Below are 72,089 nucleotides of genomic sequence, written 5' to 3'. Positions count from 1 at the left end.
AGGAGCCATCACTATTGATCCCATGGACATTAAAAGGATAGTAATGGAATATAATGAACAAATCTTTGCCCATAAATTTGATAATTCAGATGAAATGGATCAATTATTTGATACTCTGCATTTTAGTAAGTTTATTATTTCACAATATTATGATTATTTATATATTTGCATTATTTCTGCACTTTGTATTTCCTGTCTATCAACATTTTCCCCTGTCTTTTTCTTTCTCATCTTCTATTGAATTAATCTAATTTTTTCTTTTAAATACACTTCTCCCTCCAACTCCCCCCCCCCCTCAAATTTGGAGGCTATACATTCTGTTTCTAGGGTTTAAATGGTTTTCCCTAAGAAGACTAGCAGAGACTGCTAGTCATCTTTTAATGTCCAATCCCCCCTTCTATTTAGTAACAGGCTGATTTTATTTGAGATGTAGCTGCCTAAAGAGCACACTTTCCAACTTTTCTTAAAGCCACAAGTGGCTACAAGTGACCATAAGGTCTAGCATCATGGATGTCACAATGGCATTAACAATAGCAGTTTGGGTGGAACAGTGGAGGTGAGAACCTGGTCTGTGTGAGGTCCAAAGAAAGTGAGAGACAAAAAATTAGAGCAGAACATCAGAGACATCTTCTCAGGGAGTTTTTTTTTTTTTTTTAATTTATTGAAGTGAAATTCACATAACATAAAATTAACCATTTTAGAGTGAACAATCCAGTGTTACAATATTGTGTAAACACCTCTAGCTTGTTCTAAAATATTTCTCTCACCTAGGAATACAATCATGTACCCATTAAACACTTCTCCCCATTCCCCACTCTCTCCTGCCCTGTAGCAACTACAGATCTGCCTCTGTCTCTATGGAGTTATCTCTTCTGGATATTTCATATAAATGGAATGGAGGAGTTTACTTTCTGGAAAGAGTACGCAGAATGAGGCAATAGCTCAGAGGGTTAGAGAGACCACATAACTAAAGGTCAAGCCCCTGCTCTTTCCATTCTGTGGTTTGAAGCTGAAGCCTCTGCATTTCTCAGACTGGTTTGCAGAAGTCTCTCTCCACTGGCCACGTGAAATGTCACCTCCACTGAGATGTCACCTCCACTGCATTCTATTCACACAGTCCCAGACATCTTCTCGTGGCTGCTTCCAAGGCAGATGGAGTGACAGTAAGGGAAGTGGTCTCTATTTTCTCTGGATCCCAGCAGTTTCCATCCAGGCTGTTAGACTTGCAATGCCTTTAAAGAAAGACTCTTTTAACTGCCCTTTATCATCCAGAAATAGATGGGGATGTATCAGTGGAGAGGTGAATGCTGCTGAGCCTGGTGCACTCTTCTTGTCTCAATGACACAGTAAGAGAGCAATTAATGTGGGTTCATGGGGGATACTGGGAATCCTTGCCTGGAAGAATTGAGATTCTCTAAGACCATGTATGTTTTAGGTTCTTCACAGACAAGCAATGCTCCTGGATTAATTACAGCCACTCCTCACTGGGTACATTTTTTTAAGCTAGTACTATGCTGAGTGCTCTCTATGCTTAGTCGCACATATCTTCACAACCACTTTGTTGTGCTATTATTACTTAGGTGCTATTCTTAATTTTTGCTAGTACTTTCATTTTATAGATGGGGAAGCTGAGGCTCATAGGGAGTAAGTAACTTGTTTAAGACTGTGCAGCTAGAATAGGTGGGACACATGTTCATTTGACTTGAAAGCCTGGTTTAGTCAATGCGTTGGGTTGTCTGAGTTTTAGCCAAATTTTAAAGGCATCTATAAGATGATGGCATCTACAAGTGGCCCCAGGAGAGCTTGGCAAGAGAGCCCTGCAAATACTCTTGGAGGAGGCCACTCAGTTTGCATTCTCCTATTCAAAGCAACTTGAGTGACTCAATATTTCCTTGCATTTTATGCACATTGCTTTGCAGTTAGAATTGGTTGGCTGTTCCTCTTGGCACTGAACCAGGGTCTTTCTTATTTTTCTCATGTTTGTCTTCAGCCATTGGAAGGTTGCATTCTGTCCCTGCTTGCTCCCAAGATCTGGTTTGGCGGCCATGGCCCATCCATTGCTTTGACTTGCTATTTCTTTACTTGACATTTCATCAGCCTCATTTCTCACTTCCCACCCTTGGGATACATGTGCAAGTGCAGCTTTTCACACTCTCATTCACACTTGCTCTCTCTCCCCCTTACTTCTTCAGGCTTCCAGCTCAGATATCAGTGGTGGGCCCAGGATGTCTCTGGTTTGGGCCCCTCAGCCTGAGGCCGTGCTCTACAGCCTGTGGTGCATCTTGCCACAGGCCTGCGTCCTCCTGAAGGTCATTTCCAAGGAGGCTAGGATATCACGGCACAACTTACCTTTTATGGGCATCAGAGACAAACTCAGCAATTTTAAGCAGTGTTGAGTTTGTGGTATTGGTAGTGAAGGAGGTAGTGAAGGAGGTGTCCTGTTTTGGCAAACTTAAGGGTAGGGACAAAACAGATAGTTGATTCTCAACAACAAAGAATTGTGTTACAAAGAACAGGGGAAGAGCACTAGGATTTAAAATGTGTGCCTTTAACAAACTATAGTTGTATGAGATATTACCATTGGGGGAAGCTAGGAGAAGGGTATATGTGAGTTTTCCGTACTATTTTGCAAGGTTGTTTAAGTCGAACTCTTTAAATATAGATGACAGTAATAGTAATAATAACAATAATATTAATAATAATTTTGAAACCCATGCCTATGTCTGTATCTCAGTTCCTATATATATCTATACCAATTCTACCTCAGACCTTACTAGTTATTTACGAATGGGAATTGGGAGGACCCAATCTGGTTATGCCACCAAGTACTCTGTGGCATTGAGTCGTGCACAGGTCACATTCTCTATATAAAAAAAAAAAATACATTTTAAGTAGGACTTTCAGCTATAATTCACATGTTGTACAATTCACCCAGAGTGTACTATTCAGTGACTTGTAGCATATTTGCAGGATTGTACAGCCATCATCCCCAAAAGAAACCCCATACCCATTAGCAATCACTCCCTCTTCTTCCTATTCTAAATATTTCTTATTACTGGAATCCTCAAATAGGTGATCTTTTGCGAGGGGCTACTTTCACTTAGCACCCTGTTTCCAAGGTTCATCCACAGAACACCCGTACCCATGGTATGTGTCAATATTTCAGTCCTTTTTATTACTGAATAATGTTTCATCGTGTGGGTAGAATTCATTTTCTATATCCGTTCATTAGTTGACACTCATTTACGTTGTTTCCGCTGTTGGCTATTACGAAAAATGCTACTAGAAATCTTCATATCCGAGTTCTTATGTGGCACAGGTTTTCATTTCTCTTGGGCAAAATACCGAGGAGTGGAATTGTTGGTCATATGGTAACTCTGTGTTTCACATTTTGAAGAACTGACAACCTGCTTTGGAAAGAGACTGTACCAGCCGACATTTCCACCAGCGTGTGTAAGAGGGTCACCTTCTCTTCATCCACACTGACCCTTGTTACCCTCTTTCTCACTGCAGCCATCCTAATGGGAATGAAGCAGTACCTTCCTGTGGTTTTTATTTGCATTTCCCTGATGATTACTGACGGGCAGCATCTTGTGCTTACGCGCCATTTGAATACTTTTGTTGAAGTAATGTCTATTCTGATCCTTTGCCCGCTTTTAAATTGGGTCATTTATCTTTTTATCATTGAGTTGCAAAAGTTTTTAGATATTCTGAATACAAGTCCCTTATCAGATATATCATTTACAAATGTTTTCTTTCATTCTGTGAGTTTTCTTTTCCATTTCTTCAAGTCTCAAAATCATCATGGATATACCTCAAAATGAGTAGACTAAAATTCAGCCCCAAGAGTTTTTGCAGGTACTATAGGTAGAGGCTGAAACATTTCAATCGAAAGCTGCCAGAAGTTCATTGTCTTGCTAGGTTAGACTAGTACTTCTAGGTTAGCCTCAGCACTTCTTGAGGAAGCCTACTCCTTTGCTCAGGCAGAATCAATGGAACAGGCCCTTTGGCTGCATAAATGTAAACCGAGGCCTGACTCACTGCACTGACTTGACAGTTTTCTTAATGCTGAGGCTTTCAGCAGAGGACCTGGGTTCTTTTAGTTAATGTAAACTCCTCTGCATGTTTTAGAGCAATGTCTTTGCACATTTCCTTTTGTTTATTTGGTGGTGGGGTGGGTGGGGAAAAATGTTTCTTGGCGCTGTGTGCACGGTGCTGTGCCCTGGCTCTTTCTGACAGAGATGGATGGTGTTTGTGTGTTTATCCTCGAGTTGTGCATAAGAGATGAGTGGAGAGAAAGGAAGCCATAGGGGCTCCTTTCACAAAAGGCCTTCTGCTCTTTGGGGCTCACCTAGGCTGGCTTTGGGGTTCAAGTGTCGAAGGGCAGCCCCGAATCAGACAGAGGGTGAGTCTCCCTTTTCTGCCATCTGGGGAGCCATGGCACTGAGGCACTGCTGAGACACCTTTGGAACAGATAGTGGTGTTTCCATGCAGGCACCTTCAGTCCTAATTGGGGGGGGAAGGGTCTCTTCCCCAGCTTTCAGATCAGCAGCACAGGAGGAGACAGAGCAGGGAGGAAGGGAAAAGGCAGAGAAGATGGCATATAGTGACTGAGGACACAAAGTTGTGATGTGTCCCAGCAGGGTTCACTTGGAAGGGAAGGAGTTTAACAGGCTGGGCCACTGTAACTCATGCCTTCTAGGCTCACGTGATTGTAGCTGTAGCCACAGTTCACCTTTATAACAAGTAGGTTTTGTCAGAAGTCACAGACCAGCAGCCTGGGAGGACTACTGTGGTCATTCTGTGGGTATATTTGGTAGGTTCAACACCACTTTTTTCAAATTCAAATCTAAATTCAAGTTTAGATTTGAATTTAAATGGCAGTAGGGCACCCACATTCTCTGCTCAGTTTGCCACAGACTCCGCCACTCCCTATTACTCATAGCAGCCCAAGTCATGTAATCATTTTACCTATCTAGCCTCTACGGATATTTGTATTACCAAGCCCAAGTCTCTCAAATGACCTGCTTCTGAAGTTCTGTGATTCAAAGTAATCCTATTAGCAAGAGGGCCTTGAATATTCCAGCCCATGGACTCAACCAGCAGTTCCCTATATGGGGTGGTTAGCTGTTATCACGGGAGGTTAATGCTGCTTTACCACATTTTTCCTGCCATTTTTATAATGAACTGATGACCAAGAGGTGAGAAACTGCTAGGAGAAAGCCAAGAAATATATCCTTTAGAAGACTGGTATACCAAGTAAGGGTCATCCCACTCCTTAACATCCAAACTATCCCACCGCCAAATTAAAATTAAGTAAAATTAAAATTAAAAACCAGTTTTTAATTTACACCATAGATTTGAACCTATGTCAGCTTGTTCCTCCTTCAGAAGTTTCTCTTTGCCAGACTTATCTCTAACAAACATGTCCTTGGTAATTGATCATATTTCAAATATCATGAGCAGGTGGCAAAGGCATTTTTGGGGATTAAAGATGCTTTCCAAGTCTCTTGGAATTTCACCACACAGAAACTGTCTATCCTGTTTATCAGAAGGCCAACCCTGAGAGTTAAGGGGATATCATTTAAGGAGTAAATTACTTATTTTTCTAGAGATGTTATTTCTGTTCTTCTAGAGACCATATTATCAAATTACAGGTGAGTGGTATTCTATATATTTTGAAATCATCTCACGCAGTCATCTCATATGATTGTAACCCCTATGAGATCGTAGGACAGACAAATATTATTCTGATTTTGCATAGTACAGAGCTGAAGCACAGAGAAATTAAGAGCCTGCTCAAAGACAGGACTAGTTAAGTGATAGAAATGTAAAATTTCATAATATATACAAATAAAATTTTTTAGGAAAACTGAATTCACCCTAAATTCTTCCTCATAAACAGTATTTATATAAAACTCCTAATTCCTAGTTTTATGCTTTCCCCTCTATTTATTTATCCTTGTGGTTTCAATAGCTGCAGAATGGGGCAGAAATTGTGGTAAAGAGAAAGCAGGACCGACTATACCCAAGCTCAGCTCAGTGTGCAATTCATGAGAAATTACTGAAGGGATGTTCTCAGAGGAAAGGTTAAGTGTGGTGGTGTTGAGAACCATTGGCATATAAAAAGCGTAATAAAATCAGTGTAGCATAGAAAGAGAAGACAGTCTACCATGAAGTTGATCTAATAGAATCAAATCAAATCATATCCAAGCAGGATATAGGAACTGCAATCTCTGATCAAGATATTCCTGCTCAGATAAAACATGGCCCAGGGGGCTGACCATGGTTTGCATTAACAATGCTACATGTCCAGGGAAAAACGGGACTTAAGGAGTGTACAGGCTGAAAGCGTGTGAAGTTCAAAGCCAAGAGTAAGAAAACAATTAGAAACAGACATCTCCTGTTTTACCACAGGGTGACCAAAGAAAAGTGGATGGTTTACATAAGCAACAGGGCTCTTCGAAAGAAAGACATATAGTTTATGAGAGAGTGTTTAGGGGAGTTCAGTTTTCCTAGGAAAAAGACGATGCAGCATTCGAATGAACCTGGTAGGTCAGCACCGTGGAGGAATTGTACTTTCTTAAGACATGGGGTTTGTCCCTCCTGCAAAGATCTACCTGGGAGAACAGGCTCAAAGAAGGAGGTCTGTGGACTTGAGCTTGTGGTGCTGTTGTGAAGGTCAGTCATTAATTTTAAATAATCCCCTGCGTGGGATCAAGAACTTAGATTCTGTGGAAATATTGACTGTTTACAGTCATGAGAGAGTGAATTCTAAGAAATTGTGCAACAGTCAATCATCAGTCATAGACAATTACTAAGAGCTATAATTAAGGGATAAAGCTCTCATTCAGAAGAAACAAATGGCTGGGAGAATAAACAGAATTCTCATTGCTGACTTTTCTAATTTCTTTTCTTCTGCAGCAGCTCATCATTTGAGAATCACGGTGTTGGGTTTTCTGCACGTGGAAGGTGGTGCCAGGGAGCTTCTTCTGGACCTAATGCGCTGATTGTTGGTCACTCATTCAGACCTCGGTTGTCTCCTGAACATTTTAGTGGACTTTTCCCTTCAGGCATGTTGCTAGGACTGGCAGGATGAGCCTGCCGAAGGTCTGTCTGCACGAGAGGCAGAACTCACTCTAAGGAAGGGAGCGCTGAGCAAGGGTGTAGCTAAGGGGCACGCTGGGTGGGTGCAGTCTAAAGTCAAGTGCTTATCAATCTTTTGTCCAATGATCCACCAACGATGAAATCATATCTGAATATTACAAATAAATTACAAATAATCACAAATCACAATCACAAATAAATAAAAGCTAAAAGGACTGGTTTTCTAGACTTTTGAGGAGCTACTGAGAGCCCAAGGCAGTAGCAGAACAGGCCTGGCAGAAATAGGAAATGGCACTCTTGCTGGTATGAGCTGGGGAATGTTGAAGAGTGGATGGTTAGCAGATGCAGAGTGGACACTGATGAGAATCAGCTCCCTCTGCTGGCATCAGCAGCAGCATTTTCCATGGTCAAGGGCAGAGCACCAGGGCCTTTGGCACAGAGGCCATCCCTGCACAGCTGTTGGCTGTGGCAGAGGCCCTGACCAGGCTCACAGAAGCCATTAGCACAGCTGTTCCTTTCTCACCGGCAGGAACCGAAGTCATCATTACTGTGGCCCAGAACAGGTGAGAAAAGTAGGGAAGATCAGGGGCAGGCATGTGCCAGGCAAAGCACATGCCTCTGGGAGGCTGTACCCTCCCAGAGCTGTGTGGGAAGAATTTCGAAGGTCTTGGCTTTCTTGAAGATTGGGTGTGAGCACATCCTAAGAAATTCTGTTCTGCTGCTACAATCTCTTCGTAGCCAGTGGTAGGTATGGCTGGGGGAATACAGATGCTACAACAGAGAGAAGGAAAGACTTTGTACTGGATCCCGCCCTTAAAATGGTTTGGTTTGCTTGGAAGTATTTACCTTTCAAATCAGTTCTCTCTGAGATTCAGATGATGAATAATTCTTCCCCCACTTTATTTTTCAGAGAGGGACAGAGAGAGTGCAGGGAGGGGCAGAAGGACAGAGAAGCTTAAACAGGCTCTACTCCCAGTATGGAGCCCGATGCAGTGTTTGATCTCACAATGCTGAGATCATGACCTGAGCCAAAATCGTCAGACACTTAACCAATTGAGGTGTCCAATAGCCCCAGTAGTTTCTCCCTTCTTGACTGCAGGGAAGAGGCTCTGAAGCAGAGAAAAGAAGTCTATGTGATGTGGGATATGCAGTAATTCCAGACTTTGGTAGTGCAAAAGGAAAGAGCTGGCATTGCTAATGGAAAAAGAAAACCAAGTCACATACAAGCACATTTGTTTTAGGTTCTTAAAGATGGTGGAAAAGAGAAGAGGAGGGTGCAATCAGATTGGGGGGTGGGTACATTTGGATTTAGGAATGAGTGGTCATGATCAGATTGGGTGGAGAGCCAGAGAAAGGTTTGGGGAGTAAATACAATGGCACTGATAACAGACTGTTTTTGTAAACTTGAATCAAGAGGAAAGAGTGCCTTACTTTCTTATAAAACAAACAAACAAACAAAAAACCAAAAAACTGACTCTAGCTGGACAAATAAGAAACAACTGAGGAGTAAATGGAAATACATAAGGATATAAGAGGGGCTAGAAGAAGAAGTAACTATTGGCTTCAATGAGATGTTGCACTAGGAGGGGAGGGATGGAGTCACTGTAGGACTACGCTGAGAGCTGAGGTCATGTCTCAGTTATCTTGGGGTCTAGCTCAATCTCTACCCAGTCAGTTACCAAGTAGCTGGCACTTAATGAATATTGTTAAGCCGAATGTTGTTTCTAAGGTTATATGCTTGGAAATAGTTTCACCAAATGGTGTTTGCATATTTCTTGTTCTTCCTCCTTTTGCTGAGTCAGTATTTTAAAAACTTGTTTTTGGTTCCAAAGCATATTTTTCTCATTAAAACAAGATCAGATAAACATTTTGATTCCCCATGCTTCTCTGGTTTTTAGAAAGTGTAGGCCAAAACAGTTCAGCTTCCTAGTTAACAGGTATTCCAGACTATGTGGACCTCAATGCATAAATTGGGCCTTTGACAGAAGTAAACTTTTCTTTTTGATTTTTCACTTAACAGTTGGGAGCTGGTGGTGCTCATGAAAATGGGCTGATGTGTCAGGAGGGATGAAATCCATGAGTCAGCTAAGTTCTTCATTATTGGCCCTTCTGATTGTTACCTGATTTCAGGCTTACTTAGCCTAATAATTGTAAACCGATGTGCTGAACTGGGTTAAGCACAGAGAAAGACTACTATGAACAGGTGAAGGCAAACATCATTTTCTGAGTTTTCTGTGTCCTGACATGGGGCCTGTGTGAGAAAATGACTAGTCTTGAGGGGTTAGCAAACCATCCATGCCCATAAGAGCCACACAGGATATCAGACCATTACAAAAGAAGGAGGAGTAATATCATGAGAAAACCCTTGGAGCAGAACTTGAGTTCAAGCCCCGGCTGTGCCAGGAGACCTTGAGAACATCACTTAACTTTCCTAAATGTCAGTTTCCTCATCTGCCAAGAATTTCTTGAGTTCCCCATATCCATTGTGTAGCAGAACTCCAGCTTCTCAAGATAATCAGGGTCCATGTTCTCACCAATATTCTTGTCTTTGCTCACTGACCCACCAGTGTGAGGAACCCAAACAGAGCAGTTAGGAATCATAATTGGGAGCCTTAAAAGTCTCTTGGTGGAAGTGTTCCTTCCTACCATCCATCCCAACATCCAGGACATCTAATCTGGCAAAATCCAAGTGTGTGGGAAGAGAGAGCCAAAATTCCCTAAGTGGGTCCCTAGGAGTGATGTTAAGAAGAGTCAATCTTATATTCACCTCTTGATCCCATGACATGTGCATTGTGCCTTCCACAGTCAGGTACCCAGCACCATGTATCAGCTGGTGGTTCAATACATATGCTGCATGTTGGAAGACAGCCCTCAAACACTGTGGACAGTGATCCTATAGCCGGTGCCTTAGCTAAGTCTTTAATAGACCGTTCCATCATTCCAGGTCAGCTGGATTCTGGTGAGGAGGGTCTGAGATAAAATAAGGTCATGTGATCACATGCCTGCTGTTAGACCCTCTTGGCTAAAAAGATGGTCCCATGGTCTGAAGCAATATTGTGCGAGATCCCACGCTGATAAATCAGGCCTTAAACCATTGAGTATAGTGCTGGCAGAGGTACTAAGGGCAGGAAGTGTGAACACAGAGCCAGAGTAACATGATGAGTTCCATTAGGATGAATGACTGCTCTTTGCAGGGTAAAATCCTGTGATAGAATCCATCTGCCTCCAGGGGCTGGTTTCATCATGGGATGACACCATGTCGAGGGTTTAGCAGTCTCTTCTACTGGCAGCTTGGGCACTCAGCTGTGTCAGTTGCTAGATCAGCCTTGGTAAGAAGGAGTCTGTGCTGTCAGCATAACCTTCATCCATAACTGCCCATTTTGAAAGCAATGGGGTGGGTGACATCCATGGGACAAGATGTCCTGGCCGACTGTCCAACCGGTTATTGAATGTCTCCTTTCTGGTGGGCATTAATTTGAGGCAACAAAGGTCTACATGCTTTGTACTCACTTCTAGTGATCCAGTCACAGGTTTTTTCCCCAGAATTCCTTATCTCCCATTTTTTAAGCTTGCTCCTCCCAGATGATAATCAACCAAGTCATTTACCATGTATACCCCAACCTCAGCCCACTTCTCCTTCTATATAAAGTGAATGACCAACTGTACTGCTTGCATCTCTACCCACTGATAGGATTTCCCTTTGCTACTTGTCTGTTTAGGGCCATCTCAGAGTGTAGCTAAAATGCAACAGTATTCCTCTTTCAGCTAACATCAACATAATAAGCCTACTTGTGTGCAAATCAGCCCAATATTTTTCCTCCTTGACCAGCTGGTCATAGGGAACCCCTTGTGAGGACACAGGTATAAGTTAGACAGAGGAAGGTGTATGGGAATATGGGTCTACTTGCTTGAGACATTTCTTGTGCTCTTTAAACCCTCCCAGGCCCAGTCCTGAGTTTACCATTTCCAATGTGTACTAGGGTGTTCACTCAACCTTATGGTAGATCTGATAATCCCAGATCATGATGAGTTGCCCCAATACACCAGGGCTCTGTGGCCTGCCAGAACTAGCTAACTCTCTGACACAAATGGACGGCTCTGCTCCACAACTGTAGGGTTCCATGAGTCTCCTGCTGGAAGGTGCCAGAGGCTCCGACAGCATCTGTATGCATCATGGTATCTTTAGCATTGTCAGATCTGCTGGCTCATAGACCTAAATCATAAGTATGCAACTGAACAAATTTACACAAACAAGTATATTCCTGAAGCCACCACCCAGATCAAGGAATAAGATGTCGTTAGCTGTCCCTAAATTTTAAGAGAATTTGTCAGATAGTTTTTAAAGTAAGGAATATAATACAAGAGAAATTGTAAGCTAAAGAAATCATGAAAACTGTCTTATATGGCTGTTTTTTACATTGACTCTGAATAAACCCCAAAAGTGTCATATTGCATTCTGCAGCTATTTTATGGTGAGCAAACAAACACAGCCCAGTCCCTGCCTTCATAGAGCTTGTTGTCGAATACGGAAGACAGGCATTGTCACTATGCAAATGAATGCTAAATTGCTTTTCCCTCAGGTTCCTAGCTTTCTGTCCATTTGTCTCATATTCTCAGCCTAATTACTTAGGGTTGTGACCCCAGACTTGTTCCATACCTCTGGTTCCTTTGGTCTTTGCCTCCAGCCTTCATCATGGCATTTGGACCCCTGCTATCTTATACAGGCTCTGGCTGACCTTCCACCTCTGGTCCCTAAGACTTTCTAAAGTCTTGAGAAGAAACTACGAGCTCCAACTCAGGTCCTGGTGGAGACCAATTCCTACTTGAAGCCACTGGGCTGCTGATGGTGGAAAGGAAGAAGCAGGGACAGCTCTGCCCCATTCTGATGCAGGAGTGACTTCACTGCTAGCAACTAAAGATGAGCTGAGTTTCTAGCATTTATAACTCAGCAGAATAGCTTCTGCAGTGTCCTTTTCCAGCTAGTCCTGTCTGGTGATTTGGGGCAGTCCTCCTGGAAGCCTGGTCTTATGGCTGTTTCTCCAGCCTCTTCCTCAATCCTGTGGATTACCTAAAATCTCAAATTAATCCCTCTTCTGCTTAAAATGGAGCTTGCCATTTGCAACTAGGAACACAGAACCATATGCACGGTGGGGCCTGTTGGTAAGGCAGAATCACAGAATGTCAGAGTTGGAAGGAAGCCTCAGACATTAGACTAACTGTCCCACACCCAACCAGTGTTCCTAGTCCATTCTAACTCCTACAATTCAGAGGGATTTCTAAAACACTGAAATCATATTATATAACTCACTTGTTTTATATGCTGTTTAAAATCCTAGAATAAAATCCAAACTCCTTAACACAGCTATAAGACCTCATATGCCATAGGCCCTGCCTTACTTCTTTTGACTTTATTTCCTACCAGTTTTGCCACTGTGCCCTTGGGAGTTATCCTTCCTGACCCCTGGACATGTCAAACACAGACCTGCCTTATAGCCTTTGTCCTCACTGTTCCTTCTATCAATAAGACTCATTCCCGAAGCCTTGCGTGGCTGACTCAAATATCGGCTCTTTGGAGTGAACTTTCCTAACCATACTATCTTAAAACATGCCCCTATGGCTTGCTAGTCAATCACTCTTTTATTTTCTTGCCATTTCTACACTTATTGGTTTTTCACCTGGGTATACTCGGTCTCCATGAGAGCAGTGCCCTTGACCATCTTGTTTACCACTGCATTCCTGGTGCTGAGGATAGAGCCTGGCATGTAGTAAGTGTCCAGATAACAATTATGGGATGTATGAATAAGTGGTTCTGGAAATGGCTGTGGAGGGTTTGAGATCTGAGTGTAGATATGTAAGTATGAGTGCAGATATGAGGTAGAGTGTAGAGAAGTCATGAGAAAGGGAACCACTTGGGTGGGAGGACAACAGCACCACTGCACATAGTCACACATGCACGAAGATGTCTGAGCTAAAGGGGCAATTCACTTTGCAAAGAGCACAGTTTGTATATTAGTGGGACACTTTCTGCAAGATTAAAGTGGTTTTTTTTCTAACAAAATTAGTATGTTCTGAACGATCTTCTATCTGATGGAAGGAAAATGTCTTCGGAAATACACACTTTTTTCTGATTTGCATAGAGACATGATATGGACCTGCAGTGACCCTGACAGGAAAGGAGGTACAGAAGGCTAAGAGGTGGTTGGCAGACTTGTGCCACAAGGGAGAGACTGGTCTGGTGCAGCTGAGGGATGCCAGTCTTGAGAGCCAGGTGAAAGAGTCCTACCTTTGTGTGTTGGTAAGAGGAGCCATTGTAGATGTTGCTCCCAGTGGGTTCAAGGATCCTGCTGCCCTCCACAGGTGCCTGAGAAGGAGTCCAGGAGGTTCTAAAGGAGCAAAAGGCCATTGGAGGCATCACCATAGCCAAAAACTTGTGCTTTTTTCCATGGTCCTGCTGGGCAGGAAGGGATGGGAAATAACACACAGTGCCTGACACACAGTTGACAATCAGGAAGTACTTGTAAAATGAATGTATGAGGCAAAAACTTATAGAAGTCATAGCACGGAAACTCCCTCCCCAGATCTGGTTGGCTACAGACGACTGTGTCAGCGTAGTCATGGGGGTAGACAGGCAGAAGACAGTACAGAGTGTCCCTGGAAGAACTGTGACCGCCACCATCTCCTCAGCGAACACATGAGCCCAGAAGACGGAGTTCAATTTGCAACCAGTCTCCACAAGGTCTGGTAGGCGTATCATTTCTTTATATCTCAAGTTTGTCCAGATGAAATCTCCTGAGGTGGGCAGAGCTCACAGAGAGAGAGCAAGCCAAGAATTACTGGCAAAAATGCCTCTGGGTAGAGTCAACTCCCCGTCTTCATTTGTCTCTGTTTCTTGGCAGTTTTTATGAACACAATCCATGTATTTTTATAACTGTTCTTCATTAAAATCATTGAGGGCTGAAAACAAGAGAGCAGCCTGCAGCTGACGTTGTTGCTGAGGGAGCTCACTCCTTCGCCTTGCCAGAAGGTCGGGGAACAGGGACTGAGGCTTGGTTGGGCCGGCGGGGTGAGGGATTCAGATTTCCCTCCTGAGTCCCTCTCCTTTTCTCCCCTACTCCCTCCTTCCTCTTCTCTGTCCTTTCCTTCCTCTCTCCTTCCTTCCCTCCTTCCTTTTATCTGTCCCTTTCCCTCTCCTTCATCCATTTCAAGGTCTTCCTTAATATCACCTATGTTACAGATATCACGCCAATGCTGAAGACAAAGAAATTCATGAGAATTCATGAGAATTTCTCGTGTATTCTTAAGGAGGATACACATTAACCTTTCCACGCATTTTGAGGTATTTGGCTCAAACTCAGATTTAGCAGTAAAACTGCTGGTGTTGAGTTTCGAGGCTGTTGGAGCTCAAACATTGCTGGGCTCCTGTATGGCCTGCTGAGAGGCAAGAAATAACGGGAGTTGGGCGAGCTTGAGTGTGACTTGCTGCTCTGGCATTTGCAAGTGATTCACTAGGACAGGCTGACAAATATGACTCATGGAGTCATATTTGACTGTAGGTTTTTGTAAGAATCACTGGTGTAGGGTGTAGGTTTTAGTAAGAATCACTGGCTGCTCATTAGAGATTGTGAGTATCTATGAAAAGGAGGCGATGCTTACAATCTCCAGGAATGTTATCTTGCCCCGTTAGCTTCCTTCAAGAGGAAGGCAGTAACAGACAATTCAACATGTGTGTGAAATGTAACAGGGTTTTTAGACACAAGTGATCAGGTGAGGCTTCTCTAATTTTTAAAGCTATGTTATATTATTCTGAGATGTTAATAAAAACTGTTGAAGTCACTGTGATCATTTCTTTGTAGAAATAACCGGAATTCCTATGTCTTTGCTGACAAAGACAATAGAAATCAAATAGTTAAATTCAGAAGCTGGGGACAGCAGATCAAGGTTCTAGTGACAGACCAGTCACTACTAAGTTGAGTGACTTTTTTTTTTAAGATTTTATTAATTTATTAGAGAGAAAGCACAAGTGGGGAGTGGAGAGGGAAAAGCACGCTCTCTGCTTAATCCCAGGACACTGAGATCATGACCCAGGCCAAAGGCAGACACTTAAATGACTGACCCACCAGGCCAGACCCCCAAGTTGAATGACTTTGAGCAATTAGTAAATTCATCTATCTGAGTCTTGGCCTTCTTACTATTACGTGGGTTCCATAACATTACCTATCTCCCCCACTTCACAAGGATGTGGTGAGTATTCACTGAAACAAGGACATAAATGTCACTTGAACAATGAGAATTCCTGCTCAACTAGATGTGGGCATGATAACCTGAGTGTCTCAGAATCACAAGGCAGGAAGCGTCGTGACACTTTGTTCAGGGACCGATGACCCTCCTGAGACCAGCCTGAGATTCTTCCTCATTGTCTTTGCATTTCCTGCCATGATGTTGAATTTTCTTCCTCTTTCATGGCTTCCCCCCAAGCTTGGCCCTTTAAGTGAGAGTCCCTGATGTTTCTTTCCATAGCAATCTGACGTATACTAACCAAAGAAGCAGGACCTGTGGCTGTTGGCATCAGCCTCTCCATGCTTCTGAGATGCCACATTCAGATGCTCTCTGGTCACACTGTGCGCTCTTCCTGTGGCTGGCATGTGAGTGCTCCTAGTCTCCCTCACTGTCTCTTCAAGTCCTCACTGCTGCCACAAGTGCAGTCCCTCCTGCAAGTGACTACCATCTTTTCGATAGCTTCCTACACAAATTCCTCTGAAGTGTCTGCTGGTTAGGCCTTGACGAAGTCTTCACAGCCAATTCATAAGCCCCATGAGAAAGCTAATCAGTCTTGTGTTTTCAATAGTCATCTGGCTTTGAATCACTCATCTTACTCAATAGTTTTAGCTCTGACTCTTATGTTTCCAAAAATTAAACCCCTCAACTTCAACATGAATTTGCCATCATTTTTAAGGATGAAAAATTATGTCACAGATATCAAAGGTCATTCCCAAGGAGGAGTCATTTGAGTGTTCTGAATTATTTATCATTGAATTGTGCCTTAGCCCCTGGAGGTTTCCCTTTTAAAGGGAAATTCTTACTTGGATTCAGGCATTCTAATATAGTTGAATTTAAAAAATAACCTGCATAATAATCAGGACTGTTGTCATCCTACAACTAGTTGCCCACCTAAGGATCCTGGATTTATGACCTATCTGCTTCCAAAAGAATGTAGTATGACTTACCTTAAGCATGTTTATAATAGAGCTTTTAAAATAGGAAATTCAAATCCATGAACAAGTTGGGGATAAAATATTCATGAAACAGTTACTGGTTTTGAACATTAAATTGAATTCCTCATGAGCCAAAGAGGAAAAACATTTCAAAAGATGAGCACTCAGTCTTTCTGTCATTAAAAAGGGAATAGAGCTTTGACAGAAGCAGGACAAGAAGCTAATATCTGTTGGGCGCCCACTCCATAAATGTCAAGACCTTTCGCGTATGTCACCTTTGCCTTCCACCAGGCTGTGGGACATTGGGTGATTCCCCTCCTGTGTCAGGCAGGTCATCCCTTACCGGCAAACAAGATGATGATAATCCCCCATTCATCAGTTTGCTGTGAGAACTCAGGGAGATGCTTATAAGGCTGTAGCAAAGTGTCTTGCACATGGAAAACATCTAATAACTAGCACCTGTAATTCCTGTAACACCCCCCAGGCAGGTGTCACTATCTCTGCTTAAGGAATAAAGCCGCATCATCGGTCAGAGTATCGCTAGTATAGGTAAAAGCCAGTGTTCAGGTCCAGGTCTCTTTACTCAAAAAAATCTATGGCCATTCTACTGTACCTGTCAAAAAAAAATTTGCTGAATGAAGCATTTTTTTTTTTAAAGACTACTGAATGACATAATGGACACTAGAGGAAGCAGACTTTTTCCAGACTTTTTTTCTTAGCCTCTCAATAAGAGCCTTGAGATTAACATGAGACCATAACTCAGAGAAATTGTTTCTGTCTCTACAGAGCCAAATTACTGGGGAGATTGAGCCCCTCTATTTACTACACTCCTAACCCTGGCTGGTCACAGAGGTGTTTTATAATATCAGTGATCACGTAATGGGCCCAATCCTGGCAGCACCAGGAGCGTTTCTTTGTGGAAACAGGGCCTCAGGAAGGGCCCTCAGTCACCTTCTCCCCTTGGACTGCTCCTGGATGAGGTTCAGAAGAGTATTTTCTCCAATCTACAGCAGCCCATCCCCAGGCTGCCTCTTTGTTTTGCTTCTAGTTTTCACATCCTTGGCAACAGGCTCCTGCTGGGCATTCTGGGCCCCCAGCCTGGCAGCTTCTAGGACATGTTTTTGGCAGGCCCCAGGAGAGAAAAGGTATTATTGTCTGGCCTGTCTCCTTGACCAGTTTCCTCTGCTGGAGCTGGCACGTGGCCAGCTATGAATCAGAGGCACCCCCCACCCTCCACCCCAGCTCTCCAGACCTTACCTTCTCGGGCCCATAGGAGGAGAACTAATGAACCTAGGTGCCAATCTAACTCCTGCTCATTTCTGACCTTCATCAGCTTCTGTGTTTCTGATCAGAACGTCTCTTGGTGGGACGACTGGGTCTTTTTGCCCTAATCAAGTTCTCTCATTTCCTATTGAATTACGATGGTTGATTAAAGTAACTGCAATTGATTGAGCACAGAAGTTTAGCCACTGCTGATTGTACAGGCTATTTTGTCTAATCTTCACGATGAAACCTAGGAAGTACGTAAATCAGAGCTCAGGGAAAAGAAATATTTTGCCAAAGGTCACATGGCTTGTGAATGAAATGAGGGAGGGGCAGAAACTCAGATCTGACTGACGAAAGCTTTACTGCCTCTCTCTGATTAGGTCACTCCTCCAGCAGAAGCTTAGAAAATCTCATTGGCCACGATCTTTGTCTTCCTGGCCCTTAGATTTAGAAAACACTACGTTCCAGAAAACAACTAATAAATAGAGTCTCCCAGTCTCTGTGTTTCTGACGATAACAACTAGTATTAGCCACTGTCCTCACACGAGCACAGATCTCTTCTTCAGTAATGACACACGATGGCAATGGGCTCTGAGACCTGGTATGGTTTGCCTGTCCCCTCTGCCAGCACAAGCTGATTCCACCGGCCATTTTCAGCACGGAGGCACGGGGACTTCTGACTCACTGCGTATCTAGTGGTAGTGCTAGAATCTTTTTTTTTTTTTTTTTTTTTTTTTTTTAAATCAGGGCAACTGTGGGGAGTTGAAGTCTGAACTTCAGGGGATGAAAAGATAAAATGCAATTTCCAGCTCAAAATTATTTTTCAAACTCCTCAGCAGGATAGATTTTCATTCCCAGCAGGTTTTGTCTTGTCAGACATGGGGGGCTGGCAGCTCTGCTCAGAGCCTGGCCTAGGGCAACGCTGCAAAGAAACAATGCCTTTGCCACTTTTGTTTCATGGTTTCTCATCTGCTCCTGCCTCTCTCTGCTCTCCTCGGGGGACCCTCAGCTCTCATGCCTGACACCACCGAGTGGGGCAAAGGCTAATGGCCCTGGAGTGGCAGAACGTGGTTTGGCTCCCAGCCCTGGCGATTACTACCTGCCAATTACTTGCTACCAACTAGGCCTTCATTTTCTCCTCGATAAAGCGGGCACCATCAGCACCTAACACCGCAGCACTCAGAGACTCAGGAAAGACTGCGAAGGAAGTGATTGCCGACTGTTAGGAACTACATAAAGGTTGACTGCATTTTTTTAAACTTTTGATTATCTCAGCTTCCCTCCCTCCCCCTTTTCCCCACCCACCCCCCGCATCTACCGAGGCTTGCTCCGCTTTCACATAACATTCAAAATTGTCCCCCCGATTGACCCCTTAGTGAAGCTTACAATCCTTTAGGTCACTAGAACTGGTGACAGATTAGAGGAAGAACAAGAAATCCAGCTGCCCTCTGTCCCTCCCCTCTACACAAGGCTGGAGGAGAGGGTCAGGACCACCCTCGGCACCTCCCAGGAAGCAACGCAGCCGTTGGGCAGTTGAGCGTGGAATGCCGATCCTTCCCTGCGGATATAGGGAACGCCACACTTCACCAGGTGGAGGAGCCCAGCTGGCTTTTTAGCTCATCTCTGAGAACCACAGGCTGCCTGATTTTAGCTTAGGGATCACCAGTAGCCAAAGGCCAGCCAAGGCTGCAGGACACGGCCATGTCCTAGTGAAACTGCCTGGTGGACGCCTCTTCTTTTTCAAAGGTCAAGGACACTTATAAGCCCCCCATCTTCACACAGTCTTAGCAGCCAAGGAGGCAAAGAGAGGGAGGAAGGAAGGGCTCTAGCACTGCTATCTGGGTGGGAAACCCTATAAGGAGATTTCTAGTCAGTGTAAGTATTTTAAATGCTCTGGAAAGTACTGCAGAGAAGAGAGCTCTTCATCTTTAAGGCAGTAGTTTCTGAACATATCTGACAATAAGACTCCTCCCTTGACGATTTTTCCCCACGTAAAACCTAATAGCGCTTCCCGAGCACACTTGAGGAAACAAGAGGACAGGGCTCTAGAAACAAGAGCTCGAAATGAACATCAGGTCTCTGGAACTGGAGGAAGACCTCATCATGCAGTGATTCCCATGGACCAGGCCCTGTCTGGAGCACTTCATAGATAAACTCTCTTCACCCTTATGACAACCTCAAGAAGTCCCATCCTCTCATTTTTACAGACGCAGGTGCTCAGGCACAGAAAGGTTGTAGGATTCGCTCAAGGGAAGTTGGTCACCAAGTAGCAAAACTGGGAACCGAATCCAGGCAGTTTGTTTCCAACACTTAGCCCATATCCTTATCTATGACAGAAAATGATTAACAACACTAGCTTCTAGCGGTTTTCGAGCTTCAAATGACGAACACAGGTACTTCAGTCCTTCGTGTACTTGAACTTCCTGTAAGATGGAGAATGCAGGTAACACCAGCTTACAGGTTTTGCAATAGTTCATACATGAGAGTTCTGTAAACTAAAACTCTCATTATTTGGGGGGGAAAGGGGATCTCTTGACCAATCAATGATAGATGAAGAAAATTCGTATTGGTCCCTACGTTTTCTGCTTAGTTGCATGTCGGGTGTCACATGCTTGGATTTAAAAGCTTTGGTACAGGCAGAAACTTATTCTAAAATTTCTTGTAAAGGACATAGAGGAGATTCTCTTCCTGGAAAAAAAAATAAAACAAACTGCTAAACAAGGGGTATTACTTTTTTTTTTTTTTTCCCCTTCATGGAACATACTGTGCTTAGAAAGAAATTCTAAGGACAGAGATCATGGGTTAGTCAGTAAAATAAACTGTGGGCCTCTTCGTCCCTTTCTCTCAGCTTCTGTTGAAGAGTAGATGGAGGGGAGAGGAGAAAGCTCGCCCCCATACCCGTATGGTGATCTAAGGAGCCTTTATTCTACTCGGCACACTATTTCATGCTTTGAGCACAGCTCACCCACCATCACACTTACTGAATCATTTGCGAATTATTTGTTCACTTGCCTGCCCTTCCCACCAGGCTCAGAATGGCTTGAGGAGAGGGAATATGGTTTTTGTTTTTAAAAGATTTTATTTATTTATTTGACAGAGAAAGCAAGAGAGCACAAGCAGGCAGAGCAGCAGTGGGAGAGGGAGAAGCAGGCTTGTCACTGAGCAGGGAGAGTGATGCGGGGCTTGATCCCAGGACTCTGGGATCATGACCTGAGCCGAAGGCAGACACTTAATGACTGAGCCACCCAGGCGCCCCAGGGAATATGTTCTATTTTTCTCCCTACCCCAGAGCCCAGCACAGCTTGCTTGAGGATGAAGGTACATTCAGACTGGTCTCTCACTCTTATACGGGTGACCTCGAGTGTTTAATTCTGATGCTATATATGAACTTATTTCCCATGTAATTTCATGAAGAAAAAAAATCAAGGTGCTAATTTTTATAATGCGGTTAAGTGTAAAACGTCTTCCTCACTCATTCCCTTTGTCTATGTGGCCTCCTCTGACCGTCTCTGGTCAGTGGCCTGAAAAATCCCTGTTGCTGTCATATGGATCTGTTAAGATGAAAATGAATGGAGTCAATGTCCTCTGAGAGCAAAGAAAGATGCTAGTGTGATCTACTCTTAGGACATACATAAAAACATTGTTCTCCATGTAAGAATACATTTTCTCCCATTCTATTCCTTTTTTAAGTGGTTATTTAAATTATAAAATTGACACTTGCACATACTTGGCACTTTGTTTTAAATGCAAAGGGCTATCCTATCCCATGACTTCAGCCCAGCCACCACAGATCAAAGTTGGCAACAGTTTTTGTGTAACCTTCCAGAGACTCCCGTGCATGTGCAAGCACTTAAGGAGAAAAGTGGGTGTCTTAGACATCCCTTTTTATTGTACACAACTGAGTTCATGTCATATGTGCTGTTCTGCATCTCCTTTTCTTAAATGTAACAATCAATCTAGGTGGGAGATACTTGCTTTTCAGCACCTTATTCTTTTAACAGCCATACAAAGTTCTTCTGTCTGTGTTTATCAAACTTTAGCCAATGTCCTTTTAATGCACATCTAGTTTGTTTGCAAAATTTTGTTACGAAAAAGACCATGGCAAAGAACAAGCTCATGCCTGCAATTTTCTACCATCGACATCGCCAGACTGACCTCTCACATTCCCACCCAGCACACCGGGGCAAGCTGTGCATTTACAACCTTGCTGACAGTACAGACCATCTGTTGCTTTAATACTGTCCAGTCCTATAGGGGGAAATGATGTCTCACTGTAATTACAAATTTACTTCTTCAACTCTGAGCAATATAATCAAACTTTTGTGTTTTAAAAGGGATTTTTTTTTAATTTAAGTAATCTCTAACCCCAATGTGGGTCTCGAACTCAGGACCCTGAGGTCAAGCATCACATGCTTTTCCCACTGAGCCAGACAGGGGCCCCAAGGGAGCTGTTGTTCTACTTTCTATATGTATACACTGCCTCTTCCTACCCTTAAGTCAATTTTCTTGTCAACCTTTGGATGTTAAGAAAATTCACCCTCTGTCAGAGATAATGTGTTGTAAATATTCCCCTAATTTGTCATTTGTCTTCTGAGTTTGTTGGTGACAGGTTTTGTCATATAAAGCATAAAATCTGTATCAAGTGATACAGATTCTGTTTTTTATGTCATACTTAGAATGTTATTACTCAGGATTGTATTTTAAATATTCTATATATTTTCCCCAGTTATTTCCCAGTTTTGTTTTCGAAGCTTAAATCTTTAACCAATTAGAAACTCATTTTTGGTGAAAGACGTGAGGTAGGAATTCAGATTTATGTTCTCCAAATAGCCAGCCAGTCATCTCAACATCGTCAATGTGTTTCCTTTACAAATGCGTTTGTGTCTGTTTCTAGACTATTCCACCCATTGATCTGCTTATCTATACTGTGGCAGTGTTGTATTTTCTAGATTACAGTAATTTAGGGCCATCCTCCAAAATTTATTGTGCTTTTTAATGAATTTTCTGGGTAATTCTCCATGCTAACTAAGTTTTTCTTTATGAAAGTTAGCATCAGTTTGCAGTTTGCAGGTTTGCAGGTTTAAAAAACCCTCCTGTTAGTATTCTGATTGCGACTGAATTACAGTTACATGTTAATTTAAGCAGCATTATATCCTTAAAATATTAAGCATTCCTATTGAAAATAGGATTTATTTATTTAAAGTTTCTTTTGATTCTCAACAAAGACTTCTTACAGGTTTTCCTTGTGTGTCTAGCATATTTGTTTATTTCTAAATATTTTGTCTTTTTTTCTTTTTGAGAGAAGGATAGGAAGAGTTGGGGGAGAGGGAGAGAGAGGGAGAGAGACTCTTAAGCAGGCTATGCCCAGTGCAGAGCCTGACATGAGGCTCAGCCTCACAACTCTGAGATCATGAACAGAGCTGAAATCAAGAGTCAGGGGCTTAACCCACTGAGCCACCCTGGTGCCCTGGTATTTTCTTTTTAATAGGAATTATGAGTGAGATATTTTCTACTATATTTTTTGTCACTTTATACTTTGACTCTTCTAAATTATTTTTGGAGTCACCACATTGTTACACTTACTTTACAAAGAAGAACGCATGAGTGCTTATTCCATAAAATCTGGCATATTTGAAAAAGTCTATTTGCTGTTTTTCCATTTGAAAGTAAGTTGGGTCACTCATTACTTTCTAACACTGGATATTGAGGACCCACCACTTTTCCCACGTGGGAAAGTAAGGGATGTGGGAAGTAAGGGATGCTAGATTTTCCTAAATGTCTTCTTTATTCTTGAAATCTGCCAACTTCATTGGAATATATCTTAGAGTTGGTTGTTCTGTATAAAATGTTTTTCTCAGCTATAATACACCATTTAAATCTGTATGGATTCTAGATTTCTTTTACTTCAGGAAAACTCTCTTCTTAGGTATGTCTGAATATTTTTTTTTCTTCTAATGTTATTGTCTCATTTTTCTCTAACTCAAGGTCAAGAATCCTATCTTTTTATTAGTCCATCTTCCACTGACATACCAGTAAATTACATTCTAATTGCTTTCAACTCATGATTTGTTAATATTTTGGACTTGCATGTTTTTTGTTTCAAGTCTGTCCTCCTTCTCTTTATGCTTTTCAGTTGGTGTCTATTCCAAGAGTTTGTTATTTCAAACCTGGATTTCACTTCTTTGATGGCTTCATTTCCTTCAACTTCTCTTCTGAACTATACCTGCTCTCTATCAGCGGGTTCTCTTGTCCCATATCTTATTCTCTTTTACCCCTTTCTTTAGCACTTTATTTTCAAGAGCTTATATTTATTTATTGATGCCAATGGAAACTTACTTTTCTGAAATTTCCCCATTTGATGGGATAATTTGATTTGGAAGATGTGGATAATTCTATTTCTTTATCTCTATTTGTTTTTGATCAGCTGATGCTTCTTCTCTTCCTCCTTTCTCTTCTTCCCATTGTTATCTAAGTATCGATCTCACCCTCGCTTGTTTCTGGTGATCACTCACCATGGATAGGGGCCAGTCCACCTGGGAGAACCACTGACCAGATAATGGTGCTGGGGGTGGGCTGGTTGGCAGCCTGAATTCAGGTGCCTTGCCTCACAAAGCCTTCTCAGTATGCTGCCTCCCCTGCCTACGAATACAGCTATTCAGCTTTTGGTGTTGATCCTTTAGGGTCAGAATAAGATAAGAAAGCTGTACAACGAAGCCCTTTGTGTAACAGGTGTTCTCTGTAGCCATTTATATTGTTTGAGTTGACTTTGATCAAGAGCTGCAAACCCACTGTTGCTTGTTCTTTCTCCTCTGCCTGCCCCTCTGCCTGTGGTACTTCTAGCCCTCGCAGGTGACTCATCCATGCCGTCCATCCTTTCCTGTTCCTGCTGCCAGTCTGGAATGTGAAATGGATTTGGGGATGCTACTGGGGTCCTCTCACACCCACTGGCATTGGAAATCTGTGTCCTCAGTCATTAGATGGACCTTTGTGTACCAACTACTGTTTGAGAATTCTGTATCCTACACGTGACTTATAAAGTTACGTGGTTTTCCTGGGAAAGTTTCATTTTTCTTAAACGTTTTTGTTTGGGAACTTATGGATGATTTTTCTGCCCATAGTGTTTTTGAAAATGATGTTTTCTTTTCTGCTTTTCACTCTTTTTGTAGTTTTTAACTGACTTCAGAGAAGAAAAGAGAGTAAGCACTAACATTTTAAGGCAGAAATCCCTTAAAATCTAGCACTGATTTTTAAAGTATAAAAGAAAAAATATCAACCTTTGCATTTTTTATTGTCTTACAGTTAGAAGAGTTGCTCACAGTTGATATAATTTTCACAACAGTGATCTTTTTATGTGGCATCTGTTGTGAGTAGAGGATAATGGTTGCTCATGCTTGTCCAGATTCCCATTCTTTTTACACTAGTAGGAATACTCTGATTTTCCTTGGGGAAAATGTTCCTTCCTCCTGCAATGTAGTTTTATGTGATGTCAGTTATGTGGACATCAAGGAACACAGTCATATGACCCAAGGCAAGAAACCCCATGAAAATTAGAATCTGGATGGCCACCACAACACAGCAGCTCTGTAGCTGGGCTGCAGTCATAAAAGGGTATTGGGTAGGACCAACACCCATGAGAGTCAGCAGGATCAGAGGGAACTCCAGTTTAGATTTTGTTCATCTATTCCTTTGAGTTTCTACTGTGCTTCCCAAGGGGGCCTGCCAGAGTTCTCACCGCACACTCTGGGACCTGTGCCTGGACCTGTGCCTCTGCCTGGAGACACACCTCTCACACCTACCTGTGTGTGCTCAGTGCTCTGGTTTCCTCTCACTGCCTCAGAAGGGCTCTGTTTCACTGTTCACTCAGCACCGTCACTCATGATGGTTTCTCACTGAGAGCTCAATTCCTTCCTTCCCTCTGCCTTAAATTCTCTCCTCCCTTTATGTGTGGTCAACTTGTATTCATCCTTCTGCCCTTGGCTTAAATATAACTCACCTGGAGAAGCTTTTTACACCTCTCAGCCTGGGTTATATCCTCTTATGTGCTCCTCTGACACCTGAATTTTTCTTTTGTAATGATGCTCATCCTGATGTAATTACTTGAAGGGGCCCCACTGGCCTCATTCTTGGGGATAATTATATAGTGCCAAGAACATGGTTCACATTCATAAATATGTGGGAATGAATGGATGGACATTCTTCTAAAATATCTCTGATCACTCCCCTCCTGCTATATGCTTATTAATTTATATATGCTTCCTTGTTCATTTATTATTTACATACGGACATTAGGGACCATGAGAAATAGAAAAAGGAATGATGAATCCTATAGTAACTTATGAGATAATTTTGCTTTGTGGACTTTACGTTTATTGTATAAATAATGAACGCTTGTAGAAAAGTTATAAAACATGAGTAAATAAAAAAAAGAAAATGGAAAGCACTAGTAATCCCACAATTATTAATATTTTATTTGTTTTTTTCTAATTTTGTCCCTATAAATTTACAAAAATGTAACTCATCTTCTACAAACTGTTTTGGAGCTGATCATTTTACTTAATATATTGTGAACATATTTCAACATCAAGAAGTATAACCTTCAGGATATTCTATAATGGCTGGGTTGAATGACATTATACAGAATAATTTACTTAACCAATGCCTTATTGGTAAACACTTAGGCTTTTTTTAAACCATACAATGGACTGTGCTATAGGAAACTGCCTTGTAATTTAATCTCTGCACACATCCATCATTATTCCCTTAGGATGAGTTCCTAGAAATGGAGTGACAAGATCAAAGGACATGTTTGTTTCAAACCTTTTTAATACACCTTGTCAAATTGCCCTCCAAGGTTTCAGGTACATATACTCCTTCCAGCAAGTTAACGATGGGTACCTTGTAGAGAAACTCTGAGGCCCCTAGAATCCTTCCCTGGCTCACCGACTTGCCTGTAAGATTGGCTTGGCCACCCCATCCTTTTAATATCTCCAACCAACCAGGCCCAGTGTGCAGTTCCTGGCCACTCTTTTTGCATTGCTTGGTCTCTCTCTCTCTCTCTCTCAGATACCAATCATTTTCAGTTTCCCACTTATCCTGGGATCTATTTCATAAACAAATTCAGTGTGCTGATAGGTAGTCCACTCTGATACCTAACTCCTGTACTGTCTGAAGAAAAGCCCTACACTCTCGTTAACAAATGGTATTAATTCTCACCTTTCAATGCATCAGTGAATAGAAATATTTAATATCCAACTAAGGAAAAAGCAATTCCTCCTCTTTACAGGAACTGGAAGAAATCTTTCCGTAAGAACAAGGGGTAGTTACCTTATATGACCAAGACCTTTATTTTAAGGCCTGCATTGAGGGAAGCCACATATGCTCTACAGGTAAATATTTCCTCTTAAAATGTAGCAAAATCCCTTTGCTCAAAATATAATTTAGCATTAGTAACTCTGCTAAGTGCTGTACCAACTAATCCTCACAACAAACCTTAGAAGTAGTTACTATGGACTCATTTTACACATGAAGAGAATGACGTTTAGAATGCTTCATTCATTCATCCAGTAATATCTACGGAGCGCCTACTATTGCGTTTAGCAACATGGCAGTTACTGGTGGTCTTAGTAAGAGTGCTTTCACTGGAGGGAAAACCTGATTGGAGTGGGTTCAAGAAGGACAAGGAATAAATTATTTGGAGATAGTGACCATGGTAGAAACTACTATTTCACAGAGTTTTGCTACAAAAGGAAAGAGGGGAAGCGGGGGTTTGTGGTTACAGAGGAAAACAGGAGGTCAAAGGGGGCTTGTAGTAAAGTGAGATTGCCACATGCTGGGATGGGAATGGTTCAAGGAGAGAGGGAAGTGTTGTGGACCCTGGAGAGAAAAGGTGGCAAGATTTGTTTAGCCGAGAGCAGACAGCTTGTCTGCAGTGACAGAAATGATGTAACAGGAAGCTGGGTGTGGTGTAAAGGTGGGAGTCTGTGACAGTTCTCTTTTTTGATGCCTTAGTTTTTCTCAGGAGAGTAGGAAGCAAGGCCAGTGACTGCAAGGGAACATGGGAAAGGAGGTGTGCAGAGAGTGGACATAGGCAGGAGAGTAGATAGGGAATGTGGCAGGGAAGTACGGGACAGGAGAGGAGTACAGAATTGGGTTTGTGGCTTCGTCAAGCAAGGATGCCCAAAGCGAGGGAGGGCACAGAAATTAAAGATATATGCAAGGGAATGATTACTGAATGACAGTGGAATTCTGACAAGGCTATGAGTGAACAAAGGCCTTGAATGTGGTGAGGGACTCACGCCCGTGGATCACTGGACCAACGGTCCTGATAAGGGTCAGCATGTTGATGGAGTTGATCAAGGCAGGGAATTGGAAGGATAGAAGACGATGGTCAGAGTGGATAGCTGAGGTTGGAACATGGAGGTCAACTGTTTCTCAAGGTCATACAGTACCGTTTTGCAGACCTGGGGTTCAAACCCACGTCTCTCTGCTCCCAGAACCCAGCACGTAAGCATCACACTGAGCGCACAGTGAGAGACGCATGGGCTCAGAGAGGCACTGTTGTCTTTCTGGTATCGTTCCTGCCAACAGGGACCTGCAGCTTTCTGTGGACATTCAGAACCCCGCACAGGACTGCAATGCAAAAATCCTCCTGCCTTCCCCCGTCTCTCTGCCTTCTTACAGAAATAGCAACCAGTTCAGGCAGGCTGGGCAGCTTCTGCGGAGGACATATGTTTGCTGATGAGGGGAAACAGACTGGGCGGGCTAATGGGAAAATGTAGGGTCCCTTATGGGTCTGGGGTTTAAATATCAGTTTCTGGGGCTTGTGCCTGCATGGCTTTCTCCACAAAACTGATCATTATCTTTGCAGGTCCACACCTCTCCTGGGGGTGCTTGGGAACGGTACCCGCCCTCCGCAGATATTAACCATCCTCTACTAGCAAAACCGCGACAGGTCTCATGTGGTGTTGTATGTGGGGCAGAGTTAAATACAAAACAGACACCGAGGCACGCTGAGATCGTGAGGCAGACTGACGACAGCCCAGGAATGCTGAGATTGAGGCCCCGTCTCCTATGTGACTGCTGACAGTAGGAATGTTAACCCTAGATTTCCTGCCTGGAGTCTGATCACAGCAGGGAACCATGTACTCTTCTCTCTGTCTCTCTCTTTCATCACCTCCACACACACAGTCAGTCTCTCTCTCTCTCACACACACAGTTTCTGTCTCTCACACACTGTCTCTCTCTCACTCTCACACACTTACATACACACACTGTCTCTCTCATACACATACTGTCTCTCTCTCACTCTCTCACCCATACACTATTTCTTACACACTGCCTCTCATACAGTGTCTCTCTCTCGCTCACACATTGTCTCTCACACATACATTGTCTCACATACACACAGTGTCTCTCTCTCATCTACACACACGCTCACACACATCATAAAGCCTGGAGGACTGTGTTCAGGTGTTTTGATAGCTGTGTGCCTGGAGCCCACATACTGTGAATTTTGGAAGTCATGAGAAAAATATACTCTCTGGTCGCTGGAGATCCAATGATCATTTAGATGAGACTGATCAAAGAAGCCATAGGATTTGCTCCTATTATGAAGTCTGGATGTTTTGGAGTTGTCAAATGATCTCACAGTTCTGGTGCCTTGGGCAACTTAAATGAAGGGCCAGGTGTCTGTAACAGTGTCCCTGGCAGCCCTCAACTTCTCTCTCAGGGAGACAGAGAAGCTGGGCTTTTGTCCAAGAGGCACTTTATGCCTCAGACATTTCAGAGAAAAACATGACTCAACCAGAGACATATAATTTAATACTGGGTTTATCTAGAAAGAGAGAGGCAGAAGGAATAATGATGTCGTGTGTATGAATGTTCATCCATGCATGCATGTGTGTGTGTGTGTGTCCTGGCAATTCTGATATATTCTCTCACCTTAGCCACACGTACATATACACGCAGTGGCACGTCATCTTCCACACCTACATGGGAACTACCATTCTAAGTGTTTCACCTGGTCCCTTTCTAAATGTGTGCGCTTTTCCTGAGTAATTATCCAAGATGATAATCAACAATGTCATCAATGTGGACTGACTTTTTAGCGTCCTGTTAAGTAATTGAATCTGAATGTAATTATATGTATTCAATAATTTTCTGTACTTTCTAGCTTAAATCCACTCTAACCACATTAAGGAAGATTCGCCAATGAGAAAATCAACTTGACAAAAACTTTCATAAGCGTCAATACCCAACACTATGGCTTCTCTGGGCTTGAAGTGGATTATGTCCAACCTGGTTTGTCATCATTAAAAGTCTGCTCCTGGCTGAGGAAAACATACCAGACCTAAATAAAATATCTTCCTGCTGTTCAAGGAATTAGCTCTATCTTACCCCATTTTATCTTTCTGTACATCTATCTTACAATTTCTAGAATGTTTTTTATCAGTCCCATCCCACTTCTAGTTGGTGAACTAAGCGAAGAGGGAGGGGGGAAAATGAAGGAAAGAAGAGAGGGAGGGAGGAATAAAAAGGTGGAGAGAGAACATACAGTTGGTGAGCACTTAGTATGACCCAGCAAATGCCTACTACATAGGGGCAGATTTTGCTCAAGGGCTACTGATGTTGCCCCTTCCACCTAGGAGATTACAGTCAATTTCCATTGGGTAACTGCCACCAGCAGGACTGGATCTATTAGTGATTGGAACTCAATGTAAATAATTACATAATTTATAATTCTGTACCATTCTAGTTCTAAGTCACCATAAACAAATCACGGCGCTTGGACATAGCGAGGATTCTTACTAAAGGAAACAGCAATATGACTAAAGCATTCACATGCGCCAAGCTCATGCTTGAGTCACATCCAATTCTTCTATGACTCACCGCTGTGGACAGTAAAAACATGAATCTGGCCTACTCACATCTGGATTCTGAGCATGGGCTAACTACAGAAAGTGTTTCAGTTCCCTTGCTTTGGAATAAATACACATTGAGAGGACCAAAGGGACCAAAGCCCATGTCATCTGCAAAAGATACTCTAGCCTGTTGTCCTCACAACTCTCTTACTTTGGGTGGTTCAGTTTATCTCACCTTTATCCAGGGGCTCAGTATGTGCAGCAGGAAGTGAGGGCCAGCATGGAGAACTTTAGAAGTTGGTTCAAAGGATGAGCGGCTCTCATGAGGGAGAGAAAGTTTGTGGCTGGTCAGCAAATACCAAGTGCTTTCTCTACTCTGAGAGACAAAATCCTTGCTGTGCCCATCTCTTTGAGTTAGCCACAGAGGCGCAGTGTGGCTGACGCTGCTGGTGCCCTGTACATGTCCTCTCCGGCCTTACATTTCAGTATCTAGGGCACTAATTTCCCACTTTTGGCCTCTGCCTCTTTTTGCCTGGGGGGTTTTCTCTGGCCTCCAGGAATGATCTGCCCATAGAAATGGCATTCTGGAAATGTTGAGGATTCCCTGCTTCTGGGAGCAACCATTGGTAAGTAACTGATGGGAAGAACTGCTCTCTTGCATCTCAGTTGGGGTAACTCAGAGGATCATACTTTACACTGCCTTCTCGAATTCCCCAGTGAGGTTCAGCTCCAGCTGACCACACCAGTCACTTAACTGATAACACATTATTTATTGGTTGGCTTCTTTTCTCCGACACATTTCCCCACTATCCTTCCAGTGTTTCCCAGGATCACCTCCCAAATAAATTACACTTCAATCCTAATCTCATGATCTATTTCTGAAGGAACCCAGACTAACACTCAGGCCATCTTTTCTCATCATAGTTTTTCTCACCTTGGTAGAACTAGAAGCTTAAATAACCGAAGTTCTCTTGATCTTTGATTATAAACCAGTGTTGAAAATCCAAACAGCCACAGAGATGAGGCAAGTTACATAAATAGGAGAAGTGAGCTGGATAGAGATTATGCTAACCAGATGGGACATAACGCTGTCTCAAAGAGCAGCTGCAGCTCAGCCCCAGCCAATTGTTGCCATGTGGAAAAGTAGGCCCAATGTAGCTGCATCAAGTTTTTCATGAGACTCCAGAAATCCAGATTTTTGTGTAGAATCTCTTAATATGTAAATGTTGGCCACAAATTTCAGATGATTTTATAACATTCAACTGGCCAAATAAAACACATCTGTGAGCCATATTTGGCCCAGGGGCCACCAATTTGCAATCCCTATTACAGAAATACACCCTAAGCTAGAAATTCATAGCTGACACTTAAAGTAACAAGAATTGCTGCTCTTAAAATGAATTTTCACAGCTATTGTCACATTTCTTGAATGGGTCTTGTTCTCACCCCATCCCTAAGTGGTTGTAGCCAACGCTGCATATCTGCTTAAAAAACAAAAGAGACCCAAGTGGAAAGAGAACGCTAATCATGGACTTGGCATTGAACTGTGGTTTGGCTTCATATGATGTTCTTTGAGCCAACTGGAAAGGAAACCACCACCCAAATCCGTCACGACGTGTGCTATCACAGTGGGTTTAAATTGGGTGGAAATGTTGTGAGTTTAATAAAATGGAACTGCTGAGATGTACATATATATCTGGGTTTAGCTGATAGCTCTTTCAAGGGCATTGTGATGTCAAATATGTTTGGCAGTTTCAATTCTCTTAGCACCCACATTTGCACTGTTCTTAAGACAGGGGGTGATTGGAAGCATGTGTGCTAACAGTAACCATGCATAATGTGTGGAATTAGGGAGAGTGTGGAGGTTTTACTCTGACTTTCATGATTCTAAGCTAAGCTAACCCTTTCCAGTTGTGTGGGAGGAGAGTAACAAAGGGTTACATCATTTTCCTTCTTTTTCTACTTGTTCTTCTTTTTTTTAATTTTAGGAAACAACTTGAGGCTTTTAGTCTACCTTTTAATTTTGGCATTTAGGAACCAAAATGCACAAATAATAGGAGTTGAGACTCTGGCATAATCATCTCCTCCAATAAGAAAGATCGCTATCAAAGAGTGCTTTTAGTTCTGTGTATTGAGCCATCACACATTGGTTTTGATAACTGTACCACGGTTGTATAAGATGCTGATGTAAGAAGAAGCTGAGCGAAGGATATGTGGGAATTCTGTAAACTATGTTTGCACATCTTCTGTTAATCTGAAACCATCTCAAAATTTAAAAAGTTTATTTTTTAAGACTGTTATAAACAAGATTCTAGGGCACAAAAGGGCTAAACCAGGTAAGCAGAACTTACAGAATCCTGCATTAGTAGGCTTTCAAAGTGGGAGGACCTTGGTATGCTAATATAATACAGAGAGGGATATTTAGTTTTACTTTACAGACAGAAACCCAAGTTTAAAGAACTTTACTTACCAAAGTTTACCCGGCTAGTAAGTGCTTGATGATAGAGATAGATGACTATGAACATCTTCTGGAGCTTAAATGTTTTATAATAGTGATTCATAGGCAAAGGGAAAAATAAAACATTAAAAGGGACAGATATAAAAGGCTAGATATAGGTAGTACAAGTGAATGTAAGAATTTTTTTTGAATAATTAAAATGATATTCCAAATCAATAGATGAAGGATTGCTTCTTCAACACTGTTAAGACAACTGAGTCTGAATTTTGAAAAAAAAAAAAATTACTATGGGGCACACTATCCCCTGGCCCCTCCCAATTTACAGAGAAATTGAGCTGAGAGTAGAAAATGAAACTGTAAAAGGGCTAGGAGAAAAGAAAATGACTCTCACTATGAAATTTTGGTGCGTTCAATATTTTCTAAGAAAGGTAGAAACCATAAAAGAAAAGACTGATGGATTTCCTTAAATTAGAAGCAAATATACTTTAGTGCCCCAGAAACTACCCATAGTGTTCAGAACTCCACAAGTTGCCTTTTTATAGCTACATCCATTTCCTTTCTGCCCCCACCCCATCCTTCACACCTGGCGGAACTACTTTGTTCTGCTTACTTAAATTTCATCATTTCATGAATATTATATACATGGGATCATACAATATGTTATCTATGCTTTGGCTTTCAACTTGCCTAGATCATTGTATTTGAAGTGAATTTCCTGTGGACAATATATAGTTGGGTCATGTGCTTTTAATCCACTCTACCAATCTCTGTTTTTTAACTGGTATATTTAGACCATTTACATTCAGTATAAATATTGATACATAAGGATTTAAACCTGATTATATTTTTTGTTTCCTGACTATTCTGTTTTTGTTTCTCTCTTTTCTTTTTCCTGCCTTCCTGAGATTACTTAGACTTTTTTTTTTGAATTTGATTTTCATTTATATATAGCATTTTTTTGTTTTTTCTTTCTTTCTTTCTTTCTTTTTTTTTGGTGAAGCTATTGTCACTACATTATATGCAACTACTGATATACAACTTATCATGATCTACTAGTGTCATCATTTTACCAGTTTTAGTGTAGAACGGGAGTCTTCCCCTCCTTGATGTCCCTTTATCCTTTCTTATTTATAATATAATTCCCTCATACATTTAGAACAACATCAGTTGGTGTTATAATTCTGTTTCCACATTAAACATAATTTAGAAAATTCAAGAGGAGAGGTAAAGTCTGTTGTATTTACTCATGTCTTTTTTTTACCATGATTTTTGTTTCTTCCTGATATTTCAGAGCTCCCTTTTCTATAGTTTCCTTTCTGTTTAGAGAGTTTTCCCTAACAGTTCTTTTAGAGTAGAACTTCTGGCAACAAATTCTTTGGTTTCCTTCATTTGAAAATCTCTAGATTTTCTCTTCATTTTTTCTTTTAAATTCCAGGATAATAAACATACAGTGTTATATTAGCTTGAGGTGTACAATATACTGATTCAACAATTCTATATATTACTCAGTGCTCATCACAATAAGTGTACTCTTAATTCCCTTCACTTACGTCACCCATTCCCCCATCCACCCCCACCCTGGCAACCACCAGTTTGTTGCATTTAGTTAAGAGTCTGTTTTTGTTTGTTTGTTTGTCTTTTTTCTTTGTTCATTAGGTTTCTTCTTAAATTCTACATATAAGTGAAATCATATGGTATTTATCATTCTCTGACTTAGTTCACTTAGCATTATACCCTGTAGATCTATCCATTGTTGTTGCAGATGGCAAGAATTCATTATTTTTTATGGCTAAGTAGTATTCCATTGTGTCTGTGTGTGTGTGTGTGTGTGTGTGTGCGCGCGCATATACCACATCTTTTTATGCATTTATCTATCAATGAATGCTCAATTGCTTTCATAATTTGACTATTGTAAATAATGCTGCAATAAACATAGGGGTGCATATATCTTTTCAAATTAGTGTTTTCATATTCTTTGGGTAAATACCCAGTAGTGGAATTACTGGATCATAAGGTAATTCTATTTTTAAATTATTGAGCAACCTCCATACTGTCTTCCATAGTGGCTGCACCAGCTTGCATTCCCACCACCAGTGTACAAGAGTTCCTTTATCTTGGCATCCTTATCAACACTTATTGTTTCTTGTGTTTTGATTTTAGCCATTCTGACAGGTGTGAGGTGGTATCTCGTTATGGTTTTGATTTGCATTTCCCTGATGATGAGTGATGTTGAAAATCTGTTCGTGAGTGCGTTGGCCATCTTTATGTCTTTTTTGGAAAAATGTTCACGTCTTCTGCCCATTTTAATTAGATTATTTGGATGGTTTTGATGTTGAGATATGTAAGTTCTTTATGTATTTTGGATACTGACCCTTTATTGGTTATATCATTTGCAAATATCTTCTCCCATTCAGTAGGCTGTCTTTCTTTTAATTGTTTCCTTTTTTGTGCAAAAGCTTTTCATTTTGATGTAGTCCTAATTGTTAATTTTTGCTTTTTTTCCCTTGTTCAGGAGACATAACTAGAAAAATGTTGCTCTAAACATCAGAGAAATTACTGTCTGTGCCCTTTTCTAGGACTTATATACTTTCAGGTCTCACTTTTGGGTCTTTAACCCATTTTGAGTTTTTTTAATTTTTAAATTTAAATTCAATTTCACTAACATATACTTTATTATTAGTTTCAGAAGTAAAATTCAGTGATTCATCAGTTGCATACAACACCCAGTGTCCATTGCTTCCAGTGCCCTTCCTAATGCCTGTCACCCAGTTACCCCAGCCTCCCATAATCAACTTCCCCAGCAATCCTCAGTTTGTTCCCTATAGTTAAGGGTTTCTTACAGTTTTCCTCCCTCTTTGTTTTCCTCTTATTTTATTTTTCCTTCCTTTCCCTTATGTTCATCTGTTTTATTTCTTAAATTCCACATATGAGTTTATTTTTATGTATGGTGTTAGAAAGTAGTCCAGTTTCATTCTTTTGCATGTAGTTGTCCAGTTTTCTCAACACCATTTGTTGAAAAGACTATCTTTTTCCCATTACATATTCTTGGCTCATTTCTCATAGATTAACTGACAATATAAGCATGGGTTTATTTCTGGGCTCTCTATTCTGTTCTATTGATCTATGTGTATCTTTTTGTGACAGTACCATACTGTTTTGTATACTATAACTATGTAGTTTATCTTTAAATCTGAAATACTGTACTGTTGTGATATCTCCACTTTTATTCTTCCTTTTCAAGATTGTTTTGACTATTTGGGGTCTTTTGTGGTTCCATACAAAGTTTAGGATTATTTGTTCTAGTTCTAAGAAAAATGCCATTGGTATTTTGATAAGGATTGCATTAAATCTATAGATTGCTCTGGGTAGTATGGACATTTTAACAGTATTTGTTCTTCCAATCCATGAGCATAGACTATGTTTCCATTTGTTCATATCATTTTCTGATTCTTTTATCAGTGTTTTGTAGTTTTTAGAGTACAGTATAGTCCTTCATCTTCTCAGTTAAATTTATTCCTATGCATTTTATTATTTTTGGTGCAGTTGTAAATGGGATTATTTTCTTAATTTCTCCTTCTACTACTTCATTATTAGTGTATAGAAATGCAACAAATTTCTGTACATTGATTTTGTACCCCGTGACTTACCTGAATTTATCAGTTCCAATAACTTTTCTGTGGGTCTTTAGCATTTTCTGTATAGAGTATAATATCACCTGCAAATAGTGGGAGTTTTACTTCACCCTTACCAATTTGGATGCCTTTTATATCTTTTTGTTGTCTGATTGCTTGTGGTTGGGACTTTCAGTACTATGTTGAATAAAAGTGGTGAGAGTGGACAGCCTTGTCTTCTTCCTGATCTTAGGGGAAGAGCTCTCAGTTTTCATCATTGAGTATGATGTTAGCCATAGGTTTTTCCTATACAGCCTTTATTATGTTGAGGTATGTTCCCTCTAAACCTACTTTGTTGAGGGTTTTTATCATGAATTAATGTACTTTTCAATTGCTTATACTACATCTACTAAAATGATCATATGGTTTTTATCCTTTCTCTTGTTGATATGATGTATCACATTGATTGATTTGTAAATTTTGAACCACACTTGCATCACAGAAATAAACACCACTTGATAGTGGTCCCTATAATTCAAATGTTATTATGCTTGATGGTGCTGCTGAATTCTCCATATCTAGTCTCACTTTTTATTATTCTTTTTTCTTTTTCCTGTATGGTTTGGTTGTTTTCCATTTCTCTGTCTTCCAGCTCACTGTTTCATTTTTCTGCTTCCTTTAGTCTATTGTTTATTCCCCTCTCCCTCGGCAGGAGTCACTTTGGAGTGGTGCTGGCCACTGGGAATTGCTGGCATAATGCCATGCTTTGTGGAGTGGAGTGGGTTGGATGAAATGGATCTGTAGGAGAATGCAGGGGGGGGCACACTCTTAGTAAAACAAGCTGGCAAACGTTTATGCTGGTTTCTATTGTTTCCTGCAGTTGTCTGTATTTCTAGGCTGGGAGGCAGGGGAGAAAAATGGCACTGGCCATCTCCTTTCTTCTTTGAAGAAGTGTCATAATATCCCTGACCCTCCTGTACAAGTTCTGAAATTAGTAAGTATATCTCCTTTCCATATAATCCATTTTTCAAACTGCTGCTTCTACGCAGATTCTCAGCAGGGGCTGTTTGTTGTTCTTTCTCTTTAAGGGCAGGGACTAAGTTTCTTATTGTCCTCCAGCTCTCCCAGAGCTGAGCCTGCTGATTTTTAAAGTTCCAGGTGTTAAGCCCCAGTGACTGTAAAAACTCATATAGTTAAGCCCCTCCAGTTTTCAAAGCCAAATGTTAAGGGGATACATCTTCCCAGTGGGTGCCTCGTGCCTGGGGTGGCTGGTGTGGGTTCTGGTCCTCTCCCTTCTCCATGCTTGCAGTGTCCAACACCCCACTTCTCCCCCCAGCCTTCATCTCTCCCAGGTTAATTTGTTTCCTAACCATGTATCTACCCTTCCTAGGGGTTTTGATGTGGCCTTCCTTTCTACAGTTAGCTGTGGAGAGTCTCTTCTGTGAGTCTTTGGTCATTTTCAGTGGGTGTCTTCTGGGTGCATCCTTGGGACAAGGTAAACTCCTATAGATCCTCCTCCTCTGACTTCTTCCCCAGAAGCTCAAAGTTTTTCCCTTCATTCTCAAAGGATATTTTTGGCAGCATGAAATTCGGGGTTGATGAGGTTTTGTTGTTTTTGTTCAGTACTTAACAAAGTATTATGTTACTTCCTTCTGGCCCCCATAGTTTCTGATGAGAAATCCACCTATATTAGAATTGTCTTTCTTGTACAGGTAAGGTTTTTGTTTTGTTTTCTGGCTGCTTTTGAGGGTTTTTTTCTCTTTGTCGTTAGTCTTCAGAAGCTTAATTATGATAGTCTTCTTTAGTTTTTACTCTGGTTGGGGTTTGTTCAGCTCCTTGAATTTGCTTATTTCTATCTCTAGTCAAATTTGGGAAGATTTCAGCCATGATTTCTTTGAGGACTTTTTCAGCCCTCCCTCTTTCTCCTCCTTTTGTGGAGCCCTGGTAACATGAATGTTAGATCTTTTTTAGAGTCCCGCAAGTCTCTGAAGCTATGTTTACTTTTTTTTTTTTTTTCTTTTTTCAGTCTCCACTCTGTTGTTCAGACTGGGTAATTTCTACTACTCCATGTTCTAGGTCACTGGTTTCTTTCCTCTATCTCCTCCATTCTTGTGTTGAGCCCATTATTTTAGTACAGTTATTGTTTTTCCAATTCTAAAATTTCCATTTGATTCTACTTTATATCTTCTCTTGTCTTGATGAGACTTTCAATTTATTTTTTCTTTTTTTTTTCAGGAGTGTTCATAATTACTCATAGAGCCATCTTCACAATAGACTCATTAAAATCTTTGTCAGATCACTTTGGGATCTCCATCATCTCGGCATTGGTATTTATGGTCTTTTCTCATTAGTTTGCAATATTCTTGGTTCTTGGTATGATATTTGATTGAAACCTGGACATTTTCATTTTATGTCATGAGATAATGAATCTTATTTAAACCTTCCAGTTTAGCTTCCCCCCCCACCCGCAACACTGTTCCAGCAGAGGAAAAGGGCATACAGCCTCATTACTGCTAGATGAGAGTGTGGATTCTAACTCCTCATGTTGTCTCCACTAACACTGGGATGCAAGTGACCTCATTACGGGTTGAGAGTGAAGGTCCTGGTTTGCCACTTGACCTTTCCTGGATATCACCCTGAAAGGGTATTAGGACACCTCATTTAAGCCTTGTAAGGGTGGAAGTCTAGCTTTCTTACTGTTCTTTTGCTGGTATGTGTGGAGGTGCTCTGTAGATGGAATAGAGAAGTTATTGTCTAAACATTTTCTGTCTTGCTCAGCTGCCCTTTTCCTGATCCTATGGCTTTATTGGGGGACCAATGTCTTTATGGGGACCAAGTCTTCACTGGGGCTCTTATTGTCTTTGCCTGTTGTAGTTTACTAGTTGCTGGTTTCTTCAGCTCCAAAACAGAATATACAAGGCAAAAAGAAAACCCAGAGAACTCACCACTGTGTCTTCCCTCATATTCTAAGATTCCTGGCTGCTCAGCCTTCCTCTCTTTACCTCTTAGAGTCTTCTTAAGCTTGTTTTAAATATAATGTCCAGGGGTTTTATTTGTACTCAGTGGGAGGAATATTAAATTTATTCCATATTCCCAGATGTGGAAATCTCAATATTGCTATTATTTATATCTGTTTTTAGGGGGTGGCCTTGGAAGGCTGGAAGTCTTTCAGAAACCTGAGTTGAGTATGCATGATCTCATTTATTCTGATGGCAATCCTATAATGGAGGTAATGTCTTTCAAGTGACTTTTATGACTCAGAAAGATTAAGTAAATTGCCCAGGATTATCCAACTAATAAGTGATAGACCAGAATTCTAACCCATGACTTTTTAAGACAGGAACCAAAAAAATGTCTAATCTCTGACTCTACCTGTCCCTGGCACCTTCATTAATATTTACTAACTTTTACTAAGCACTCAAAAGTATAATAGGAAGATAGACTGGAGGTGTATGTAAAGCAAAGATCCCCATCAGTTGGTAAGGTAGGGGACAGTACCAGCATGTAAGGGAACAAAGACCTTAATAGGTAGAAGTGCCAAGAGAACCCGAATACCCCCCAAAATCACACAGGCCTTGAGACTGGAAGCAGGTAGTGTATGTTCAAGGCATTTTTATTTAGCTAGAGCTAAAGGACAATCTACCCTATTCAGGTGAACTCTGTCTTTATGATGCATGAGAATGAGACTGTAAAGGTATAATATCTGTGAATTAAGGGAGTTGAACTATCTGGTGATCATTTCACACCATAAAAGACAGAGAAACTTGCTGATGTCACCCCCAGCAATGTTTAAAGTCAAAAAAGAACTCATGTCCCCTGTGTCCTGATTCAAAGATATTTCCACTATAAAAAGACAGACTCAGGACTGCTTTCATTGCTAAAGGGTAAAAGATATAGAAAATATTATTTGGTCTAAACGAATAGAAGAAAATGTACTGCTTCCTCTTAGTCATTAATATTATCTCATTTTAACTCAGAACAAAATGATTTGATGACCTGATGACCGAGGCCTCTCTAGAACAGATAAAATCTGTATGCTCGGGATGAAATTTGGTTGGGATGAATTTAGATCAGATCATCCATTTACCATTTCACTTGTATATGATTTCTTTAAGAATCTTTCCAATGTTTCAAATAAGTGTAACCTTGGAATCTGCCCAATCCTAACCCATTGGAAACAAGTTACCTTTCTGCATTTCTTTACCTACTTTTCCAGTGTTTTGATGAGTCATATTGATCCTGAGTTGCCAAAAGCTGAAGACTACAAATTTCTCAAGAAGGCCACCTTCTGAGGTCTTTGCTCTCTTTGAACAGAGAGTTTCTTGTTTTTCTTAGCCCTTTCCCAAGATCGTCAGATTTATCACTGGCTCTAATAAGCCCAATGTTACTTGATAAAGTATATATTGCAAATAACAAGTGAATAAGAAGTCAAAAAGACTTCTATTAATTGGATTAGAAAATTAAACACTGTAATGTAGTTCTTTCTAATATTTTGACCGGGAGCACTAGAACATTAGAGACAATCTTCTGGAATTTACTCAAACTTTTAATGATCTTGCTTCAGGCCTTCTGATACCCAGCTCATATCCCTTGCAGAGTGATCACAGTTAAAGAAAAGTATCAATGGCAAAGGCTGGGCAGGACTGCTCTATAGGTAACACCTGTCTTTCTGATCTTAATCCTGTCCTAAAGAGACAAGGCATGTCCTCTCAAGAAGAAACTCAGGGAAGAACAAGGGAAAAGGCCTCTGCTATGCTCAGTGTTATGGGAAGAAATTTATCTTTAGTTATGATTGTACCTTTTAAATATGTTTTCATTGATGGCAGCCTCCCTAGCTTCTCGGCCTTTCACCTGCTGAACACCATCAGCCGTGGAATAGTATCACTCTGTCTCTCATTGCCAGGTACACACTTAGAGTAACAAGAAAATGCCAGTTTGACTTAAGGATAACTTTGATGAAGCAGTAAAAACTAGTAATTTTTAGATAATAAATTACTAACAAACACTCAACTATTCTATAATAATGAATTTATAATCTATAAAGAAAAATGCATTAGAAAATAATTTTTATAACTAATTATAATTAATTTTAACAAATTAATACATTGTTTTAAAATAATTTAACCTTTGATTACTTATCTTTTTATTATTTTGTGTTGTGAAATGAGAAGTACACATAAAGGAATCCCATTATACATCAGCATACATATAATAGTTGTTTCTAGGTAAAGCATTTTTTGACATAGTGAGCAAAACTTGTCTCTTTAATGAAATATTATAGCCACTCGGAAGAATAACTAGTAAATAAACTATGGTTATTCAGACTTGGGTATTTTCTCAAAATGAACCAAGTGAGCCTGTCATTTCAAGAAAAATGAGAGCATGCATTGCCAATGGTAAAAGTTTGAACTTCCAACCAAAAATTATAAACTCCTATCTTTCACCAAGAACTTGGCAGCTTCCCAATATTTAAAGACTTCTCTGATGAGGTTGGAAGTGATATTAATGGCAGTTTTATATGCTGTGCAATGAAATTAATTAAAATTTTGAAGGTCTGCATAACTCAGTGAAGCAGTATTTTTCAAAAGATGGATGCATGATGTTAAAGAATCATGCATGCTGAAAGATCCATTTAAAATGCAAGACAGACCAGTAGATTTTAATATAACAGGTAAGGAAGTTTCACTGATATGACTCAGATTCCACATGGCAAGAACCTTTAAGAAGTTACCCTTTGTTGAGTCCTCCCCTTTCCCACTACTTCTGTGGGGCCAATTTTCTTCAAGTTAACATCTCACTACCAGTTATGGGAATCCAGCTGTTTTCTACAAAACCAGACATTGAAGGGATTTGCAAAAATGTAAAAAAATAAAACGTAAGAAAGTTACTTCTCTCACTGTTTTGTTGGTCTATTTTAGAAATGCAGTTATTTTCCTAATATGTATTATGTTAGCATGTTGTGTGTTTATAATTTTTAAATAAATTAACAGATACTTTAAATTTTTCCGTTTTAATTTCTAATACAATGAAAGAGAGCTACGCATAATCTACATAAACAGAAGTGTTTGGAGGTCCTCAATCATTTCAAGAATAGAAAGAGATCCTGAGACCAAAAGTTTGAGAACCACTTCTGTAGGTCATCTTTTGATAATTTTTTCCCGTTTGGATTTTAAAGGAAAAAATAATGTCATTTTCTTTAGGGGGACTATTTGGGATTTGTTTATCCCATTTTTTTTCATTGTGACAGTAAGCCAATAGGTGTTTGCCCACAGGGCACCTTGCTGAGAATCTTCCAACAGTGGGCCAGGGGTGGGCTATGCACAGAGAGCTAACACAGTTGCATTGTTTGGTGTGATTTTTCTGGCTTCTTACCACGGATCTGCTCAGTAAATATCTTAATTCAATAAAGAGCTGCTTAGCACCGGCCATGTAGACATCACAGCACTTCTGAGAACACAGGTCACATATGATGTGGCCCTATAATAGCACAGTTGATTGAAAGAAACAAAAATAGCCAAGTTGTATGTGATGCCGGGAAGTATTCTAACTGCTTTTCTCCTGGTGTTATTTGATGCAATCCTCACAACTACCATATTTTAGAATAATTTCCATTTATCAGAGCAGAAAATTGAGGTTTAGGCAAGATTTGTATCTTGCTTAACATCACAGTAAACTGCCAAGCTGGCAGATGTATTTAATGTCAAAGTCTGAACTTCTAATTTTTCCTGGAAATACTATTAGAAATGCTGTAGCAGAGCTCTAACAGAGTGAGTGGAAGAGGCTGACTATAAGAGGGGAAACCCTGGCACTGAGTGGGACCCTGAAGAAAATGCAGATCTTCCGCCCCAAGGGAGGTGTTATACAGACAGAAGTTACTGCTAGAGCAAAAACCCAGAGCTACTACTAGGACATCTGCCTGTTTGGAGTCTCGTGACTTGAGATTGGAAAATTACATAGAACAAAACTGAGGAAGACTTTAAAAGGGTGGTTGAAGATTTTAGACTTAGTTCAAGAAGGGGGGCAACCTTAAAGATTTTACAAAGGGAAGTGGCAGGTTCTAAGCCGTTGCCTCGGGGAGATAATAAGGGGTACAGTTAGACATCTGTATTCACTTAGCTTAACTCTTGCTCCAAAGGAATTCCTAATGACTTCATGTGCAACAGGCCAGAGCTTCTGCCCACTTGGCATTAGGGTGTTCTGTGTGGCTTTGTTTTGACAAACCTTGACCATGACCCCCTCACACGAAGAAGAGCCTGGGTTACAACTCCCTCTGTGGCAGGAAGCCCTTTGCCTACTACTGTCAAAACCACATTCTCAAAGGGAAGCCTTTCTGTCCTGATCTTCTCTCTCATCTTCTCCCTTCAGGTGGTGGATGTCAACCTATTGAAATCTCCTTTGAATGTTGGCAGGAAGTTGGTTTTTAACAGGGGAGGTCTCAAGCAAGCTTAACAGGACCAGAAAACTAGAAGCAGGAAATCTTGTGGAATCCACCAGCAAACCGGCTGTCACCTATTCCTCTTCCCCCTGCCCTCCTCACTGAGAGCTGAGAACTCCACTTGGAAATCTTTTAGGACATTCCCAAGTGAGATGCCACTATTTCTCAACATTCTGATATGCACATAGGACTTACTGAAAATGTCAGGGTGGGGTGCCTTGTGATGATAAAAGTCACATGAAATTATAAAATTTAAAAATAAAAACAAAGTGCAAATTAAATTCTTCAAAGATCAATAAAGAAATGCAGATGTACCTGCTAATCTTTGTGGGAGCTGGGGAAGAAAAATAGGGAGGTGCTATTTGTTTTGGTAAACAAACATTTTTACTAAATCAGTCACAGGTAGTCTCTCTCATACAGGGTCCACACACAAAAAACAGTTCATGAAAACCCCAACTAGAGTCAACCAAAGCACCCCTTCTCTGGGGAAGAAGGTGGCATGGGGAAGTCAGTAAGTGTATAACTGTTAGACTAAATTTAAGTATTATTTTTTAATTTTTGTTCTTAACTTTTTTTTTTAAAGATTTTTTTATTCATTTATTTGACAGGGAGAGAGACACACACACAGAGGGAGCAAAAGCAGGGGGAGTGCGAGAGGGAGAAGCAGGCTTCCCACCGAGCAGGGAGTCTGATGCGGGTCTCTATCCCAGGACCTGGGATCATAACCTGAGCAGAAGGCAGATACCTAATGACTGAGTCACCCAGGTGCCCCTATTTTTTCTTAACTTTTTAAAAAGTTGTGTTTAACTGTCTAAGGGAGCTAACAGAAAAGTAAAATAATTTCTTCCCCCAGTAGGGGTAATGAAAGCCAAGGGCCAGGAAGAAAGTTCTTAGCTTCTGTAGAAGACAAACATCTTTTCCTTGAGGACAGACAGTGCTGATGTGTGAAAGGAGAGGACAAGGGAGGGAAACTCTGAATTTCATTGCAAACCACTTGGCATGAGCAAAATACATCCATTTAGGTTGAATTCACTGTGGAGACACCTACTTGAACTCCAAAGCAACTTGGTTCTCTTGAATTGAAAAGTTCTCTTAATTGAAAAGGGGTGTGTGTGTGTGTGTGTGTGTGTGTGTGTGTGTTTCTTTTACAACGAGTAAGATCTTTTCACATCCATTTAAAACACCGGTACCCATTTCATGTTCTGTTCTTTAATGTATGGTTTCTGATTATGTTGTCAGTCGGAAATTCCTGGCTTCCATTTCTCAGTGTCAATGATGCCAAGCATGAGGATTTTTCAAGTTTAAGCTGAACTTTTTCAAGTCATTTTATTTTTGTTTTTCCATTCTCCTATTTTGCCATTCACAGAAACTCTAAGAAGATGGAGACAAACTAGAAAGATCCCTTGCTTTTTAAAAATCTCTGTGACATTGAGTAAGCATGCCTTCATCTCATCTTCATTTTCAGCATGAAGCTCATTAGCAGGTGGCTGACTGGGAAATCTAGACAGAAGTCATGAATGTGGCAGCCTGAAATCAAAGCTCATAGAGGAAGGGCCTCATGATGTAAGGGTCACATCTATTTGTTTCTCTGGATTGGTGTGTGCAATAGAAATTTACAGCTGGCCAGTAGTGTGGTGAGCAGAACACCACGTTAAGAGCAAAACATCATACTGAACTAGGAGGAAAGAAGGGGAATATCTGCATTCCATCTCCAGGAAAGTTAGAAGAGATGGTTTTTCCTTCTAACTGGCTATACACTATGTGAACATCAACACTATTGGGTTCCTGGGACTGTTGGCTTGTTCTAACTTGTTCACAGAACACAATTTTGTGTCCACCACCCACCTACTCAGAATTCTTCAATCTCACTCCCTTGGGGCCAAGTTCAACTGCCTTTGTCTGATATTTAGAACCATGGACAATCAGGTCCCCATTAGTTATTCAAGAATTACAGACACTAGAATGCTGGGCATTGGAGGATGAGTAAAATTGCCTTGGCAAAGATGGTTAAGGAAAAGGGAATCTAGGTACAGGGCAGAGATAGGCAAAACTATGGAAACTTGAAGGGCATGGTGCGTTCGGAGAATGAGGAGTCATACAGTGTGACCAGATAGTAGGATACACGGAGGGACCCGAAAAGATGAACTCTCAGAGAGGTAGGATGGTTCAATACAGGGTATTGTGAGCCATGCAGATGAGACTGAGTTTTGTTTCTCTACCCATTGGGGTAATCAACAAAGGCTTTTTGCAAAGAAAGGTGTTATTATCAATGCTGGTTTTTAGAAAGGTGACTTGTAAAAGTCATCTTTTAGAAAGTGACTTTTAGAAAGGTGAATGTCTGGATTGAAAGTGCCAGAAAAGGCCAAATAACTGCCAGAAGTCTTCTCAAACATTGTAATTCCACAAAAACATTCTACATTTGTTAGAAATTACAGAGATTACCAAGTGGCCCAAGACATCATGGTGAAAATATTTAGACAATTGGCAAACTCTTCTTTCTCTATAAGCTATTTCCAAAGGAGATAATCTTTAATCCTCTCTTCCATCCAAATTATTCCCTGTCTTGGAAAAAAAATGCCAAAAATGTTTGAGAAAAGGCACCCCACCCATGTCTTTTGGAAGGGCTGGTTATTTAGTTTCTATATGAGCCAAATTTTAATCCACAGGAATTTTCTCAGAAAAGATGTATTGCCAAATTCTCTTACAATATAATTCTGGTGGGAACCCATGGTAGGTATTGAATGTAAATTGAAGTCATAGAATATAAAAGAGGAAGGAGAATATTAACCACACGAAATACTAAATACCACAAATGTATTACGAAGTATTTGACACTTTGTAAGTCCATGTTGAAAATTCATAGTCAAAAAGGCATGAGGATTTCAGAGTTTACATAATCTAGATTTCCAGGGGCACCTGGGTGGCTCAGCTTGTTAAGCATCTCACTCTTGATTTCAGCTCAAGTCATGATCTCAGGATTGTGAGGTGAAGCCCTGTGTCAGACTCTACCCTGGGCATGGAACCAACTTAAGATTGTCTCTTTTCTTTTTCCTCTGCCCCCAACTCTTCTTCTTTTTTTTTTTTAATCATAATCTAGATTTCCATCAGATGCTTATTTGGTCGCAGAGATTCTTTAAGAACATTCCATAAATATTTTTGAGCACTATGTGAAGCTCTGCAAACATACTGGTAAACAACACAGTCCCTGCCCTCATGGAGTTGACATCTAAAATAGAGAAACAAAAAGATAAAGAGGGAGTTATCATAATATGATGTCACATAATAACAACTATGATGTGAAAGTGTTTTGATGAAGGAAGTACACCGTGCTATGAGACCGAACAGGTTAAATCAGAGGGCAGGGGGTGCAGGGAACACATCCTTTAAGAAATGACAACTAAACTGACATCTAAAGCATGAGCAGGTCCTAGCCCAGCAAGACAAGTGGCCAGGGAAGAAAAGAGTGGGTACAACTGTGAGCAGTGTTCTAAGACAATGACTCAGAGTCAAGAGAAAGAAGTGCATTCAGGAAACCAAGTAGTTCACCCCAGCTGGAATTTATATATTACCATGTGTGTGGAGGCAGAAGGGTGGAGTATCCACAGATGAAGCTGGAGAGGCAGGAAGGGGCCAGATCCCACCAAGTCTTGGAATACTTGCAACAGAATTTGTGTTATCCCAAGGGCAGTAGAGAACAACTGACTGCTTTTAAGCAGAGGAATCATGATCATATATGAATCTCAGAAAGCTCACTCTGACCATGGAGTAAAGAATGAATTCATGGATGTGGGCAAGTTGGAGGTAGGATGCCCAGCATGGGAGGATGTGATAATCCTCAGAAGAGGCGACAGTAGCCTAGGCAAGAAGAGTAGAAACGAAGACAGAAAGAAGGAAATGGATCTGAGAGGTATTTCCAAGAGAACATACTCAAGACTCTATAATTATTGCTCAGGGTGTGGAAAAAAGTAAAGGTGAGGGTAACCCCAGATTTCTGGCTGGACTAGTAGAAGTTGTTAGTGAGGGAAAGAGGAGAAACCGATGAAGAGGTGAAAACAAGGGGTTCAGTTTCACTCCTGTTAGGTTTAGTGTGTCTGGTAGAAACTCAGAGAACCTAACATGCCTCCGGGTATATGGATCTGGACCTCAGGCTGAGGTTTGAGTCATTAGCACACAGATGGTCATGCGAGACAATGCGTGTGTGGAATGCTTAAGACTTCTTGGTAGCAGAACTCCCAAGCCTCTGTTAGTACTGCTTAAAATGGAGACAACTGCCCCATGTGTCAGTCATTTTCACCACAGCCTTGTGATCTACAAAGCCTATTTTATTCCATATCAAGGACCCGAAGAGCATCTGTGTCTTTCATCATATGTAGAACCATTTGTCTCCTCTCAAAGACATCACAGTTTTGAATCAGTTACTTTACCCTTAGAGCTTACCTTGAGTCCATCATTCTTCCCCTTTATTTCTGATCTGGAGAAATCTATACAAATTTTGCGACATTATCTACCCACATAAAAGCATAAATGGAGAATCCAAAAGAGGAAAATGAGGTTTTGGTTTCAGGCAAAATAGCTGCGTTACATTTTAAGGGGATTTATTTGGGTTATCTGATATTTAATTTAAACTGTATGCTTCCTACTCGCCTTTTAATTAATTCATCTTTTAGCTTGCCCTGACATGGTCAGGACTTATTTAGGTTCCCTTGTTCCCAAAGATCAAATTGCTTTTCTAAAGTACATTTGGTTTCTAAAACTTGGCATCTTTGAGCTTCTGGTGCCAATACAAAGAGCACATACATATTCCAACAATCCGTGGATTGTTGTTAGTGAGAGGCACCAGTCCTGGCCTTTGGGAGGAAGGGCACAGCACATTTCTTCATAGGGGGAAGTGATGGAGCTATTATTACTTTCAAGACATCCCTGGTTTGTCCATTCAGAAAGGCACAAGTCAGGCTCTGTGGCCCGTTCAAAGGATGAGGCTGTGAAAATGGGTCCCCTGGTGACACTAGGACTGCCAGCCCTTCCCTTGCATCCACTGGGCAGCAGACGGTTCCCAGCTCCCGAGTTTGTTAACCTTGACCTCTCCTGTCACCATGGAAACACAACACTGCCAAGGGAACTTCCTCTGTGATTATCATTCAAACTGTGAAAGAATAGAATAGAAAATAGAATAGGAAAAACACCCGGAAAATTTCATTGCCCATTTCATGTTGCCGTTCAGCCTTTTTCTTTAGAACAAAGAAGCTCCCAGCAATTTCTTTTGAAAGTTTGGTGTTGGGTGGAGGGGTGAGGGTGGGGTGGGAAGGAGGAGTCTGGCCAGGAACTGCTGTGGCAGCTTAAAGTTTTACCAGCCTCTACTCTGTTTGAGGAACTGAGACTTACTTGCAGTATATTACTATACCTGGAATAATTTACAATTGCCCCCTAGAGAATAAAATACCTAGGAATAAATTTACCAAGGAGGTGAATGACCTGTACTCTGAAAACTATAAAACATTAATGAAGAAAATTAAAGATGACATAAACAAATGGAAAGATATCCATGTGCATGGATTGGAAGAACAAATACTATTAAAATATTCATACCATTTAAAGCAATCTGCAGATTCAGTATAATTCCTATCAAAATACCCTAGTATTTTTCACAGAGTTAGAACAAATAATCCTCAAATTTGTATGGAACCACAAAGGACCCCAAATGGTTAAAGCATTCTTGAAAAAGAAGAAACCTGGAGGTATCACAATCCCAGATTTCAAGATATTCTGCAAAGCTGCAATAATCAAAACAGTAATCAAAAAAACAGGCACAAATATAGACACACAAATCAATGGAAGAGAACAGAGAGCCAGAAACAAACACATGCTTATGTGGTAAATTAATCTGTGACAAAGGAAACAAGAATATACAACAGGAAAAAGATAGAATCTTCAATAAATGGTGCTGGGAAAACTGGACAGCTACACGCAAAAAGCATGAAATTGGACCACTTTCTTACACCATCCACAAGAACAAACTCAAAATGGATTGAAGACCTACATTTAAGACCTGAAACCATAAAAATCCTAGAAGAGAGCACAGGTAGTAATGTCTCTGACATTGGCCATAGCAACATTTTTCTAGATATGTCTTCTGAGGCAAGGGAAACAAAAGCAAAAATGAGCTATTGGCACTACATCAAAATAAAAAGCTTTCACACCAGGGCACCCGGGTGGCTCAGTTGGTCAAGGCTCTGACTCTTGGTTTCAGCTCAGGTCATGATCTCATAGGTCCTGAGATTGAGCCCTGAATTGGGCTCTCTGCTCAGCGGGGAGGGAGTCTGCTTGAGATTCTCTCCCTCTGCCCCTCCCCCCACTCACACACACTCTCTCTAAAATAAATAGATAAATCTTTAAAAAAAAAGTTTTCTCACAATGAAGGAATCCATCAACAAAACAAAAGGCAACCTACTGAATGGGAGAGGATATTTGCAAATGATATATCCAATAAGGGGGTTAATACCCAAAATATATAAAGAACTTATACCAACACCAAAAAATAATCTCATTAAAAAAATGGGCAGAGGACTTCAATAGACACTTTTCCAAAGAAGACCAACAGACACATGAAAGTATGCTCAACATTGCTAATGATGAGGAAAATGCAAATCAAAACCACAAGATATTACCTTACACCTGTCAGAATGGTTAAAATCAAAAGGACAAGATAGAACAAGTACTAGAGAGGATGCAGGGGAAAAAGGAACCCTTGTTCACTATTGGTGGGAATGTAATTGGTATAGTCACTGTGGAAAACAGTATTAAAAACAGAAATATCATACAATCCAATAATTCCACTACTGGGCATTTATCCAAAAACAAAAACAAAAACAAAAACCCACCACCTGGAAAAGATATAGGCACCCTTATGTTTATTACAGCAGGATTTACAATAGCCAACATGTGGAAGCAGCCTAAGTGTCCACTGATAGGTGAACAGATAAGGAAGATGTGATGTGTGTGTGTGTGTGTGTGTGTGCACGTGCATGTGTGTATAATATATATAATATGCAGCCCTAAAAAATTATGAGATCATGCCATTTGGAACATTATGGATGGACCTAGAGGGAATTATGGTAAATGAAATAAGTCAGACTAAGAAAGACAAATGCCAATGTTTTCACTCATATGTAGAATAAAAAAAAATGAATAAACAAACAAAAAAGCAGAATCAGACCCATAAATACCGAGAACAAACTGACGGCTGCAGAAGAAGGGGAGTGGGAGGATGGGCAAAATGGGTGAAGGGGAGTGGCAGAAATTCCAGTTTCTGTTATGGAATGAAAGGCATCATGGGGATGAAAGGCCCAGCTCAGGGAATACAGTGACTGATATTCCAATAGCATTGCCTGCACGGACCGCAGCTACACTTGTGGCGAGCACAGCATAACACAGAAGTGTTATGTGTCACTATGTGTCACTATGTGTCACTATGTTGTATACCTGAAACCAATGTATCACTGCGTGTCAGCCATACTCAAAAAAACCAAATCAAAACATAACAAAAACCCAGAAGCCAAATACATAAATAAAGTTCCTAGAATAATAATGCTATCCTCAATATCATTCAACCTGAGTTGGATTTTCACCTGTAGGTTGCTAAGCAAACAACTATCATTATTATTCTTTTTCTACCCCCTCCTTGAATTAGAACCAGAATTTGATAGCCATAAAAGAGGCTTGATTTCAATTTATAGTAGGATTGCTCGCATAGACTTGGAAGAAACCATAGAAATCTAGATCCAACTGCATACTTGGAATTGTGGACAAGATATACTGTGTGTGTGTGTGTGTGTGTGTGTGTGTGTGTGTACGCACATACCCCTTAGAACTGAGCCCTCAGCTTTCTTCATAAATTCTACATCCAGAAAATTTTAATAATAACTTACTTGGTGCTGCATCTTCCTTTAACAGACCAGCAGTATGACGTCCGGAGAGACCATGTCCTTCTCTGTATTATTCTCTTCCTTCTATTGCTCCTCTTGCTCCTTTCTCTGCCTCTTCCACTTCTCCATTTTTCTCTTCCTAAAGTGACAAAGCTGCATAGTTTGAATTTTGCATTGGTTTGAATGAATGTTAAACAAGAGTGTTGAGTTCCACAGGTGAGGCCCAGTGCAGACAGAGTGGGAATGACGTCAGAAGGGCATGTGGGCTCACAGGGAAGTTAGAGGATCAAGAAACAGACAAATGATCTCAGAAACACACTGGGAGTTTTGGTCACCGATGATTGCAGAGGCCCTGGCCAGCCGGAAGTCAGGACTGCATGTGTTCTTAATGTGTTTCCTAGGCCACTAGTTGCCTTGGCGAGCGAGCTTCCCTTCTACCTCCAGAAGTGGAGGAGATCAGCAGCTGCTGAGGTCGGGTGCCCACTCCCCCCACCCCACGCCCCCGGTTTACCAGGGACAGAATGAGACAGGAAAGCTTGGCAAGTTCTCAGAGCTCCTGCCTGAGTTTGACTCTGCCATCCTCCTCCTCCAAGAAGGAAAGATGTACTATACTCACCTTGATGAGGTGAACACAGTGTGCTTTCATTTGTGATGTTCTATCACGTGCTGCTGTTTGTTCTAACCCTTGAAGTCTCTAAGCATGGGCTTTGGAGTCAGACGCCCGTACGTCTTAGCAGTGGTTCCAACACTGCTGGCCTTGGGCGAGACTCCTAATCTCTTCAGCCCTTGGTTTCCTCATGTGCAAAATGGCGACCACAGTAATGCCCATTTCAAGGGATGGTTATATGACTTAGAGAAACAAAGGCACATAATGTGTCTGATGTGGAGTCTAACATGGTCATGGCTTCCAACTACCTCTCCTCCAGCCTCTGGCTCTGTTTTGACAACAGAGACTGGCTCAGAATATAGAGAATGTTGAAAGGAAGGAAATTTTCTGTGTTCTTCGCTCTAGACTTAAGAATGTAAAATGGTATTTAAAAAAATATTCAAAACTCATTTACTCTTTGTTTTTTATTGAGCTTCTTAGGTGAATCTGGAGAGGGACAGCCAGGAAATTTGGTGTCACAACACCCACAGGTAAAATGCACCTCATGATCTCAGTGAATGCATAAAGCAGCATTTCCTCAGTGTAAGGGCCTATTTAGCCAGAGCAGCTTCATCTGGTGAAAGAGTGATTTTGTTGTTTATACAGTAAAGCTTAAACTGGCCCTGCCCCCCCTCCTCCGGGGGACTTACTTAAAAACAAGTCCCGGAAACCAGTCCCAGGTAACAAAGCCCAAATACAAGGCTGGGTCAGGCCAGGTGGAGGTATTCAGTCAGTGGGGGCCATACTGTCTCCCTAGTTACCAAGGAGTATGGGCCCCACCCTTTGAGTGCCCTTTGGGTGCCAATTCTGACCAAGGTGATAGGCTGGTTCAAATGTCTACTATAGGGTAAATTGTGATTCAGTTGGTCACTTATGCGTGACCTAGCATGACTGTGCAGCTTTCTCTGTGTGTTACAATCTCATTGGCCACCTGTGTGTGGCCAGACCCAACCACATGGCCTTTGCCCTTAAAAGCTAGTCTGTAAGGCAGAAAGGGGTCGCCTCAAGAGACGGCGCTGGCCAGTCAGTTTGATTCTCGATGCTTGGTGCAAAATAAAGCTTTGCTTGACCTTCACTTTGTATCAGTCTCGCTCCTTTGATTACGGACCCAACACTAAGGTTTTCTGACTTGCCATCTCCTTTTATAAAGTAAAATCTTGCAAACCCTCTTAAGAAGTTTATCAATTATTTTATCATTTTTACATGATATTTATTCAAGTGTTATTTTAAATTGATAGACATATTTTAAATCTATGTTTTGAATTCTTAAGCTAGGTGCTGAGAATATGAGTATTTATTACATTATTGTCTACTTTTTGGTATTCTCTAAGTATTCCATCATAAGAAAACATTATACCAGTATTTCATTTTTAATAGTCTAGTAATTATTTGAAGAAGAAATTTTTACATTTTCATTTATCAAGTGATATACACTCTCTGATTTATCTTAACTTAATTCTATATGAAAAGGAATGATTTATGGACAAATAAATTTTAATATGACTTTATATCATATTTGTCTTAGGGACCAAAAATATATTAAAATGAAATGAAGTCTAACTATATATTCTAGAACCAACAATTGCTTTCACAAGTTGATGGTTGAAATGTCTTTTTTTTTAACTTAAAAAAAAATCAACTGGTATCCATTTTTAGATATATATAATTTTCAGGTTTTGTTTCTAAATTACAAGATGAGAGAGACAGTTCCAGGCTTTCATTTGCAAGCGTTTCTCCACAAACAACACATTGCAGCTGTGGAGAGGCTTTATTCTCAATAGATGGAAAGTCGAACTGCATATAATCACAGCTATCTTTTGTATTTTAAACACTGTTAATCTACAGTGACCTCCTGATGTCTGATACAAGAACTGTGAAAGCTATCTGTGGGTCTAGCGGCAGTGTCATTTTTGTATTTCCCTTCAACTTTCTGTATTTCAGCAGGAGAATTCCTCACAAATTAAACACTGGATGATGAAGAAGAAAAGTAATATAAAATGGTATATGGGTCAAAAATGTCGTGTCAGCTATGGGGGTTCAGTGTGGGACAAATATCTGAGCGAGTCATGAAAGACTTCATCGGGTGTCTGCCAAGTCCTGTGTGCTCACAGACCTGGACATCGGGACCAACAACGACATGAGCCCCCTTTAGATTCTTTTCCATGTACTGGGCTTACGTCCCTTCTATTCTAGGCTCTGGGCATTGGGAGAGTTTTATACCTCTTCTTATCGCCAGTGGTATCTAGGTCAAGTGTGGCAGGGGTAGACATTCTTTAAGTGTTAGAGACTTAATGGACTTGAATGACTTCCACTGAGTGGCAGCTCAGACAGTAGAGGTGGGGGAGGCGAGAGTTACACATCAGAGTCAATGAGGATCTGGAACTAGAATAATAGAAGGCTGGTGTGGCAACTACCAGGTATGGGAATCAGAAGGGACACTCAGGCATCTGGCCTGCCCCTGACACTAGATGCACCCCCACAGGAAGAGGACAGAAGCCAGGGGACTGTCCCAGCTGCAATGCTGAAAGAGTTAGCTCTGTTTGTCCAACAAGTGTCATTCCTAAGGGACATGATGGTAACTGTTCACTGATAAGGGAAGAGAGGAGCTGAAGGAATGAGCTACGCCTCACCCGACAGGCGGAGCACAGTGACCACAGGTCCAGCATTGCTCTGAGTCCAGCTGCTGGTTACTGTAAGTATGATTCAGGGACCAATATTCAGGCCTTGGGAGGGAGGTTTGGCAGCAAGAGCAGGAGCCTGCTGACCAGAGAGGCTCAGCATTTTCTGTGTGAAGTCTGACTTGATCCTGGAAGCGTGGGTGGGGCTGGACCTGCGGGGAACCTCAGCAAGGACAAGAGAGAAGGGAGGCAGACGCTGGCAACAAGGCTGGCTCAAAGGAGAGCTCCTCTGAGGTGGTTCTTGTCTTGTTTTTCCTGAGGCCAACTGTTCTACCTGATGCGTGAATAAATTTTTGAGCTATTCTGTATTTTAAAACCTGTTCACTGAGTGTGCTACGGACTGAATACCAACTGGTATTGCAATAAAAATTTATGCTGAGAATAAATGATTTCTAAGACGTGGGTAAATGACTCATGTACATCAATTTCTATCCGAAGCAGTTAGGCTTCATAAACTACTTCTTGTTTTGTGTATTTCGAAGCTATCCTGTTAGATGCACACAAGTTTATAAATACTGTCTCTTTGTGATAAATCGTTCCATTTATCATCATGTCATGACCTTTCTTCATCCCTTACAATTATTTTTGCCATAGGATCTATTTCTTTCTGATGCTAATGGAGCCACTGGGGTAACTTAATCTGCGGCTGGACTTTGAATGTGTCTGTATCCTCATATTTTAAGTGTGTTTCTTGTAAACATCATGTAGCTGACAAACTGACATTCTTTTTTTCAACAAAATTTTATTTCATTTACACTGACTGTGATTATGGAGGTATATGAATTCATCTCCATCATCTTAATTTGTGCTTATAATTCATCCTGCTTATTCATCTTATAATATTATTATTATATTATATATAATATTATTATTATATTATAATAATAATAATATTATTCATCTTATAATATTATAGTATATTCATCCTGCTTTGCATATTTTTATCCCCTTCTACTTTCATTTGGATTGATGAACATATTTTTGGTTAATGTTTTCTTCAAGATATTTGGGAGCCATCTATTTTATTTCCTTAAAAATCACCTTTAACTAAGTCTTTACCCTCTTGCCAGAAAAACAAAAAGATTTTAGAAATCATAATTCCACTCACTCTCCTCTTTTACATCATTTGCTACATCATTTCTATACCCTTAAATTAGGCACTGTCCTTGTATTGTTTAAGTCAGTATCTGAACAGACTTTTTCACATTGGTACTAGTTCCATTGCTTACTGTTCTTCCTGGTGTTTCACTTCCATTCTTATCATCAAAATTTCTTCTTCCTGTGATTCAGTCTTTAGCAGTTCCCCCAGTGAGACTCTTTCAGTGATAAACTCTGTTTTGTTTTGTTTTTAATTTTTTATTTTTTATAAACATATATTTTTATCCCCAGGGGTACAGGTCTGTGAATCACCAGGTTTACACACTTCACAGCACTCACCATAGCACATACCCTCCCCAATGTCCATAACCCCACCCCTCCTCTCCCAACCCCCCTCCCCCCATCAACCCTCAGTTTGTTTTGTGAGATTAAGAGTCACTTATGGTTTGTCTCCCTCCCAATCCCATCTTGTTTCATTTATTCTTCTGCTACACCCTTAACTCCCCCATCTCCACTTCCTCATATCAGGGAGATCATATGATAGTTGTCTAAACTCTGTTTTTTTGATTGCACAAAAATGTCTTTGCTCTTCTTCTTAAGAAACAGTTTAGCCAAGGGTGAGGTTACAAGTGGATAGTTACTTGCTGTCTGCACATTGAAGATATCTTTGCTCGCATTTATTATAATGGGTTTACATGCATTGAATTGGAGCCCCATGTTCACTAATTGACTACAATTCAAAATAAGGATTTTTAAAAAAACAATACACCATTGCCTATACTGTAATGGAATCCAAATTATGTTTACTATAAAAAATCTATTAAAATTATAATTTTAACCCTCATCCTTCAAAAAAAAAAGGCTTTGAATTGGCTATTCAAATCTGGGAGATTTCATGGACACAACTCAAGAATTTAGTGAGGAAGATACAGACTTACATATCTTTAAGAGGAGAGCAGCTCTTTCATGAACATTTTCCTTGACACTTCCTATCTTAGAAGAATAGAAGCGGCATAGTAGAAGCTGTCAAATGTCAGCTTACAGTAATAAACTTGGTGTAGATTTTCAACAAGTGCTTAGAATTAGCAAAAAAAAAATTGTTTAAGACAAGTTGAAAACTATAGTAACAATTCTGTACAGTCTTAATATAGTTTTCATTTTTCATATATATATTTCTCTTTTTTTATTATGCCAGGGGGAAGAATTCACCTTTTTTCTCTTTGCAAATATTCTTTTTGTTAACTGACTGTAACTGTCAAATATCAAATGTGTATTTGATTTATTAATCCAGGTTGTTCCATCTTAAAGAGAAATAGGCAGGTTGCCTGTGGTTTGTGGCGTGAAGCCCACTTCAAAGGGTACGGTTCACTTTCTTCCTTTTACTATTTTTCCTTCCTTCTGTCTTTCTTTCCTTATTTCTGTGTTGTTGTTGTTTTAGAGATAGTAGATGTGATTCACTTTTTGTTTCAAAACAAACTGAAAAAACCTCTGTGTGTGTTGGGCTTTTTAGCTTTCGATTCTACTTCATTTAACGTAATACAACTTTTTCATATCTGCTAAGATATGAAGTCCAGTAGCAGACACAAAGGAAGAACAGAGCAGTGGATGTTCAGGTGAAAGCTGGGGGAGGTGGAGGGCTTTCCACAAAGTACATCAATCACATGGAAAGTGAGCTGTACATTAAGAGAGGAGACCCCTGCTCTCTCATTCCTTGTATTCAGTTCAGTCCTGGAGCTCCATCCTGAAGCCTCAAATCATCATGAGTCCACTTTTCATTCACTTTTCCTTATGTCCAGGGTCATTACCGTGGTCAACACCATCTCTGTAACTTGCTTAAACCCAAGTTTGTTGCTTTTTGACCCGCTCTCTGCAATGACCTCAAATACACCTGACCAAATCACACTTCTGCTTAAAACCCTTTGTTGTATTATTATTTGTTGATCCTTCAAGTGTCTGACACATAGTGGTTACTAAATAAATGTGTGTTTTTTACAATAAGATAAAGAAGAGAAAGGAAATGAGAAGTAATGGAGAGATTAGTACATTAACTTATACAGTGAATATTTGAACTCCCACTATGGGTCCAGCACTGTGCTTGCTGTTCACAAGAGTGAACACAATATATGTAGGACTCCTGTTGGGGGGGGCGGGGCTTGGTTCTCACTCATTCCACGAAAACAAGTACACAGCTAAAATGCCCAGCCCCTGACTATGGATCAGGTATTATACTAAGTGTTCTACTGAAGTAATCTCCTTTGGTTTTCACAATCAGCCACAATGAGCCAGGCACTCTTACTATGACCATTTTGTTCAGAAGACAACTGGGGCATCGGAAGATACAGTAATAAGAGGTAGAGCTAGGATTAGAAACTTGACACAGCAGAACTCTTTTCCTAACTCAAACCCATAGTGGACAGTCATCATCTGGTTCATTAGAACACACCTACAATTTCTGCAGTGATAAGGGAATGCTCTCCAGCAGAGGAAATCAGCCAGGGTCTGACTGCAGAGAACTGACTTCCAGAGTTGGGCATGGGTACGGTCAGCACTGGATTTTTGGAAGCCTCCAGAATTCCTGATACATTGTAAGAAAAGGGATTCATTTCTGTACCCCTTAGCCCTCTGCCTAAAGCATGTTGACCAAGTTTGTTCTTAGCTCAGGATTTTCAGCTCAAGAATTTACCCAACTACCTATTTTGCATTTTTAAAATCTTTAATATTCTGGTTTTAATAACTTACTGTATTTGTACCCTTAGAAATTTTATCTATTAATCATTTTAACATTTCTAAAATGTTTTAATAGTCATTATCCTTAATACTTTTTATTATTACTCTTTTTTATGATCTATTAAACTTTTAAAGATGGTTTTACTTTCCACTTCATTTTTCTAAGTTTGCTTCCTCTTTTATTCCTCTCTACCATGTCCCCAACTTCAATTTAATTTTATTAGTAAAGGTGATGAACTAAACGTGGTTATGCCTTTTTAAGACTTTAAGATCAACTCTTGCATAAATCAGGGAAAAAGGCCTAGTGGAGCCTGAATCCCAGGACATGTTTCTGGAGATGGTTTCTGCCCAGCCACTTCAAGAAGGCGCAGAGTGGGTGGGCGGAGCTGGGCGGAGCTGGGCGGAGCTGGGCAGGGTTCTGTGTTGTGGGGTAGGGTGTGAGTCTTGAGTCCTGAGCGGGTGTGTCAAGAAGTCGGGCTCTTGTCTCCGCTCCTTCACTAACTGCGCTTGTGACCTTTGGCAGACCCCTTTCTCTGCTCTTCTCAGCAGTAGCAGGAAGGGTCTGAAATAAATCATTTCCAAATGGGCCTTTCCAGCTTTGTTATTGTGTGTGCCCTATGATTCAGATGGTAGGGGATTAGCAAAACAAAGCCAAGCATTTTGATGGAGCCCTATTAAAGTGGCATATCAAATTATCAAAACACTGCTTTTTATTACTTAATAATGTTCTCAAAAGAAATCCTTGATGTATCCCTGACCCTATGCCTAAGGCTTACCCTCTTCCTCAGCCTGTGAACCCCATCAAAGTATCCCTGGCAAAATGGTAATGTGAAAATAGCACGAGCCCTTCACAGAATGCCAAGGTTTCCAGTTCTACGGAACTGGCTTTGGATTCTGGGCACAACAGCTCACTTAGCCGTTTGCTGTGTGGTCTTGGGAATGAGACTTTTCAGCCTTGGTTTCCTCCTTTGTAAATTAGTCTTGACACTGAAGACATTAAGCTTAGAAATAAAATGTGTAAAGAGCCCATGCATGCTTCTATCACATCTAGAAAGGAAATAAAGCTTAAGGTAGTTTAATGGTCCCAAAAGAGCTTCCTAAAAGAAAATCATCTGTGTTTCACTAGAAAGTTTTTAAATCATGGTTTCTAGGTTAGGAGAATCTTGGGTTTCAGAAGGGCTGATGGCCGCATAGACGGGGAAGAGATCAAGGGCTTAAGTGGGAAGGAAAAGCAGAGATCAGACCATCAGACAGTCTGAACATGAACATGTATTGAACAACTTATCAGATGCGCAGGAAGTAGGAAATGTTTGTGAAAAACAAGCCCTCACATCTCCCTCACTCCTATCCCCAGATTAGAGCCCTTGCTTCTGAATCAGAGCTGAAAATCAGCGGTTAGAAGTGTTATTGCTCACCGGGGGCAAGTCCTGGTATGATACAGCAACATTACTCTTGAGCTCTGTGGCATCCTGACCTCGTTTGGCTTAGAGGAGTCTCAGCAAGACTCATATGTGGCTTTGTGTCATGACCAAATTGGCTAAAAGGCCCAGAGATGAAACATCTGGCAGGAAGTTTTGGAACACTTGGTGAACTTCTTAAGAAATAAGATAATCCTGCTGCTGGGTATTTACCCTAAAGATACAAACGTAGTGATCCGAAGGGGCACGTGCACCCGAATGTTTATAGCAGCAATGTCTACAATAGCCAAACTATGGAAAGAACCTAGATGTCCATCAACAGACGAATGGATAAAGAAGATGTGGTATATATATACAATGGAATACTATGCAGCCATCAAAAGAAATGAAATCTTGCCATTTGCGACAACATGGATGGAACTAGAGGGTATCATGCTTAGCGAAATAAGTCAATCGGAGAAAGACAACTATCATATGATCTCCCTGATATGAGGGAGAGGAGATGCAACATGGGGGGTTAATGTGGTAGGAGAAGAGTAAATGAAAGAAGTTGGGATTGGGAGGGAGACAAACCATAAGTGACTCTTAATCTCACAAAACAAACTGAGGGTTGCTGGGCAGAGGGGGGTTGGGGGGGGGTTATGGACATTGGGTAGGGTATGTGCTATGGTGAGTGCTGTGAAGTTTGTAAACGTGGAGATTCACAGACCTGTACCCCTGGGGGAAAAAAAAAATATATATATATGTTTATAAAAAATAAAATTATAAAAAAAAAAAAAAAAAAGAAATAAGATAATCCTGTTGGGTTGTCTGGTTGCTGAATTTCTGAGGCAAAATAAGCAATGAGAGTACTGGGGTATGCATGTGCGGGGAGGGGGGGCTGAAGCTGGCTGGTTGAAGATGACGATGGTGGTGATGATGACTTCTTGAGAACCACAAAGAGAAAAGAATACATTCAGGTTCTAGAAAACTGTCCATTTTCTCAATTTTGGTATAGCCCTCTACCCCCAAGAGAAAGCTTTACATGGACATTTATCTCACTTTGAATTTTTATTCACTTGGAAAAAATAAATGGGCACCCATGAGATATTACAAGCTATTGTAAATGTTCGGGATACCAAATCAGGTAAGACACGACCATTCCTGAATTGAGTTGACAGTCTTATGGGGATAAAAAACCTGTGTGTTTTTTATCCAATGGTACAATCCAATGTGGTGAGTGCCATTACAGAAAATTGAGCAAAGTACTGCAGATCACAGAGGACAGATCAGCCAACTCACAAAAAGTCACAAGAAGTCTTCATAGAAGAGGTAATATACTTCAGCTGGTTTCTTATAATAAAGATAACTCAGGAAGTGAGAAGGGGAGAGATTTTAGATGCAAAGCTGTACAAAGAAGGCACAGGGTCAGAAATCGATGTGGCATATAGCCTAACACGGGCTGGGATTTGACAAGAAGGGCTTGATGGCAGAAACCTAAGCTACAGGATAGAATGACAGATGGAGTCAGTCTAGGAAGGCACTTGGATGATAGCCTTCAGGCTAAACTAGAGAGTTTGGATTTTATCTGTGAATTCCAGGAAGGCCAGGAAAAGTTTTTGTTGTTTTGCTTGTTTTTCTTTATTAACCTGGGATGGAACATAGTGGTTTTGTTTTTAGTAATACACATTCAACGGAAGAAAGATGTTTAATCAGTTGCACTCAGGAGACTTTGGAACAAGACCGTTTTGCTAGCCATTGTATCTCTTAAAGTTAAGGGTCTGGTCTTGGAAGAAGGGGTAAACAACAGAGTTAGAGAGAAGCTGGAAGTAAGTCTTAATGCTGAGGTGGAATAGGATATTCGATGACAGAGCAGATGTGAGGATGTCAGATGAGCTGGAGGGAAGTCTTGATGATGGCAGCAAGAGTCAATTGTGAAGATGGGCTAAGTGGCCATATCATAAATTGATATGAAAAATTACTTCATTCCTTGTTATATACACGTTCTCTTGACATGACATGTTTTTGCTCATACAAATGCGAGAGAGAGTATACACCTAATATTTTTATGTGGGCAAAGATATTTTGCTTTCTGGAGTCTGGTTCCAGCCTGCTCAAAGGGTGTAGGACATCACACGTGCCAGAGGTGATTACCAAAATTCATGACCTCCTCTTCTTCCTGGGCATATGTGTGGATTTCATGTCCCAGCTTCTGTTACAGTAACATGTGGCCTGTGATTGGGTTCTAGCCACTGGCACGTGAGCAAAAGTGATGTACACTGACTTCAAGCTTGGCCCATAAACCTCATGAGGCATTCCTCCACACTCTGGCTCCTCCTCTGGCTGGTTGGAAGGGAGGCAACTTCCATGGCATTAATCAAAACTAAAACTACAAGGTGAAGGTGATGGAACCTCCAATAGTCCGGGTCCCCGGGGTGACATCGCAGAGGCTTTTTGCCTCCTCGGTATCGATACAGGAGTTACAAATAAGTATCAGTGGGCGTCTGTTTATTACAGAGCTTACTCTACCCTATATTTTTTAAATTCTTTTCAGTGCAACAGTATTCATTGTTTTTGCACTACACCCAGTGCTCCATGCAATCCGTGCCCTCCCTAATACCTACCACCTTGTTCCCCCAACCTCCCACGCCCGCCCCTTCAAGACCCTCAGATTGTTCTTCAGAGTCCATAGTCTCTCATGGTTCACTTCCCTTTCCAATTTCCCTCAACTCCCTTCTCCTCTCCATCTCCCCATGTCCTCCATGTTATTTGTTATGCTCCACAAATAAGTGAAACCATATAATAATTGACTCTCTCTGCTTGACTTATTTCACTCAGCATAATCTCTTCCAGTCCCGTCCATGTTGCTACAAAAGTTGGGTATTCATCCTTTCTGATGGAGGCATAATACTCCATAGTGTATATGGACCACATCTTCCTTATCCATTCGTCCGTTGAAGGGCATCTTGGTTCTTTCCACAGTTTGGTGACCTACCCTAACTATTACATCAAGTTCTCACACTGACTTGTTAATTCAGTGGGTATTTACTGAATACTGATTATGCACCAGGCACTGTATTAGGTGCTGGGGACAGCGTGCGGAGCAAACTATGTGAGCGTCTTGCTCTCAGAGAGGCATGGAGCTTACAGCCCAGGAGGTAAACTCTGATTTTACAAGTTTCTGCTTAGAGTGACTCAGTGTACCATTTTATTATATCAAAGTACATTTTTACATTGAAAAATCTCCCTTCATATAATAGTGATTTTTTAAAACCATGATGAGTGTTACCACCAATTTGAGATAATTTTCATAATAACCGAGCACCAACATCCAGCGGTGAGAGAGCTGATTTGTGAGCTCTTTCCAAGTTTCTAGTCACTTTAGAAATTTTATATTTTATTAGTGTAATTGCAGAGTTTAAAGTTACCTATATAATGAAATTTAGGTTGTCAATATCACCAGCTTAATGCCTCAGCTTACTTTTCCGTTACTAAAAAAATGTTACTGTGACCTTAATAATAGTGAGAATTAATAGTCATCTATATGAACTTCTGCTTATGAGAAAAGGTTTTTAAATTGGGTGTGTTTATATATTAGATGAGTGTACAGGAGTAAAACAGATCTGGGGAGGTAGATGCAGGTGGGGAGTAGCACCTGGTGGATTCCATTTTGAATGGGTTATACTGCAGTTGCCCACCAGACATTCAGGAGGATCTGTGCCTGGTAGCCCACTGATTTATTGATTTGGGGGTCTCTTTGCAGGTTGAAGTAAAATAACTAGTGGTGAGGATCAGATTAAAGACACAAAGGAAAAAAAAAGGACACAAAGAGCGGGCACTGCGACCCTGGGATACAGGTTTCTTACCTGGGAGGAAAGTCCCATGAGTTGCTTGGCATCTCTCGACCCTCTCTTCAACACTCGGCGAGCTCGAGTGCTACATAACAAATTACAAATGTAGCACTTAACACAGCATGACACTTCTCATAGTGAGAACTGAATAATGAATGCATTGTCATATCATTATATTGTATACTTGAAATTAATATAATTAACTATAATATCACTATTAATTATATCAATAATAATTAATATACTACTAAATTTAATACTGTATGTTAATTATGCTTCAATTAAAAAAAATAAAGCAATTACTGATAGGTTTAAAAGAACATACACTTATTATCTAAGAGTTCCTGGGGGAAAAAAAAAAAAAAAAAAAAGAGTTCCTGGGGGTCAGGAGTCCAGGCACAGCCTAAGTGGGTCCCCTACTCAGGGTCTCACAAGGCTGCAGTGAAGGTACCACTGAGACCACAATCTTATCTGAGACTTAGCTTCTCTTGAGAGCTCACTGGCTGTTGGAAGAGTGTAGTTTCTGATTAGGTCAGGCCCACTCAGGATAATCTCTTCTGATTAGTTTAGGGGCCTTAATCACACCTGTAAAATCCCTTCAAGTTTGCCATAGAGCATAAGCTAATCATGAGAGTAGGGAGGGACATCCTATCATATTCACAGGCCTGCCCACACTCAAGTGGGGGTGATTACACATAGTATGATTATCAGGAATTGAGAACCTTGGAGGTTATCTTAGAACTCTGCCCACCACAAAGGCCATGGATATATTCATTTATAAAACAACAATTTTTTGAGCGCCTACTATTTGCCAAGCATTATTATGGTATCTCTGAAGACAATAAATACTTTTTTAAAAACTAGAGCAGAAGCAGCAGAATTTGGGCTGCTAGAAGTTAGCATGGCAGTTGGCTGATTTATGTGGGGGGTTAAGCAGTGATTTCATGGAAAAAGTTACATGTAAGCCAAGACTCCTTATAAGAACCACAGGTTTCCCTTCACCTATGCCCAGAGGTCTTCAGATGTTTCTCTCAACTTATTTTCTTTCAATCATTAATCTGTTTTTGTAGAAGTAACGAAGTAAATTAAAAAATTCTACATTGGATTTTATTACATGTAAATTAAGACTCCACAAAAAAAAATGAGCCAGAAGGCAAAATCTTATAAGCCAAAAGAAACCAGGGACACCCCTCATGTTTCAAAGGGCTCAAAAGGCAGAAATCTGTTGCTCAAAAAAGAACCCAACATGCTCCCATTTGGGCCTATCAGTGAATCTGTATGACACTGGGCCTGCCCAAAGAACACGGCTCATTGATTCATCGATTTATTTACTCATCCCATATAATATACCAAGAATTTATGTGCAAGGGTTCATGCTAAGCATGGAGATTTCAAAGATAAGTAAAGTATAATCCCTGACTTTCAAGAATTTAGAGTACAGTGAGACACAGAATCTTGTGTCGATAATTTCAATTACAGCATCCTACCAGGAACATCAACGGCTAGTCATTATACAGAAAAAACACCCTCTCTGGGGGATCGTGAAATCAAAACCCTGAACAATTTCTAGATGATCTTTCTAAAATGTGGCCTAAGATGATTTTGACAGATGTATAGTTTTCCACAGACCGAGGGTGGGGGTGGTGAAGTGGCCATGTTGGCCCACAAGTGGTTCCCTTGGGCTGAGCCTGGGGAGAGGAAAGGGTAAGCTAATGTGACTTGACCAGGGAACACAGGAGCGAAGAGCAACCGGATTATTCAGTACTGATTGGGGCATGTCTATCCAATGGCCATACAACAAACCGTGCTACCAGGAAGCTGGGGAACCGGTAGCCTCATAAACGGTCTCCAGCATGTTCTCCAGCATGTTCTGTCACAGGTGCTCCATGAGAACCATATTATAGAAGCTCTCGTCTGCTCGGGATCTTAACGCACCTATCCTGGAACCATATATGCAGGGATGAGGCTGCTCAAGTGCCCTTGGGCTTGCTGGAAATTGCTGGGGGACAAACGATCCTAAAATTGAGGGGCTTGAAACAACAGCCATTTGTTTACCTCACAATTCTGTCTACTGAGCTCACTTGGACAGTCTTCTAGTCTGGGCCAGGACTGGCTGTTCTCACGGGCTAGTAGTCAGCTGGTGGGGCTGTTGGCTTATGATAGCCTTGTCTAGGACAGCTGGGTCGACTGACGCCTCTCCCCACTCGGTCTCCCCCAGCTCAGGCTCATTTGCAAGGTGGTGGAAGTTTGCAAGAGCAACAAGCAGATAGGAACTTAGTATTTTTGCTATATTAACAGCTTTGATGACTTGGGTGCTGGTTAGTCAATTTTCTATATAACAGCTCATTGGCCTCATTAATGTAGAAGTGACATTTCACCTCACTATTTCTTAAAGGCTAAGCACAATCCAGTGACACACTTATTGTTTTTTTCTAAAGGGAGGAGACATAGGACAGATTAAAACTACAGGCCAAAGAGGGGTTCATTTGGCATTCTGCTGGCTGAAAATTTACAGAGCATGTTGCACTGGACACAGGAGTAGAGCCCCATAGTGACAGCCCCACAGAGATAGTGTCAAGGTGGAGGGGGCCTGGAATCTGTCCAGCTGGGAAGGGCTTTTCCTCATACAGGGCTGTGTGACCAGCGCCCTGTCCAGAGAGCTTCAAAAGTCTCTCTCCGTAGCTTTCCTTCGCCTGCCTCTCCCCTGCCTCCCCTGTTACTCCCTGTGAGATGCAGTAATAGAGGTTCATCTTACATCAAGGTAAACCTCCATAAGGGTCACAGGTCATTTTTCAGTGCTCTGGATTATCCTGAGATAAATGTGAATTCACTGGATAGAAAAAATTTCCGGTAGTTTCAGGGAGCTACTAAATTAGCCCCCATTCCCTATGAAGTGAACATATTTTATTCACCAGAAAACACCATCCAGATGTTATTTTGTTTGATAGTAATTCACTCAACAGTATTTGCTGAACACCCTTGCGCCCAGCACTGTGCTGGGAGCTGGGAATACAGACACATGGAATTGAGGGTCTCACAGAAGATGTACTGAACAAGCATTAAAATAATCAGGATTGCTATGAGAAACTATCAGCTGTCATGAGAGCATAAGACGGCAGGGGTCAGGGAGGCTCAATTCCTCTCAGGGAATCAAGGCAAGTCTCCCCGAGAAATACTGTTTCATCTGAGAGCCAAGGGGGAAGTTGGAATTTGTCCGGTGGAAGGGTGGCGGAAATGGGGAACCACGGTCCCTGAAGAAGGAGGAACATGTGCAAACACCCAGAGTCAGGGCATTCCGAGAAGTAGAAGAAAGCTGGCTGGAGCAAAGAGAAGGTTAGGCAAGCAGTATAGAGGGACTGGTGGGTGCCCGTAAGCCGCATGAAAGTTTTTATTTCTAGTTACTATTGTGGTCACTATTGTTATTATTAAGCCCTTCCTTCATCATTGGCAAGTCAATTGCTTTTCAAAGAATTTTTAAAATTCTATTTCTAATGTGTTTGGGTCTGTCCATCCTCAGATATACCTACTTTTGCATCTCTGGGCCAGTCCGGGTCACTACAGTATGGCACCACATAGACGGTTGGCAGAGCGGCCTCCCCGCCTTGGGGAGTATCTTGAGACCCGGATCCTGGGAAACCTCACCCTACACTCAATTTGTCATCTCTTCTGGCAGATTTCAATCCCTATGACTACTTTTTCCCTTAGGTCATTCGAATCAATTGTGAAAGTAAAATTTCACGAGACACGATAGGAATGTTTTACTCATACACGAGCATCTAGAATTCACAGCATTCTATCAAAAAGCAAAGAGAAACTGAACTACGCTAAACAGACCCCTCTGGTCGGCTTGTATTATTCATTCCTGTTAAAGGCAAAATGTGTATTTGTCCAGATGGCCGCCCCTCTCCTCCCCTGGTGAGGCATCTGTAATTGAAACAAATCAGGTGACTGACTTCCATGATGATTTTCATCTTCCAAAGAACTGGGTTAGTTTCTTCTTCTTATTTATTTAGTTATTTATTTATTTTGATGTGGCTTATTTCAAGTAATAGTCCCTGGTATTTACTAAAGAGTGTTCTGCAGTGGAAGCTGACTGGGCTTGGAGGCCTTGGATTCAAGCTCTCATGCTCTCTGTTGCTGGTTGGTATCTCTGCAATGCAGCGTTTCCATCCACAAGATGGCTCCTCACAGCCCTAAAATTACAGCCTGACTAGAAATCCTATGTCTGAAGAAATGTGAACTTTGGTGCTACGGAGTATGAGAGAGTAGGGACTTCGCTTTGCTCTTCTCTCTGACTTGAATCAACTTTGGTCTGTTTTTTATTAAGGTGTGAAAGATGGATGCCAGTCACTTAATTTGCCTCAGATGGTGCAATCCGGCTTGTACCAGCAGATGACCTCCATGTGGAAGATACAGGATTTTTTAGAAAATAATACCAACTGGAAGAAAATAGAGAAGCAAGAAATGTCTCTTTTGTATTTACTATATCCAAGTGAATGTTCAGCCAAACCATAAACATATTTACCACAGAGCTATGGTGGTTTTTTTCCTCCAGAATGTTACTTGATTTTCTTGACACAGGCCAATGTTACTTTACTGTCTGCCACAAGGCAAGGTCCCTCCTCTGGTCACCAGCAGACCAACTTTATTTAGAGAGACATACTTGATCAGCCTCTTTTTAAAGCTGATTTTCCTGGAAAGTAGTGACCGAGTTATCTAAAACATTTAACCACCAGCCAAATAATGCAAGAATGCACTAAAAAATGTTTCCTGAAAATAAAACATCATTGTTGGCTAGATATTTGGACATCTTATAAATGGTGGAAACATGAAGGCTTGGGTGCATTCTCTAACGTGTATAGGGTGGGTGGGATGAGAAGAGGGGTCAATTCTTGAAATACAATCGATTACAATCAACTATTTTGAGTTACCAGCAAAAACAAATGAGATGCTTTCTGTGATCCCTGCAACATCTTATAAGCAGACCCTAATCAGCATGAAGACCTGATGTAGTACAGGGTATTCCTTAATTTCATTTGTTTAGCAAACATTTATGGGAAGTCTCTAATGTGGCAAGAACAGGGGCTGCTACTCAGTGCTGGGGAGGCAAACGTGACTAAGAACTCGATGAGCTCCACAGAAAGCCTAGAAGATAAAGAAGTTTCTTAGCACAAACTGAGATAAGTGATAAGACACTGTGTGCAGATGCATTTGGCCTGGGGTTCAGGGAGTAGTGAAAGGTCATCTCCAGAAGTAGAGGTAATAACAACTATCATAGCTTACTAGAAGGTTCCGTTTAAGGGTACAGCCCAGAAATTGTAAGAATGGCTTTCTCGCATATCCTATAGGCCTGAACTTACTGGACGCCACCCCTAACTGCAAAGGGGGCTGGCACATGCAGTGTCTAGCTGAACATCCACTGCCCCCTGGAAACACTGGAGTTTCTATTACTAAGAGAAGCAAAGGGAGAAGGACTATTCTGAAGGGGGAACAGGAAGCGGTTTCTGCACCTGTCATGTTTTCTCACAGTTCTCCTGAGATATAACTGATGTATGACATTGTACTAGTTTTAAGATGTACAATATAAGCATCTGGTGTATTAAAAATACGCAGTGTGTATCGCATATATTCAATATGGTCAACATCGAAGTCTAGCCGGCATCTATCGTCACACGCGGTTACAATTTTCATTCTTGTGGATGAGAAATTTTAAGATCTCTTCTGTTAGCAACTTTAAAATAGACAATACAATATTTTTTAAAGATTTATTTATTTTTAGAGAGAGAGAGTGTACATGGCGGGGGGAGGGGCAGAGGGAGAGAATCTTTCAAGCAGACACCCCGCTGAGCGAGCAGCCTGATGTTGGCCTCAGTCCCACAACCCATGAGATCCTGACCTGAGCTGAAACCAAGAGTCAGGTTTTTTAACCAGCTGAGCCACCCAGGTGCTTATTAACTGTAGTCGCCATGCTGTCTGTTAGTGCCCAGGACTTCTTTATTTTGCAACTGGAAATTTATACTTTTTAATGATTTTTACCCATTTCACCCACCAGCTACCCGCCTCTGGCAACCACCTATCCGCTAAGTATTTGAAGGAATGACGAGGATGACTTAGAGCCTCAGAACTGGAAGTATATCCAGAGGTCATCTGCTTGCCCCTCTGGGGTATCTGGACCCCTTCTTCAATATTCTCCCCCTTCCACTGCCCCCAGTACTCTCAGGTGGGCACCTACCCTTCTGGGAACTTGCAGGGGTGAAGCTTGTTTGCAGTACTTCTGTTCCAGGCACACTAATTGAAAAGAGAGGAGCCGCGCCATTAGAAGCTCTCAACACCCTGTTTGTAGCATCAGTTCTCAGAATCTGGATCTCACAGATGAGAAGTAACACAGTAATGGGACTCATGCATCAACTAATGTAATGGATTCCTTTATCAAAACTAAAATCCATTCCGTGGAGGCATGTAAAAACCATCCACATCCTAAGGAAAGTGTTTCTTCTGAATCCTCAGCAAAACTGGGATTAGAAAGGGACCACTGAGCTTTAGGGTCCACACCTTAGAGGTTTCATTCCAGACAAGAACTGTGGACTGAGCTCCCCATGGCCCTTGTTAACTGAACTCCAGGATGAGCACCACAGATACAAGCTAAGTGACTGCTAACCACCATCTGCTGACCTTGACCATCCTCAAAGGAAACAAATGGATTAAGTGGCTAAATTCCTTACATCTTTTGCAGATCTTCCCTCTGCAGAAAAATAGAAGTAAGAAGCTTAAAGGCAAGATACGCTCCTTAAAAAAACAAACAAACAAACAAAACCCCACTTTGCTAGTTTGCATATACACTGATGTATCTATTATTTAATTAAAGCAATTTGACATTCTCAGGTATTTTCTTTAATGGCACACACACACTTCAGTGTCTCATAGGCTGGAAAGTAGGGTATTATCGGAAAATCTGGCACAACTTTCAGTGGATTGTGTGCACAGTTTTTTTTTTTTTTAATTGAATTCTCATTTTATTTTTAACTTCCAGAACAGATGGAGTCTGGGGACCAAAATCATCCCACTCTTCCATGCGCATGTGAAAATGAGGGGCTGGGATCCCATCCATCACTTGACCAGCATTTATGCAGACCGCCTCCGCCCTGCCGCATGTCCGCACTGGGAAGGAGAGCTATTTTGGCTAAGGGACACCTGTTGTGGGATTAGCCCTTTCAAGGTTTCAGGGGACCTCGATGACGGTCACTGCTAGATTCTAAACAGGTTAATCACGAGTAGGTACAGGTACGGGATGTGACGATCAGGTGGAGAAGGGGCCAAAGTACTGAAGGAGTAGGACGCTGGAGCCACAGTTATTTTATCTAAGCAAAGCACCTATGCCAGAGAGAGATTACAGAGAGATAGCAAGGCATGAGGATCCTTCTAGCGGGAACCCGTTACTCCACAAGTATTCACCGGCACCCAGCTGACCTGGCTGGCAAGAACAGCAGCTGTAAAACCAGAGGGTTGTTTATGGGGCTGAAAGAGAAGAAACCTCTCTTCTCTGGAAGGAAAAACGGTGGCTCAAGCTCCTCTTGGAGGAACTCCTGGGCCAGGAAATGATCTCAGAATGGGAGGAATGTACCAGCCTGGGGCTCCTTTGCATCTTCCAACCTCATCTTTACAAACTGGGTGACAAGCCCTGGGGCCCTCTCAGCCCTCTCCCTCCTTCCCTGCACCATGCTCTGCAGCAAGAGCGCACGGACCTTTGATGCTGACATGCTTCCCTCCTCCCAGACACATGCCACGTGAGGGCCCCCTGCACTACAGAGTCTCACCACAGGC

Source organism: Lontra canadensis, unplaced genomic scaffold (assembly GCF_010015895.1).
Source record: "Lontra canadensis isolate GAN:19392208 unplaced genomic scaffold, GSC_riverotter_1.0 scaffold104, whole genome shotgun sequence".
Lineage (NCBI taxonomy): Eukaryota > Metazoa > Chordata > Mammalia > Carnivora > Mustelidae > Lontra > Lontra canadensis.
This window is presented reverse-complemented; position numbering follows the sequence as displayed.